The 51795-nt window shown below is 58.9% G+C and overlaps 4 protein-coding genes across 7 annotated transcripts; 1 reads left to right on the top strand and 3 right to left on the bottom strand.

Moving 5' to 3' along the window:
* Nucleotides 1-1543: 1543 nt before the first annotated feature.
* On the top strand, nucleotides 1544-6491 carry SLC35B2 (solute carrier family 35 member B2). The gene is made up of 4 exons (XM_029047180.1): nucleotides 1544-1735; nucleotides 3503-3693; nucleotides 3893-4044; nucleotides 5073-6491. The coding sequence occupies exons 1-4, from the start codon at nucleotides 1692-1694 to the stop codon at nucleotides 6072-6074; spliced, it is 1389 nt and encodes a 462-aa protein (XP_028903013.1). The 5' UTR covers nucleotides 1544-1691; the 3' UTR covers nucleotides 6075-6491.
* Nucleotides 6492-6592: 101 nt separating this feature from the next.
* Nucleotides 6593-12809, bottom strand: HSP90AB1 (heat shock protein 90 alpha family class B member 1). The gene is made up of 12 exons (XM_029047179.2): nucleotides 12710-12809; nucleotides 10911-11057; nucleotides 10255-10461; nucleotides 10000-10159; nucleotides 9659-9792; nucleotides 9051-9365; nucleotides 8575-8740; nucleotides 8245-8435; nucleotides 7975-8122; nucleotides 7590-7858; nucleotides 7088-7421; nucleotides 6593-6992 (listed from the first exon to the last, which is right to left on the bottom strand). The coding sequence occupies exons 1-12, from the start codon at nucleotides 12800-12802 to the stop codon at nucleotides 6883-6885; spliced, it is 2274 nt and encodes a 757-aa protein (XP_028903012.1). The 5' UTR covers nucleotides 12803-12809; the 3' UTR covers nucleotides 6593-6882.
* Nucleotides 12810-24326: 11517 nt separating this feature from the next.
* SLC29A1 (solute carrier family 29 member 1 (Augustine blood group)) lies at nucleotides 24327-42396 on the bottom strand. Of its 4 annotated transcripts, none has more exons than XM_029047710.2 (15): nucleotides 42334-42396; nucleotides 39338-39492; nucleotides 36258-36400; nucleotides 33880-33944; nucleotides 31634-31715; nucleotides 30628-30815; nucleotides 30272-30411; nucleotides 29162-29296; nucleotides 28906-29003; nucleotides 28712-28808; nucleotides 28291-28385; nucleotides 27800-27908; nucleotides 27466-27551; nucleotides 26589-26788; nucleotides 24327-25187 (listed from the first exon to the last, which is right to left on the bottom strand). In XM_029047710.2, the coding sequence occupies exons 4-15, from the start codon at nucleotides 33906-33908 to the stop codon at nucleotides 25076-25078; spliced, it is 1371 nt and encodes a 456-aa protein (XP_028903543.1). In that variant the 5' UTR covers nucleotides 33909-33944; nucleotides 36258-36400; nucleotides 39338-39492; nucleotides 42334-42396; the 3' UTR covers nucleotides 24327-25075. The 4 variants fall into 4 exon arrangements, with proteins under 4 accessions (XP_028903543.1, XP_028903545.1, XP_039770781.1 ...); XM_029047712.2 differs by having other exon boundaries at nucleotides 39350-39492; XM_039914847.1 differs by lacking the exons at nucleotides 36258-36400; nucleotides 39338-39492; nucleotides 42334-42396 and adding an exon at nucleotides 35597-35695.
* An 8375-nt stretch (nucleotides 42397-50771) lies between these two features.
* MYMX (myomixer, myoblast fusion factor) lies at nucleotides 50772-50969 on the bottom strand. The gene has a single exon (XM_029047058.1). The coding sequence runs from the start codon at nucleotides 50967-50969 to the stop codon at nucleotides 50772-50774; it is 198 nt and encodes a 65-aa protein (XP_028902891.1).
* Nucleotides 50970-51795: the final 826 nt, after the last annotated feature.

Genomic DNA, 51795 nt, shown 5'->3' with positions numbered 1-51795 from the left:
AGGGGATTGAGACCGGGAGCCCCACATTCATTCATTCATTCAATCGAATTTATGGAGCGCTTACTGTGTGCAGAGCACTGTACTAAGCGCTTGGGAAGTACAATTCGGCAACAGATGGAGACAATCCCTGCCCAACAGCGGACCCACACGGGCCAGGGACTGTGCCTGCCCCGATCTGCTTGTATCCATCCCAGCGCTTAGCATAGTGCCTGACGCACAGTTCAGCGCTTAGCACAGACCGTCATCATCATTAGTAGTAGTAGTAGTAGCGTGGTTCAGTCAGAGGTTTGGGAGTCAGAGGTCATGAGTTCGAATCCTGGCTCTGCCACTTGTCAGGTGTGTGACTGTGGGCAAGTCACTTAACTCCTCTGTGCCTCAGTTACCTCATCTGTAAAATGGGGATTAAAAAACCGCGAGCCCCACGTGGGACAACCTGATGACCCTGTATCTCCCCCAGCGCTTAGAACAGTGCTCTGCACATAGTAGGCGCTTAACAAATACCAACAGGATTATTAGTAGTATTAAGTCATTTCACTTCTCTGTGCCTCAGTTCCCTCATCTGTCAAATGGGGGTGAAGACTGTGAGCCTCACGTGGGACGACCTGATGACCCTGCATCTCCCCCAGCGCTTAGAACAGTGCTCTGCACCTAGTAAGCGCTGAACAAATACCAACATTATTATGATTCTCGGTGCCTCAGTTCCCTCATCTGTAAAATGGGGATTAAGACTGTGAGCCCCACGTGGGACAACCTGATTCCCCTGTGTCTACCCCAGCGCTTAGAACAGTGCTCGGCACATAGTAAGCGCTTAACAAATACCAACATTATTATTATTATTATGATTCTTAATACCAACATTATTATGATTCTTGGTGGGCCGCCAGGCCGGCTGGAGGCTGCAGTTCTCCCTCGGTTAGACTGTAAGCCCGTCAAAGGGCAGGAACTGTCTATCTGTTCCTGATTTGTCCATTCCAAGCGCTCAGTCCAGTGCTCTGCACATAGTAAGCGCTCAATAAATACTATTTATTGAATGAATGAATGAAAGTGCTCGGCTGGGCCGCGGGTGTCGCGGCGGCGTTGTGTGTGCGGGGCTGCAGTTCTCACTCCGGGTCAGGAGAGGGCGCTGTGGGCCCTCCGGAGGCTGCAATTCTCAGCTGGGCCGGGGGTGTCGCTGTGGCGGCGGTGTGGGGGGGGGGCTGCAGTTCGCACTCTGGACCGGGCGGGGGCGCTGTGGGCCCTCCGGAGGCTGCAGTTCTCGGCTGGGCCGGGGGTGTCGCTGTGGCGGCGGTGTGGGAGGGGCTGCAGTTCGCACTCCGGACCGGGCGGGGACGCTGTGGGCCCTCCGGAGGCTGCAGTTCTCGGCTGGGCCGGAAGTGTCGCTGTGGCGGAGGTGTGTGTGTGGGGGCGTGCAGTTCGGCCTCCGGGCCGGGCGGGGGCGCTGTGAGGCTGCAGTGCCCGGCTGGGCCGGGGGTGTCGCGGTGGCGCAGTTCGGCCTCCGGGCCGGGCGGGGGCGCTGTGGGGGCGGGGGGCGGGGGCTGCGGGGGCCGCCACTTCCTGCCGCAGCGGCCGCTCGGGGGGAGCTGGAGGGGCCGCCGGACGACAGACCCACGGGCGGACACGAGGGCCGACGGACAGAAGGACGGACGGACGGACGGACACAGGGGCTCGCGGAGCGCCGCGGGGCCGCGCGCATGCGCGCCTCCATCCCCCGGCCGGCCGGGATCATGGGGTCCAGGTGGGGAAGAGGCGCGAGCGCCACGTGACCGCCGACCCACGTGACCCCCCCACCCCGAGGGAGGGGAGGGGGGATGGTGCAGCGCCGAGCGCTTAGTACAGTGCCGTGAGCGCCCAGTCGGCGCGAGCGAATGGAAAGAGGAGAAGGGAGGAAGAGGAGTCAGTGCGGGGGAAGGGGGGGGGGGGAGGTGCCCAGCGCTTAGTGCACGGGAGGGGCTGAGAAAATACAGCTGAATTGAGTGAGAGAGAAGAGGGAGGGGGCATTCATTCAGTAGTATTTATTGAGCGCTTACTCTGTGCGGAGCACTGGACTAAGCGCGTGGATTGGGCAATACAGCAGGAAAGAGAGACAGTCCTTGCCCACAGTGGGCTCACAGTCAAGAGGGGGAGAAGAAGAAGAGTCAAGAGAGGGAAGGGAAGAAAAGAAAAAAGAAGAGGAAGGAGGGAAGGGGTGGGAGGAGGGGGAGGAGGAAACGGGGAAGAAGGAAAGAGGGAGAAGGGGAAGGAGGAAGCAGGGAAGAAGGAAAGAGGGGGGAGAGGAGGGAACGGGAAGGAAGAAGGAAAGTCAGGGGAGAATCATAATGTTGGTGTTCAACTGCTTCCTAGGTGCAGAGCACGGTTCTAAGCGCTGGGGTAGATACAGGGTCATCAGGTTGTCCCCCGTGAGGCTCACAGTCTTCATCCCCATTTTACAGAGGAGGGAACTGAGGCCCAGAGAAGTGACTTTGCCCACAGTCACACAGCTGCAGTGGCAGAGTGGGGATTCACACCCGTGACCTCTGACTCCCAAGCCCGGGCTCTTTCCACAGAGCCACGCCGCTGCTTGTAGAAGAGAAGAAGTGGGGAGAGGAGAAAATGGAGAAGGAAGGAAGGAAAGTTGGGGGAGGAGGACCAGGGGGAGGAGGAAACAGGGAAGAAAGAAGGAAAGTCGGGGGGGGGGAGGGGAGAGGAGGAGAAGGAAGAAGGAAAGTCAGAGGGGGAGAGGAGGCAGAGGAGAAGGAAAGTCAGAGGGGGAGAGGAAGAAGAGGAGAAGGAAGAAGGAAGGTCAGTGGGGGAGAGGAGGCAGAGGAGAAGGAAAGAGGGGGAGAGGAAGAAGAGGAGAAGGAAGAAGGAAGGTCCGAGAGGGGGAAGGAAGAAGGAAAGTCAGTGGGGGAGAGGAGGGAGGGGGAGAAGGAAACGAGGAGGAGGAAGAAGGAAGGAGGGGAAAAGGGTGGGACGGGGAGGAGGGGCTGCAGAGAGCAGCTGGGGAGCGGAGGCCCTAGGCCCTCGGCCCTCGGCCCTCTGTCCTCTGCCCTCTCCTTGCATGGCGCCTGGCAGCAGAGATGGGTCAGTTGGAGTGCCAAGGGAGGGGAGCCGGGGTGCAGCGGGGAGCGGGGTCCCACCCCCAGGCCGGGGCTGCGCGCCCGGCCCCCCTCGGCCCCCCTCGGCCCCCCTCGGCCCCCCTCGGTGTCTGCGGCGGCGCTGCGGGAACAGAAGCGGCCCTGTGCGGGCCGCCGGGCGGCCAGCGGGTCGGGCCTCCTCCGGCACAGAGCCGCTTTGTCCTGGCCGCCGCCGCCACGGGGCGGGGCAAGGCCGCCCCCCATCCCTCCCCCCATCCCGGGGGGACAGTGCATTTGGAGAATCCGGGGGGGCCCGGGCATCCGCCCCACACCCTTCCTCCCTTTCCCTGAGGTGCCCATCCCAGGGCCCCGGGCGGAAAAGGGAGGCGGTTTGGGGGTGGGCCAGGGCTCCTCTCCATCCTCCCCCCGCCCCCCACTGTCCCCGGCAGGTGGTGGGCCGCGCTGGTCCTGGCGGCCCCGGCCCTGGGAGGGGGTGCGGAGCCCCCCGCCGCCTCGCCGCCGTCCTGGGAGCAGCTGTGGTTCTTCCGCTTCCTGCTGAACGCCGCCGGCTATGCCAGCCTCATGGTGCCCGGCTATCTGCTCATCCACTATTTCAAGCGCAGGAACTACCTGGAGACTGGTGAGGGGGCGGCCCGGCGGGGAGGGGGCTTTGGAGGGGCCCGGGGAGAGGGCGGGGAGTCGGATCCGGGCGCCGGACCCCCGAGGGCACCCGGCGGCCCCGGCCCCTGAGGTAGGGGCGGGCGAGGGGCACGGGTGGGGGCCGGGGGGGTGGCGTGGACGGACGTTTGGGGCCTGACCGGTCCCCCCGGCCGGCGCAGGCCGGGGCCTCTGCTTCCCCTTGGTGCGGACCTGCGTGTTTGGCAACGAGCCCAAGGCCCCGGACGAAGCCCCCCCGCCGCCCCGCGTGGAGGCTGAGACCTCCTCTCTGCGCCAGGCCTTCAAGCTGATTTTCTGCGCCGTCGGGCTCCAGGTAGGAACGGGCAGCAGCGAGGGGCGGCCGGATCCCGGCCCCCGAGCCTCAGTTTCCTCACCGGTAAAATGGGGACTCGATCCCACTCCCTCCTCCTCAGGCCGTGAGCCCTCATTCGTTCATTCAGTAGTATTTATCGAGCGCTTACTATGTGCAGAGCACTGGACTAAGCGCTTGGAATGTACCGTTCGGCAACAGAGACGTGTCCGTCCGCACTGGGCGCGTAGGGAGAGCCTGTGGTGTACCGTAGTCATTATTAGCTGCCAAGACGAGCCTCCCCCGAAGCCACCAGCTCCCCGGGGGTGTACCCTGCCACCAACCTGGCCTGGCCACCCCCAAAGAATAATAATAATGGTATCTGTTGAGTGCCCGGCTCCATTCTAAGCGCTAGGGTAGATACAAGGTAATTGGGTTGGACCCAGTCCTTGTCCCATAAAGGGCTCACGGACTTTAATCCCCATTTTCCAGATGAGGGAATTGAGGCCCAGTGAAGTGACTAGCCCGAGGTCACATAGACAAGTGGCAGAGTGGGGATTAGAAGTGATTTGTCTCAGGTCACCCAGCGGACAAGTGGCAGAGCCAAGAATCCGTGCCCTTCTGCGTCCCAGGCCTCGGGCTCTAACCGTTAGCCCGACCGAGACTGTGAGCTCATTGCGGGCTTAGTCCAGTGCTCCGCACCAAGTAGTAGCAAGTAGCAAGTAGTAGTAGCGTAGCCGATAGAGCACGGGCCTGGGAGTCAGAAGGACCTGGGCTCTAACCCCAGCTCTGCCACGTCTGCTGCGTGACCTTGGGCAAATCGCTTCCCTTCTCTGGGCCTCAGTTTCCTCCTCGGTAAAAGCGCGAGCCCCACGAGGGACTGGGAGCGTGTCCAGCCTCATTGACCGGTATCCACCCGCAGCGCCTAGAACGGAGCCTGAGCGCCCGGCAAGCGGCAGAGGGGTGGTTCTTAGAGGGAGCGCTCAGTACATAGGAGCTGTCAGAGCTGGGACCCTTCGCCCTCCTCACTGTCTCGTTTCTGTCGGCCCCAGGTGTCGTACCTGACGTGGGGGGTCCTGCAGGAGCGGGTGATGACCCGCAGCTACGGGGCCACGGCCACGGCGGCCGGCGAGCGCTTCACCGACTCGCAGTTCCTGGTGTTCATGAACCGCATCCTGGCGCTGACGGTGGCGGGGCTGTGCTGCGGCCTGACCAAGCAGCCGCGCCACGGGGCGCCCATGTACCGCTACTCGCTGGCCAGCCTCTCCAACGTCCTCAGCTCCTGGTGCCAGTACGAGGCCCTCAAGTTCGTCAGCTTCCCCACCCAGGTGCTGGCCAAGGCCTCCAAGGTCATCCCCGTGATGCTCATGGGCAAGCTGGTGTCCCGGCGCAGCTACGAGCACTGGGAGTACCTCACCGCCCTGCTCATCTCCGCCGGGGTCAGCATGTTCCTGCTGTCCAGCGGGCCCGAGCCCCGCCGCTCGCCGGCCACCACGCTGGCCGGCCTGGTGCTCCTGGCGGGCTACGTGGCCTGCGACAGCTTCACGTCCAACTGGCAGGACGCCCTCTTCGCCTACAAGATGTCGGCGGTGCAGATGATGTTCGGCGTCAACCTCTTCTCCTGCCTGCTGACCGTGGGGTCCCTGGCGCAGCAGGGCGCCCTCCTGGAGGCGGCCCGCTTCATGGGGCGCCACGGGGACTTCGCCGCCCACGCCCTGCTGCTGTCCGCCTGCTCGGCCTGCGGCCAGCTCTTCATCTTCTACACCATCGCCCAGTTCGGGGCGGCCGTCTTCACCATCATCATGACGCTGCGCCAGGCCCTGGCCATCCTGCTGTCCTGCCTGCTGTACGGCCACGCCATCACCGTGCTGGGGGGCCTCGGGGTGGCCGTGGTCTTCGCCGCCCTGCTCCTCCGCATCTACGCCCGCCGCCGGCTCAAGCAGCGGACCAAGGCGGCGGTGTTGAGCGAGACCCCCGTGCAGAAGGTGAGGGGGGCAACGCGGTCTGCCGCCGCCGCCCCCCCCTTCTCGGCGGTGAGGGGGATGGACATCTGACTGTAGGTCAACGGCGTGGCCGGTGGGGGGTAAGAACCCCCATCCCAGATGGCCCCCCTCCCCACCTTGCCTTAATCGTTGGTCCTCCGTTTCAAGCGGGTGGTGGGCTCCCGGTCCAGTCCCATGTAGCCCGCTGGGAGGGGGGCAGCCGGCTGCCCGGGGGTCGGATCCATCTCCCCTCGGCCTCCTCCATCCACCCCCACACCCTCTGGCCAGTGAAGCGTAGCTATGCTGGGCAAGGCCAGAGCCGGACACACTCCGCCATCCGTCTCTGGCAGGAGATGGAAAACGGGGGGGGGGGGGGGGGGGGGCGAGACCCCACTCCTCACCCGCGCCAGCACCGGATTTTGGTACTTTTTGAAAGTGTAACTTTTTGCTCTAACTTTATTTTATTAAATTAAAAGATGCTTCCACAAGGCCCGGCTGGTCCAGCCCACCGTCCGGGAGGGGGGGGTCGTCACCTGAGCCTTCCCCGGGGCCCGCTGGGCAAAGCAGGGGGCAGGGACAGCACAGGGCTCTCTGTAAAAACCGCATTCTTTTTATTCTGCATACTTTTAATTTCAGAACAAAATAAACAAACAGCCCACAATACACAACATCCTACTACTCCCCTGGCAAGGGGGCGGCACTCCTCCCAGGCACCCGCGGGAGAAGAGGACAAAAGAAACCACTAGACGTCAGCAGATGGAGCCAGGCAGGGGGGCAGGGCCGCTACTGCTGCTTTGGGGAGGGACCCCCGGGAGGGGGGGGGGCACTATACAGGGGGGCAGGTCGAGGGGACTTTGGGGGTAGGGGTGGGGGGCACCCTTTAATCCACCTCCTCCATGCGGGAAGCGTCTTCGTCGCCTTCCAGCGGGGGGATTTCGTCAGGGACGGCAGCGCTGGGCTCCTCCGCCGTCACCTCGTCCTCGTCGATGCCTGCGGGGAAGCGGGATGAATGCCCACCCGGTCGGGGTCAGCCCACGCCGCCCAACCCCCCCCCCCCCCGCCCCGGGAGGAGAGCACCCCCTTACCCAAGCCCAACTTGATCATGCGGTAGATGCGGTTGGAGTGGGTCTGGGGGTCCTCGAGGGAAAAGCCGGAGGAGAGCAGGGCCGTCTCGAACAGCAGCACCACCAGGTCCTTGACGGCCTTGTCGTTCTTGTCCGCCTCCGCCTTCTGCCTCAGCGTCTCCACGATGGGGTGGTCGGGGTTGATTTCCAGGTGCTTCTTGGCCATCATGTAGCCCATGGTGGAGTTGTCCCTCAGGGCCTGGGCCTTCATGATCCGCTCCATGTTGGCCGTCCAGCCGTACGTGCTGGTCACGATGCAGCAGGGGGAGGAGACCAGGCGATTGGAGATGGTCACCTGGGGGGGACGAAGCAGGAGGGACAGAAAAGTCAGACACGCAGGAGCTGGTAAGAGTCCACCGGGGCTCAGGGCCGTCGGGTAGAGAAAGCAAAGTACACAGGAAGGGGGGGGGTCACACCTCACCTCTCCCCTCACCGGGTACCCGCCGCTCCCACCGTCACCCACCTTCTCCACTTTCTTGTCCAGGATCTCCTTCATGAGCTTGCACAGGTTCTCGAACTTAGCCTTGCTCTCTTCCATCTTCTTCTTCTCCTCCTCGTCCTCGGGCAGCTCCAGCCCCTCTTTGGTGACGGAGACGAGGGTCTTCCCGTCGAACTCCTTCAGCTGCTGCACGCAGTACTCGTCGATGGGCTCGGTCATGTACACCACCTCGAAGCCCCGTTTCCGCACCCGCTCCACGAAGGCCGAGTTGGCCACCTGTTCTTTGCTCTCTCCTGCGGCGGGGAAGAGGTTGGGGGGGGGGTCAGGGGCCGGACCCCGACCGTCCCCCTCCGCCTTCGGGGGAGGGGCGCGAGGCCCCCCCAGCCGCGGACCCTGCCCTCGCACTCACCGGTGATGTAGTAGATGCACTTCTGGGTCTCCTTCATGCGAGACACGTACTCGGAGAGGGAGGTCATCTCGTCCCCAGACTGAGAGGTGTGGTAACGCAGCAGCTCGGACAGGCGACGTCGGTTGGTCGAGTCCTCGTGGATTCCCAGCTTGGTGGTGCGTGAGAGGTGACGGTTAGTTAGTGCTCCCCGAGTGGGGTGCCGAGGGGAAGAGTCCCCACCCTCCGATCCCTTCCTCCTGGGACCCTTTCTGCCAATCCCCAGAGGCTCACCTTGAGGTTCTTGGAGAAAGCCTCGTAAAACTTCTTGTAGTTCTCCTTGTCCTCGGCCAGCTCTGAGAACAGCTCCAGGCATTTCTTGACGATGTTTTTGCGGATGACCTTCAGGATCTTGCTCTGCTGCAGCATCTCTCGGGAGATGTTGAGGGGCAGGTCCTCGGAATCCACCACGCCCCGGATGAAGTCTTCAAGGAGAGATGGCGGGGGGAGGGAGAAAGAAGAAGAACAAAGCGGGTCAGCCAAGTCCGGCAGCGGCCCCGGGAAAGGACGCGGAGACCTTCCTCAGGAAGCCTCCGGGGAAGGGACCACGGGGCAGCGACTCACTGAGATATTCCGGGATCAGCTCGTCACAGCTGTCCATGATGAAGACCCGCCGGACGTACAGCTTGATGTTGTTCTTCTTCTTCTTGTTCTCGAACAGGTCGAAGGGGGCCCGGCGGGGGATGAAGAGCAGGGCCCGGAACTCCAGCTGGCCCTCGACAGAGAAGTGCTGCCAAGGGGAAGCGGAGCCCAGATCAGCACCGGGCAACGCTCCGAGAGCCCGCTGGCTCTTTCTCCTCCCTAGCAGAGCGGCCGGTCTGCCTGGAAGCCGCAGAGCGCCCTGTTTGGGCTCCCCTTGAGACTGCAGGCTCACTGTCACCCAGCCCGTTAATCAAGCCCTTAGTACAGTGCTCTGCACACATTCGACGCTCACCCATGACGTGGAGGCCCAGGGGGCGGGACAGGCCTCTCTGGGCGGCAGCCAATTCCAACCGCAATGTCAGCAAGGCCATCCGGGGTTGTTCACCCCATCCCCTTACCTTGACTGCCAGGTGGTCTTCCCAGTCATTTGTGAGGCTCTTGTAGAATTCACCGTATTCCTCCTGGCTGATGTCATCGGGGTTGCGGGTCCAGATGGGCTTGGTTTTGTTCAGCTCTTCCTGGTCAATGTACTTCTCCTTGATCTTCTTGGTCTTCTTCTTCTTGTCCTTGCCGCCCTCGTCTTCCTCATCCGAGCCCACATCCTCGATCTTGGGCTTCTCCTCGTCCTTGGAGGCTGGCTCTTCTTCTTCCTTATCTCCCTTCTCTTCCTCTGCCTCGTCATCGCTGATCTCCTTCTCTCGCTCCTTCTCCAGCTGGTGAGGAAAGGAAACAACAATGAGAATCGTTGCAGGGAGGGAACTGAAAGATCCCACTTACCGCAACTCAAGGCACTGATTAGCTACTGAAGAGAACTAGCTCAATCCTGAAACAGGCTGAAGGGACCTCAGGGCAGCCCGGCTTCTAGACACCGCCGGTCTTTGCCCACTGAGGGACTGACCAAAAACGTGTACAGAGAATAGACAACTCCTCTGAAGGGAGTTTTCTGCAAGAACCTGGTTCCACCTCTGAAAGTCAATGGGGCCACCAGCGGGGTAGGGATACTCACATAGAGGGTGATGGGGTAGCCAATGAACTGCGAATGCTTCTTCACCACTTCCTTGACCCGCCTCTCCTCCAAATACTCAGTCTGGTCCTCCTTCAGGTGCAAGATGACCTTAGTGCCCCGGCCAATGGGTTCACCTGGAAGCCCAAGAGGAGCAGGTTTAACCCAGAGCCCGGGAGGGGGTGGCGCGGAGAGCCTTCCTTCATGCCCTCCAACGTACCCTAACCCTGATCACTCACCTGGGTCAAGGCTGCTTTCCCACAGAAGGCCTGGTCTCCCCCACCCCGGAGCCCAAGACCCAAACCGACCAACGAGGAAAGGGAGAGGTGGGGGGACGACCATACCGTGATCGGCCCGGACGGTGAAGGAGCCACCGGCAGACGACTCCCAGGCGTACTGCTCGTCATCGTTGTGCTTGGTGATCACGACCACTTTCTCGGCCACCAGGTAGGCAGAGTAGAAACCCACGCCGAACTGCCCGATCATGGAGATGTCCGCTCCAGCCTGGGGGGTGGAGGGGGAGAGTCAGGGGACGCCGCAGCCAGGGCGGAGGAGAGCGCGGATGCCGCCGGCGGAACCCAAGCGACGGGGCCGCTCACCTGCAGAGCCTCCATGAAAGCCTTGGTGCCGGACTTGGCGATGGTTCCCAGGTTGTTGATGAGGTCGGCTTTGGTCATGCCGATGCCAGTGTCCACCAGGGTCAGGGTGCGCTCCTGGGGGTTGGGGATGATGTCGATCTTCAGCTCCTTGCCGCTGTCGAGCTTGGACGGATCCGTCAGGCTCTCGTAGCGGATCTTGTCCAGGGCCTGGCCGAGGAGAAAGAAAAGCAGCATGGCTCAGTGGAAAGAGCATGAGCTCGGGAGTCAGAGGTCATGGGTTTGAATCCCGGCTCTGCCACTTGTCAGTTATGTGACTGCGGGCAAGTCACTTCTGTACCTCATCTATCGAATGGGGATTAGCTGTGACCCTCTCATGGGACAACCTGATTTCCTTGTATCTACCCCAGCGCTTAGAACAGTGCTCTGCACATAGTGAGCGCTCAAATACCAACATTAAGAGTCAACACGGTCCCAAAGGGCAGTGACCCGGGGCAGGGCGGCCCACCCCTTTTATGCAAGCCGCCCGGGGACTCCGGCCTACTGACCCGCCCTGCTTAGCCTGGGATCGATATCCTCGCTGTCCCCCACCCCCAGTGGCGCGGCAAAATGCCGCCAGGACCGCTATGGCCCGGGCGGTGGGTCGGACGGTCGCTCACATCGGAGGCGTTGGAGATGATCTCCCGGAGGAAGATCTCCTTGTTGGAATAGAAGGTGTTGATGATGAGCGACATGAGCTGGGCGATCTCCGCCTGGAAGGCAAAGGTCTCCACCTCCTCCTCCCCATGGTGCACTTCTTCCGGCATCTGTGGGGAGACAAAAGAGGGCGTTGGGTGGGCGGGCGAGGTGACATCCCACCTCGTGGGCAGAACGGCCTCCCTAGGGGGGGGTTATTGCTGGGCTCACCCAAAGACCCTCCCCTACGGACTTGGGAGGGTGGGCTTTAACCTTCAAGGTCAAGATTTACTGCCAAATGGGGGCCCAAAGGAGGACCATTCATTCATCCAATAGTGTTTATTGAGCACTTATTGGAGAGCCACTCATTCATCCACTCATTATTATTGACTGCTTACTAGAGGGCCGCTTGCTCATTCACTCAATACTGTGTGAGCGCTTACTAGATGGCCATTCATTCAATACTGCTTATTGACCACTTACTAGATGACCATTCACTCATTCATTCAATAGTTTATTGAGCACTTACTAGAGAACCCCTCATTCATCCAATAATGTTTATTGAGTGCTTACTAGAGAACCATTCACTCAGTAGTGTTTATTGAGCGCTTACCAGACGACCATTCAATCATTCACCTAATAGTGTTTATTAAGCGCTTACTAGACGACTATTGACTCACCCAATAGTGTTTATTGAGCGCTTATTAGACGACCACTCATTCATTCAATAGTGTTTACTGAGCGCTTACTAGAGGCCCATTCGTTCAATAATGTTTTTTGAGCGCTTACTAGACAACTTCTCATTCATCCAATAGTGCTTATTGAGCGCTTACTAGACCACCACTCATTCATTCAACAGTGCTTCCTGGGCGCTTACTAGAGAATCATTCATTCAATGGGGTTTATTGAGCGCTTACTAGACGACCACTCATTCGTTCATTCGTGTTTATTGGGCGCTTACTAGAGACCCATTCATTCACTCATATTTATTGCGCGCTTCTGGGCACCGCACTGTAGTAAGCGCTTGGAATGGACAACTCGGACCCGTCCCGACCGCGGGGCGGGGCCTGCAAGATGGCAGCAGCCCCCTGGTCTGAGGCGACGAGGGCCCTTCAGGAGACCCCGATGGGCAGGCGGGTCCTGAGGGGGGAGGACGACGGGGTGTGTGGGGGCATGAGGGGGGAGGAAGACGGGATGTGTGGGGAGGATGAGAGGGGAGGAAGACGGCGTGTGTGGGGAGGATGAAGGGGGATTCCCCCCCCGAGTTCGGGTCTCCCCTCAGGGCGCGCCATGGAGGCCGCACCATCCGGGTCCTCGGGGGAGGCGGGAGAAGCTTCGAGAAGCGCCCCGTCAGGCCCCCAACGCGCACGCGCAGAAGGGGGGGGGCGCGCGCGAGCGGCCCAACCGCCCGAACCTTCGAGAACAACCCGCCCCCTCCCAGAACCCTCTGGAAACCCGGGGGGGGGGGGAGGAGGGGGGGGAAGAGTTCGCCGGAACAGCGCCCACCCCCGCGTCGCCCGGGGCAACAGCGGCGCTCCCCCCAGGGTGCTGAGTCACCGCCGCGACCCCGCTCGGCCGCCGTAGCCCCTCGCGCCGCCACCGGAAGTGGGGGCGCGCGCGCAATATGGCAGCGCCCCCGGCGGCCACGTGCTAAAAGGAGACCGACCCCCCCCCCCCCCACCGGCCCGCGCGCGCGTGCACCCACCAACGCCCACGCATCTATATCCCCCGCAGGCACACGGAAGGGGGACCCCTCCCCCCGGTAAAGGTGCGGCGACCTTACCGTGGCGGTGGGCGACGGGTCGGCGGGTCCGTAAAGCGGCGCGAGCGCGGGGCTGACAGAAGAGGAGCAGGCGGCGCTGCCCCCGCGCCTCATATAGCGGCAGAGCCCCCGCCCGCCGCCCGGCCCCGCCCCCACACCGGGATCCCTCCGCCTTAAAGGGGCCGCGCCGCAGCCCCGGGCCCGCAGGGAGCGCCGGATCCGCACTCGTGACCCGCTGCTGAACGGGGAGGGGGGGGGATGGTGGAGGAGGGGGGAGGGGGGAGGGGGGAGGGGGGCTGCAGCTGCAGCTGGGGAGGGGGCTTCGGCAGAGGCGGCCGCTACAGCGCCGCCCCCCGGACAGGAGGAAGAACTGCACCCGCGTCCCGTAAATGCTCCATCATCCTCAAACCGCCCCACCCATCATCATCATCATCATTATTATTAATAATAATAATAATAATAATACATTACCAATCCCCGTTCTGATCGCCGGGGTCGACTCAAGCGGACCCAAGCCCCATCCCACCAAGGGGATCGCGGCCCTAATTCACATTTTATAAAGGAGGGAGTGGAGGCCCAGGGAACTGAAGTGACTTACTAAGAATAATAATAATAAATAATAATAATAATAATAAGGACGGTCTTTGTTAAGCACTTATTGTGCCAGGCACTGGTCTAAGCGCTGGGGGAGTTGCAAGGTCTGCAGGGGGGACCCAGGCCCCCCGTCCCACGTCGCAGACTTAATCCCCATTTGACAGAGGAGAGAGCTGAGGCCCAGAGAAGTGAATAATCATAATAACGTCGGTATTTGTTAAGCGCTTACTATGGGCACAGCACTGTTCTAAGCGCTGGGGGAGATACAGGCTCACAGTCTAATAATAACGGCATTTGTTAAGCACTTACCACGGGCCAAGCACTGTTCTAAGCGCTGGGGGAGATACAGGGTCACAGTCTAATAATAAAGGCATTTGTTAAGCATTTACCACGGGCCAAGCACTGTTCTAAGCGCTGGGGGAGATACAGGGTCACAGTTTAATAATAACAGCCTTTGTTAAGCACTTACCATGGGCCAAGCACTGTTCTAAGCGCTGGGGTAGATACAAGGTCATCAGGTCGTCCCACGTGGGGCTCCCAGTCTTCATCCCCATTTCCCAGAGGAGGGAACTGAGGCCCGGAGAAGTGACCACCTGCCCAAGGTCACACAGCAGAGAAGTAAGTGGTGGAGGCAGAAGAGAGGCAGCGTGGCTCAGTGGAAAGAGCCCGGGCTTTGGAGTCAGAGGTCACGGGTTCGAACCCCGGCCCTGCCGCTTGTCAGCTGTGTGACTGTGGGTAAGTCACTTCACTTCTCTGAGCCTCAGTTCCCTCATCTGTAAAATGGGGATTAAGACTGTGAGCCTCACGGGGGACAACCTGATTCCCCCGTGCCTCCCCCAGCGCTTAGAACAGTGCTCTGCACCTAGTAAGCGCTTAACAAATACCAACATTATTAATTAGAACCCACGACCTTCCGACTCGCAGGCCTGATTCGCCCTCACCCTGGGTCCTTGATCAGCAGCGCGGCTCAGGGGAAGGAGCCGGGGTTTGGGAGTCAGAGGTCGTGGGTTCTAATCCTGCTCCGCCACTTGTCAGCTGGGTGGCTTGACTTCTCTGGGCCTCAGTTTCCTCCTCTGTCAAATGGAGGACTGGTCCCGGGGGGGCCAACCTGATGACCTTGTAGCTTTCCCAGCGCTGAGAACAGGGCTGGGCACATAGTAAGCGCTTAACAAATGCAGGATTATTCGACTTTGAAGCTGTTGTGGGGCAGGGAGCGTCTCTGGTGTCGAAGTGTCCCCTCCTCAGCGCTTAGCCCAGTGCTCTGCGCTCAATAAATAGGACGGAATGAATGGTCCTTGTCCCTCCTGCTGCTGCTGCTTTATTTTTCAGGGCTATTTCATTGTTCCCGATGGCTCCGGGCCTCTCCCCCACCCCGCAGTCGGAGGTCGTGAGCCCCCGGGAGGTGGAGAAGCAGCGTGGCTCAGTGGAAAGAGCCCGGGCTTCGGAGGCAGAGGTCGTGAGTTCGAATCCCAGCTCTGCCACTTGTCAGCTGGGTGACCGTGGGTCACTTCGCTTCTCTGGGCCTCAGTTGTCTCATCTGGAAAATGGGGATGAAGACGGGGAGCCCCGGGGGGGGGGCCCACCTGATTCCCCTGGGTCTCCCCCAGCGCTTAGAACAGCGCTCTGCACGTAGTAAGCGCTCAACAAATACCAACATTATTATTATTAGGACGGGGGGGTGAGGGGGTGAATGAGTGAGTAGCGGGGGGGGGGGGGGGCCCCGGGACTCTTTTTCCGGGGGCGGCGGAAGGATGCGCGGCGCGAGCGGCGGTGAGGCGGCCGATCTTCCAGCAGTTTCGACGCCCGTCTGGGCCCCGCTCGGCCCCGCCCCGCCCCATGACGTCATGCCCCGCCCCCTCTCTGCCCCGGCCCCGCCCCCGCCCCATGACGTCATGCCCTCCCCTCCCCTCCCCTCCCCTCCCCTCCCCTCCCCGGCTTCATTCAGTGCCTTCATTCAGTGGTTTTTGTGGAGCGCGGAGCACTGGACTGAACGCTTGGAAAGGACAATCCGGCCACAGACAGAGACCATCCCTGCCCAATAACGGGCTCACCGTCTAGCCTCCCTCTCCCTCTTCCCTCCTCCTCCTTCTTTCACCTCCCTCCTTCTCTCCCTCCTCCTCCACCTGACCCTCTCTTCCTTCCCTCCTCCTCTCTCTTCCTCCTCCTCCACCTGTCCCTCTCTTCCTTCCCTCTCCCACTTCCCTCCTTCCTCCCTCCCCCTCTCCCCCTTCCCTCCTTTCACCTCCCTCCTTCCCTCCTCCTCCCTCTTCCTCCTCCTCCACCTGTCCCTCTCTTCCTTCCCTCTCCCACTTCCCTCCTTCCTCCCTCCCCCTCCACCTGTCCCTCTCCCCCTTCCCTCCTTTCACCTCCCTCCTTCTCTCCCTCCTCCTCCACCTGACCCTCTCTTCCTTCCCTCCTCCTCCCTCTTCCTCCTCCTCCACCTGTCCCTCTCTTCCTTCCCTCTCCCACTTCCCTCCTTCCTCCCTCCCCCTCTCCCCCTTCCCTCCTTCCACCTCCCTCCTTCTCTCCCTCCTCCTCCACCTGTCCCTCTCTTCCTTCCCTCCTCCTTCCTCTTCCCTCCTCCTCCACCTGTCCCTCTCTCCCTTCCCTCTCCCACTTCCCTCCTTCCTCTCCTTCCTCCCTCCTCCTCTACCTGTCCCTCTCCCCTTTCCCTCCTTTCACCTCCCTCCTTCTGTCCCTCCGCCTCCTTCTTCTTTCACCTCCCTCCTTCCCTCCCTCCTCTTCTGTCCCTCTATTCGTTCCCCATCCCACTTCCCCCCTTTCCTTCCCACCTCCCTTTTCCAGCCTCCCTCCTCCTCCTCTCTCCTCTCTTCCTTCCTCATCCCACTTCCCTTCTCCTTCCCCTCTGCCTCTTCCCACCTCCCTTTTCCAGCCTCCCTTCTTCCCTTCCTCCTCCTCTCTCCCTCTCTTCGTTCCCCATCCCACTTGCCTCCTTCCCTTCCCACCCCCCTTTTCCATCCTCCCTCCCTCTTTTCCTTCCCCATCCCACTTCCCTCCTCCTTCCCTTCTTCCCTCTTCTCACCTCCCTTTTCCAGTCTTCCTCCTTCCCCCCTTCCTCCTCCTCTGTCCCTCCATTTGTTCTCCATCCCACTTCCCCCTTCCTTTTCCACTCCACTTCCCTTTTCCAGTCTCCCTCCCTCCCTCTTCCTTCCTTCTGCTGCTCCTCCCTCCTCCAGCCTCCTCACCTTCCTCCTCCCACCTCCCTCTTCACTCGAACAATCGATCGTATTTATTGAGCGTTTACTGTGTGCAGAGCACCATACTAAAGCGCTTGGGAGAGCACAGTATAATAATAAACAGGCACATTTCCTGGCCACAACGAGCATAAGAGAAGCAGCGTGGTTTAGCGGCAAGAGCCCGGGCTTGGGAGTCAGAGGTCGTGGGTTCTAATCCTGGCTCCGCTGCTTATCAGCTGGGTGACTTGGGGCAAGCCACTCAACTTCTCTTGTGCCTCAGCGACCTCATCTGCAAAATGGGGATTAAGCCTGTGAGCCTCATGTGGGACAACCTGATTACCCAGCATCTACCGCAGCGCTGAGAACAGTGCTCGGCACATAGGAAGCGCTTAACAAATGCCAACGTTATTATTATTATTCTCTGGGCCTCAGTGACCTCATCTGTAAAATGAGGATGAAGACTGTGAGCCCCACGTGGGACAACCTGATTACCTTGTATCTACCCCGTGCTTGGCACATAATAAGCACTTGAGAAATAGCATAATTATTATTATACAGTCTAGAGGGGGGAGACAGAGATTAATAGAAATAAATAAATGACAGATTTGGATGTAAGTGCCGGGGGGCTGGGAGGGGGGGAGCGAGTCAGGAGACACAGAAGGACGTGGGAGAAGAGGAAAAGAGGACTTAGTCACGGAAGGCCTCTTGGAGGAGGCGTGTCTTCCAAAAGGCTTTGAAGTGGGCGAGGATAGTTGTCAGTTGTGAAGAGGGAGGGTGTTCTAGGCCAGAGGCAGGGCGTGGGCAAGAGGTCGAGGCAAGATAGACGAGACGGACGAGATAGATGGTGAATAGGTTGGCATTAGAGGAGCAAAGTGTGCCGGCTGGGGGTGGTAGGAGAGAGCAGCGAGGTGAGGTAGGAGGAGGCAAGGAGAAACACGGTGAGGAGTTTCTCTGATGAGGAGGTGGACGGGCAGCCACTGGAGCTTCTTGAGGAGTGGGGACACGTGGCCTGAACGTTTTTGTAGAAAAATGACCCGGGCAGCAGAGTGAAGGAGGGAACGGAGGGGGAGAGAGACAGGAGGCAGGGAGGTCGGCGAGGGGGCTGATCCAAGGCGGGAGAGGAGAAGGGCTTGGATTCATTCATTCAATGGTATTTAGTGAGCGCTTAGTATGTGCAGAGCACTGTACTAAGCACTTGGAATGGACAGTTGGGCAACAGATTAATGTGGGAGTAGTTTGGATGGAGAGAAAAGGGCGGCTTTTAGTGGTCCTGTGAAAGTTCAACCGGCAGGATTTAATGTAGATTGAATGCTAGTCTGCTGCGGGGTCTTTGGCAAGTCACTTCTCTTCTCTGGGCCTCAGTTACCTCAGCGATAAAATGGGGATGAAGACTGTGAGCCCCACGTGGGACAGGGACTGTGTCCAACCTGATTAGCTTGTATCTACCCCAGTGGTTAGCACAGTGCCTTGGACATGGGAAGCACTTAACCAGTACCATTTAAACAAAGTCTCTCCCCCTCTAGACATTATCTTCTAAGGCACTTCTCCCTTAGCAAGTACCTAGTAATAATAATAATAATAATGTTGGTATTTGTTAAGTGCTACTAGGTGCCAAGCACTGTTCTAAGCGCTGGAGTAGATACAGGGTGACCAGGTTGTCCCACATGGGGCTCACAGTTTTAATCCCCATTTTACAGATGAGGGAACTGAGGCACAGAGAAGTGAAGTGACCTGTCCACAGTCACACAGCTGGCAAGTGGCAGAGCGGGGACCGTGCTTGGTACACAGTAAGCACTCAAAAAACATCCAATTAATTATTACATCTTGGTGATGAGAAGCCGCGTGGCCTAGTGGATAGAGCACGGGCCCGGGAGTCAGAAGGACCTGGGTTCTAATGCCTACTCTGGCCCTCGTCTGCTGAGTGGCCTTGGGTAAGTCACTTAACATCTCTGTGCCTCAGTTCCCCCCGTCTGTAAAATGGGGATTCAGACTGTGAGCCCCACGTGGGACAGGGATTGGGTCCAACCTGATCAGCTTGTATCCGCCCCAGCGCTTAGAACAGGGCCTGGCACATAGAAAGTGCCAACGGATACCGCGGAATAGATGGGGGTGCAGTGTAAGCCCATTATGGGCCGAAAACATGCCCGCTTGTGTGGCATCAGACTGTGAGCCCGTCATTGGGCAGGGACTGTCTCTATCTGTTGCCGAATTGTACATGCCAAGCGTTTAGTACAGTGCTCTGCACATAGTAAGCGCTCAATAAATACTATTGAATGAATTTTCCCAAATTCTTAGAACAACATGCTGCACGTAATAAGTGCTCAATCCATGCCATTGATTGATGGAGCAGAGTGGCCTGGTGGAGAGAGCACGGTTCCAGAAGTCAGAGGACGTGGGTTCTACTCCTGGCTCCGCCGCATGTCTGCTGTGTGACCTTGGGCAGGTCACTTCACTTCTCTGGGCCACAGTGACCTTATCTGTAAAAATGGGGATTAAGACTGTGAGCCCCTTGTATCTGACCTGACTACTTTGTATCTGCCCCAGGGTTTAGAACACAACTTGGCACATAGTAAGAGCATAACAAATACCACAATTTATGATTATCATTACTGTTATTACTATTGATCGATTGGGGCGGCACGGAGGAAGTGTGAGGTGGGAAACCCGCCCCCCCCACCCCCATCCCCGCTGCCCAGGTTGCAGCATGCAATTTGCTGCTCTGCAGATATTGCATGCGTCCAACCGGATTTGCTTGTATTCCCTTCCTCCACAGCGATTAGTACAGGGCCTGGCACATAATAAGCGCTGAACAAATACCACAATTATTATTATTATTCATCCCCCTCTCCCAGCCCCACAGCACTCATGTTCATATCTGTGATTTATTTGTTTATATTAATGTCTGTCTCCCCTTCTAGACTGTAAGCTCATTGTGGGCAGAGGAAGTGTCGGTTTAGTGTTATATTGTCCTTTCCCAAGCGCTTAGTACAGTGTTCTACACATAGTAAGCACGCAAATCCAAACTCTGAGGGGAGGTCCTTTCTGCGATTGCTTCCTCCAAGAGGCAGGAGGGGATTGGAGGGGGGGTGTGATGAGCAGACACGTGTCTGCTCCGTGACCACGGGCAGGTCACTTAACTTCTCTGTGCCTCGGAGAGGCACAAATGGGGATTAAGACTGAGCTCTATGAGAGATGTGATAATGATGATGGTATTTGTTAAGCGCTTACTCTGTGCCAAGCACTGTTCTAAGCACTGGGGTAGATAGAAGGTCATCCGGACGTCCCACGTGGGGCTCACAGTCTTCACCCCCATTTTCCAGATGAGGTCAATGAGGCCCAGAGAAGTGAAGTGCCTGGCCCAAGGTCACCCAGCAGGCAAGTGGCGGGGCCGGTATTAGAACCCACGACCTCTGACCCCCACCAGCCCTGCGCTCTCGCCACTAAGACCGGACCGTGTCCGCCCTGATGAGCTTACATCTACCTCGGGGCTTAATACAGTGCCTAGCACATAGTAATAATGTTGGTATTTGTTAAGCGCTTACTATGTGCAGAGCACTGTTCTAAGCGCTGGGGTAGGTACAGGGTAATTAGGTTGCCCCCCGTGAGGCTCACAGTTAATCCCCATTTTACAGATGAGGTCACTGAGCCCCAGAGAATAATAATAATGTTGGTATTTGTTAAGTGCTTACTATGTGCAGAGCACTGTTCTAAGCGCTGGGGTAGACAGAAGGGACAGAAGGTTGTCCCAAGTGGGGGTCACAGTCTTAATCCCCATTTTACAGATGAGGGAACTGAGGCACAGAGCAGTGAAGTGACTTGCCCACAGTCACACAGCTGACAAGTGGCCGAGCCGGGATTCGAACCCATGACCTCCGACTCCCAAGCCCGGGCTCTTTCCACTGAGCCACGCTGCTAAGCACTGCACAAATGCTGTTTTCTTTTAAAAAACGAAGAATGGGACTTTTTGTTTTAATAGTATTTGTTAAAGTTCCTTAGTCCCCTCCTAGGAGGGGGCTCCGGTCCTGACAGGAAATTCCCACCAGGGGGCGACACTGTCCATAGAGGGGCTCTCAGCCTGAGGTCTGGTGCAGGACGCCTGGGTTCTACCCCCTTTCTCTTTCCCTGCCCCCTCTTTAGTTTCTCCTCCTGCCCCCGCCCTGTCAGGAGGTCAGACTGAGCCAAATCAGACTGCTTGAATTCCTCCCCAATTTGCCCTCATCAATCCATTGATGCTATTTATCAAAGAGGGCTAAGTTCATCACTTGCAGGGCGGCCTAATGGCTAGAGCAGGGGCCTGGGAGACAGAAGGACCTGGGTTCTAATCCCGACTCCGCCGCTTGTCCGCTGCACGACCTTGGGCAAGTCACTTAGCTTCTCTGGGCTTCAGTTACCTCATCTGTAAAATGGGGTTTAAGACCGTGAGCCCCATGTGGGACAGGGATTGCAGCCGTCCTGATTATCAATTAGACTGTAAGCCCGTCATTGGGCAGGGATTGTCTCTATCCGTTGCCGAATTGTCCATTCCAAGCGCTTAGTACAGTGCTCTGCACATAGTAAGCACTCAATAAATACTACTGAATGAATCTCTTATAAATTGGTTATGGTAATGTCAGCCTCCCCGCCTAGACTGTCAGCTCACTGTGGGCTGGAAATGTGTCTACCAAGTCTGTTGTATTGAACTCTCCCGAGAGCTTAGTACAGTGGTCTGCACCCAGAGTAAGCGCTCAAATTAGTGAGATTGATTGACTTGTATTTACCCCAGCGCTTAGTACAGCACCTAGTAAGCACTTTGCCATTAAAAAAGGGGTCTGTCTGTCCATTTGTGTGTGTGTGTGTCCAGTCCATTAATCTGCCCTCTCCTCTCCGGCCAAACAGCGACCACATTAATACAATCCCTTCTCCTCTCCCGCCCCATTTACTGCACCAGCCTCCTCTCTGACCTCCTGGCCTCCTGTCTCTCCCCACTCCAGTCCATACTTCACTCTGCTGCCCGCGTCATTTTTCTACAAAAAACGTTCTGGCCAAGCTTGGAACGGTGTCGGGCACATAGTGCCCAACAACTCCCGCAGCTGTTATTATTATTGATCCGTCGGGGATTCTGAGCTATGCGGGTGGGTCATCCTGGACCCACTCGCTCAGGATCTGAAAGAGATCAGGCTCAGGGTAAGTCACACCATCTAACTGTGACAAAACTGAAAGCTGCTTTGAGGATATATCGAGCACAGCGTTTTTGGAGCACGTGTTGTGGGAGGAGAGGCGCTTGGGCAGGGAGTGGGGAGGGGGCAAGGTGAGATCTGTCCGGCACCCGATGACCATGGCTGATATTCCGCCTCCACCACCCGCTGTGTTCTCTGGAAATGGATGATCCACATCCAACTTTAAGGTGGCCTGAAAAATCTCTAAGACCAGAGCCGCTTCCGGGATGCTTTCCGATAGGAAAAGGAATCTAAAACAGTCGGAGGGGGACGGCAATTAGCCGGTGACATCGGTGGAACTCAACTGATGCCGATTGACAATTGGGCTGAGCGGCTCAAGGTAGGTAAATAATAACATTCATTCATTCATCCAATAGTATTTATTGAGTGCTTACTATGTGCAGAGCACTGTACTAAGCGCTTAGAATGGACAATTCGGCAACAGAGACAATCCCTGCCCGATGACGGGCTAACATCTACTCCAGCACTTAGTACAGTGCCTGGCACATAGTAAACGCTTAACAAATATTCAAATTCTACTACTAATTGTATTTGTTAAGCACTTACTATATGCCAAGCGCTGGGGTAGATATAAAATACAAGATAATCAGGTCCCACGTGGAGCTCACAATCTAAGTAGGAGGGAGACAAGATACTGAATCCCCACTTTGCAGAAGAGGGAAGTGAGAACCAGAAAAGTTTAGGCCCCAGGTCACTCAGCAGACAGATGCAGAGCCATCAGGATTGGAACCCAGGTCCTTTGACTCCCAGGCCCATGCTCTTTCCACTGGATCGTGCTGCTTTTCACATTGTGAAGGGCTTCTCATATTGGGGTTGGGGGCTATGGCGGGGAGATGGAAGTGGAGGGGAGAACCGCCAAGGACTTTTGGCCTTGGGAGAAAAGAGAGAAGCTGTGTAGCCAGGGCTGAGGCTCAAGTCCAGATAAACTAAGACAAGAAAAGTAGTGTGGCCTTGTGGAGCTTAATACAGTGCTCTGCACATAGTAAGTGCTCAAGAAATAAAATTGATTGGCTGAAAGAGCAAGGACCTGGGAGGTAGAGGACCTGGCTGCTAATCCTCTAGACTGTAAACTCGTTGTGGGCAGGGAATCTATCTATTGTTGTATTGTACTCTTCCAAGCGCTTAGAACAGCCCATGGCACTCAGTAAGTGCTCGATAAATACAATTGAATGAATGAATAATCCCGACTCTGCCCCTCACCTGCTCTGTGATATTGGGCAAGACACTTTACTTCCCTGGGCCTCAGTTTTCTCTCCTGTAAAATGGGGATTCGATCCCTTTTGGTACTTCCCCTTGGACTGTGAGTCCCTTGTGGCTTGGTTACCACGTATCTAACCCGGCGAGTGGCCCATAATAGGTTCTTAATTAATACTAGGGTTAGACAGGTGTCGTTCTCTTTTTAGAAAAATGATGGGGGCACCTCAGAGTCCAGCGTTTTCCCTCCCCGCCAATCAATCAATCTAGGAGATCTGCCCTGGGTCTAACCCAACCCCCTCTTGCTCCAAACGAGGCTCCCTCAGAGCCCAGGTGAGCAGACCTGGTCTCTGTGGGCAGGGGGCCGGGGCCCGGGATGGCCGGAGTGGAGTGGGGGGAGTCTCGCCTCCCTCCCCCACCGTGCTGAGGCCTGTGGGACTGGGACATTCCCAGCAACCCCCGGGATGACAAGTTGGCCGTTCTCCTCACTCCTCAGAAACACACACAGGGTCCCTTGTTCTCCGGGATGCCCGGTGGGGCGAGAGGCCTCCACGCCAGGGCTGTGGGCCAGGCAGGGGAGTGCCCGCAGCCCGTGCCACCCCGTCCCCCCCGGGCCTCTCCCTGTCCCACCCCCAAAACCAGGGCACCCCGCCAAACCACGTGCTCAGGGAGTCCAGCATGGAGAAGACTACCAAGGGGCCTAATGGGAGAAGTATCCCAGCAGGCCACGAGAAGCGGCAGGGGGCAGGAACGGGAAATGAGTTTGGGCCACGGGGGTGGGAGGACCGGCGAGTGACCCGGGCCGTCCCCAGTGCCCGCTGTGACCTCTCCTCTTCCCCCCTTTCTGCCTTCAAAATCCGACCAGAACCCCACTTCTTCCGGGAAGACGCTCCCGATTAACGCCCGCCCCTGCCCCTACCATCCCCCAAGTGCCAGATCCCTCCACTCCGTACCAAGGCCCTGTACCTCTGAGATCGTGCGGTGAGCTTCTGTGGCCACGTACCTGTTTCCTCCTTTGGCGGGCTTGTCGATCTGGCTCCGCTCTGCCCTCGGCCTCACAGTTTGAGGACTGCTGATGGGGGTGGGCGCGGGGGCGGGGGTAACTCTTGGGGGCAAAACGGACCTCTCGGCAGGGAAGCCGGGGGAAGGAAGCCTGAATGGAGGAGGCCAACTGACCCCCTTCCCATTTTGGCAGTGCAGACCCCACTGGGTGGGGGTGGCTTCATCCGGTACCACCACCAAGGGGGCAATAAGGCCAATAGTGGACCCAGAGACAACTAGTCGGGAGAGACCTCACCCCAAATCCATTCTGGGGCACCGCTCCCAGGCCCCCCCACCCCCGGACCCCCTCCTCAACCCCTTCTGCCCATCACCCAGCCACCGCCTGTGCCGGCTACACAGACCAGTCTGGAAAGGAGGAAAATACCAAGCACTGGGTAGATATAATTTTTTTTTTAATCCCAGAGATGCAAGCAGCAGGGCCCCGGGTGGGAGGCCCCCCTCTGAACTGTATAAAAAGGCAATAAAATGGCAACGGGGTACACATCTGCATTTACCCACGAGGGCACGTGGGGGGGGGGGAGGGCTGGGATTCGGGGAGAGAACTCGGGCTGGATGTCAGGAGGTGCTGGAAGGCCAACAAGGTCCAGGAAGAGGAATATGGCAAAAGAATCTGGACTCCCACAAGCCTCCTGCCCAACCCCATGTGCAAACACACACACATACACACACAAACTCAGACATGGACCCATTCAAACACACAAACACCCCCTCCCCCCCGACACACATTCACTGACTGAACAAACACTGTCTTTCCCAGAGGTTAATCTGGTGTCCATTTTAGCTTTGCAGATCACTGCAGCCTTAAGCCCAGGCTCCGGCCTTCCCCATCCCCTCCCCGACCTCCCGGATTCTCGGTTGGCCCCACCTCTGGAAGGAAGCTGGGGCTCCTGCCCCCTCCCCGGTGGGAGGGCTCCTCCAGGCCCAGGCAGCCCCTCACAGAGTTCTTGGGCCCAAAGTGGGGGTCAGGGAAAGCATCATCCCTTCTCCACTGGCTTGGAAAGCGGCAGTGACAGAGCAGAGTTCCGCTCGGGGGGCAAGCCTCGGCCAGAGGGAGAAGAACGCCGGCCGGCCGGTCCCCCTGACTCCTGACCGGGCCGGGGAGCGGGGGGCGGAGCGGGGCCGGGTCACACGATGGTCCGGAACAGGAAGGAGAAGATGGCCCCCAGCGCCAGGCCCAGTGACAAGAAGAAGGCCATGACTGCACCAGCCGTCTCTGCTTCCATCGCATTTACCTTCCTGCGAGGCGGAGAGAAGGGGTTGGTCGTCACTCGGCTTCAACCCCCAGGCCCTGGGAATCCATTGGGTCGGAGTTCCAGCCCCCAGGTCCCTAACCCCATCTGGGTTAGGTCTCCAGGCCATCCTCGGGCCCTGATTCCAAACCCGCCAGCTTCGCTAAGCTCTTCGTCAATCGTCTCTCCCTCGACCTCTCCCCGCATCCTGCCTCTGGCCTGCAATGCCCTCCCTCCTCATATCCGACAATGACTCTCCCCATTAAAGACACGTCTCCTCCAAGAGGCCTTCCCTGACGACGCCCTCTTTTCCTTTCCTTCAACGCCCTTCTGTGCCGCCTTGACTTGCCCCCTTCATTCATCTCCCGATCCAGCCCCACGGCACTTATGTCCATATCTCTCATTTATTTATTTATATTAAAGTCTCCCCCGCGGACTGTAAACTCACTCTGAGCAGGGAATGTATCTGTTTATTGTTATATTATACTCTCCCGAGAGCTTAGTACAGTGCTCTGCAGACAGTAAGCACTCAATAAATACGATTTTCTGACTGACTTCAGCTTCCTAACCCTGCCAGTGCCCTTAAACTTCTCATCAGGCGCCCCTTCCCCCGAAACTCCAGATCGCTCACCCCCAGATCCCGAGGCCCCTCGGCATCCCTCGGACGCCTCCCCCACCCTTCCGGGTCAGCCCCGCTGACTTTCACTACAATTTCCCAAGCACGCAAAGTACTTCGGGAGGAGGGGGGGACGGATGGACATCCCTGAGCATCTCCACCCCCGGGGTCAAGAGGCGAGGGCGAGACGGAGCCTGGGGGCTCCTGGAAGATGCAGCTGTAAACTTCCCGTCAGAAGTGGATGATGAGTGGAGGATGAACCCTTGGCTGCTGGCACGAAGCCCCAAGACCATTAGGAAGAAAAGGCCGGGGGCGGGGGGTTGGTGGAGGAGAAGGGCGAGGGCGGGACTTGGCTCAGTCTTCCTCTCCGGTCCTTTCAGGGCCTTCTTCCCACCCTCCTGGGGTCCCCCGGGGTCGGCCACCAAGGCGGTGCAATCAAGTCTATCGTCATGGCTGCCAAGTAAGTCTCGGGGGGCAACCCGGTTCTCCTTGTCGATGCAACACGGGGTGGAGAGCCAGAGGGACTTCCTATTCCTCTCACCCATCTCCTCGCTATCTTGCTCTCCCTCCTCCCCCGCGCCCTCGGAGCGCCAGCCAGGCTCCAGCAACTCTCAGCTGGAAAACCCTGGCTCCAAAACCCCCTGCCTCCTGGACTTCCAGAAGCCGGACCGGACCCCGGGCCCCCCACTCCCACGCCACGACCTCCAGGGGGTCGCGGGGTTTTGTCAGCGGAGAATGACACCACCCTCCACCGCCCCCGGCCCGCCCCCCGCCAAGCTTTGCCCCGCTCACTTGGGTCCGAAGCACATGCAGAGGCTGGCGAGGTAGCCGTTGGAGAAGGCGAAGAGGGCGTTGATGAGGAGGAACCAGGCGTCGTGGGCAAAGAGCACGGGCAGGTTTTGGCGCGGCTGCACGTTGCAGAGCATGACGGCGGGCACGAAGATCAGACGCGCCAGCACCAGGGCCGGGAGCCAGCGGCTGTCCTTCCCGGGCTGCGGGCACAGGGGCGTGGGGGCGCCAGTCACGGGGGTACGGGAGCACCAGTCCCAGGAAAACGGGGGCACGGGGGCGCTAGTTACAGCGTCATGTGGGTCCAGGGGCACTAGTCGCAGGGACACGGGTCACGTGGACATGGGGCACAGGGACATGAGTCACTGGGACCCGGGGGCCCAGGGCACGGGGGCACTAGTCACAGGGACATGAGGCCCAGGGAGACATGTCACAGGGCCATGGCTGCCCGGCTCAGTGCCTCCCGCTCGGCTGCTTCGTCGCCAACCACGCCGCCTCGCCCTCGTGAGAAAGCCCAGACGCCTGCCCCGATCCAGCCGGCCAGGAATTTGCCACCCCCACTGCCAGCCCCTGGAAAGTCTGGGCTGAAGGCAGGAGGGAACGCCCTCTACACAGTGAGCTCACTGCGAGCGGGGAATGTGCCTGTTATATTGTTTTATTGTACCTTCCCAAACACTCAGTTCAGTGCTCTGCACACAGTAAGCACTCAAAAGATACGTTTGACTACTTTCCCAGAGGCCACAAATTGATTATTCCCCTTCCCCCTCTTCCACCGCAGGTTCTTCTGCATCCCGGCCCCCAGTGCCCAAGGCACTCTGCTGCCCGAGGAGAGCCCGGACCACCGCCCGCGCCCACCTCCGCCCACCCCCGCTCCACTCACCCACATGCAGATGGCCGTGAGGCTGCGGCCTGCCCAGTCAAAGATGTTGAAAGTGAGGAAGCAGGAGACCGGAATGAAGTACTTCCCTGGGAGGAGGGAGCAGGGAAGTCTACTGTACTCTCCGGACGCTCAGTCCACTGCTCCGCACCCAGGAATCGCTGGTTCGCCCTACCGACGGCCCAACGGGGGCTGGACCGAGCGAGCCGGTCTCCCCGGCTCCGGCCGCCCCAACGCCTCGGCCCTCCGGGACGTGGCCTCCCGCCTACCCACCCCAGGGCTTGGTACAGAGCCTGGCACAGCGTAAGCGCTTAACAAAGAATTATTATCTCCTCACCCCAGGTGCTGCTCCCTGCGATGGAGGACTTCACGTCGGCGGCCACGGCAGGGAAGATGCCAATGGTGACCGTGAAGACAAAGCAGGCGGAGAGGGCCAGGTCCCAGATCTGGGTGGGGAGAGGGGGTAATTCCACACGGGTGTCAATAAGGGGTTGGGGACAGGGGTCGGGGGGGGGAGGGGGACGGACCCCATCCCCAGGTGTCCAGAGTCCCAGCCCAAGGGTAGGAAGTAGACGAGGGCAAGGGGAAGGAAGGCTGTCGGAGGTGTGTACTTTGCCATGGTACTCTCCCAAGCGCTTAGCACGGTGCTCTGCCCACGATAAGCCCTCAATAAATACCACTGATGATGATCAAAGAGGAGATGTAGGCCGGAAGATGCAGACTGGGGGATGAACTGGAGGAGAGGGAAGAGACCCCCACCTCACCCATCCCACCCCATTCCCATCCTATCATTCCCGCCTTAGCCATTCGCCCAACTGCCCCACCTACACTCTTAAAGATGGAGATCACGGAGCCGCTCTTTAAGGGGGTCTGGGTGCTCGAGACGACAGTTTCCTTCTCGTCCCCGTGGCCAGATTCTTCTCCTGAGGGAAGATGAGATGGGCCCAAGTCAGGAGGGGAAGCTCTCCGGCCTCATCTTGTCGTGCCCGCTTCCCCCTCGATCTCCACCTCACTGAGCCCACTCCCCCTCGTTCTGTCTCACGCCACAAACTCCCCCCTCACTGTCTCATCCCACTCTCACCCCTCTCGTTTTACCTCACCACACCTGCTCTCCGTCTCACCGTGCCCTCTGCCCTCTCGCTCTCCAGCTCACGTGCCCACTCCCCACTCGCGCTTTCGCTCCTCGCTGTCTCACTCCTGCCCGCTCTCACCTCGTGCTCACCCCGGCGCACTCCCCACTCGGACCTACTTTTCTGGATCAGATCCATCTTGGTCTCCTGCTCCGTGGGACCCTCACCCACCCGATACTCATTCTTGTCCTGGACCTGGTAGTAGCGGAAGAATTCCTGGGAGGGCAGGGAAGGGGAGGATGTTGGCGGCTGAGGGCTGGTCCCCCCCGACATCCGACATCTCCGACTCTCCCGGCCAGCCCCCAATTCTCACCAGCTTAGGCAGGACCACGTAGCACAACACGGCCAGCACGATGACCACGCAGGCCGTGACGAAGTAGCCGAAGGCGCTCTCCGACAGCTCTGAGCCGCCTGCGACGGGAGTGAGGGGTGGGTGGGCACGGTCCCGCAACCCGCTCAGAAACTCCCAAGCACCGGGCCCACCCGATCCCGCCCTGGACCCCAGCCGCCACACCAAGGGAGCCCCCAGGACCCCCTGCCCCGGGAAGAGGAGGGCAGCCCCCACTCACTGGCGATGGCGCAGATCATGGCGAGGGCGGCGAAGGTGCCAGCCAAGCCTTGGCCGCTCATGATCGGTGCAGTGTAGCTGATGGGCAGGAGGCCGGCCAGGCCGAACAGGCTGCCCTGCAGGATGGCCCCAAAAGCTAGTAGACACGGAGAGAAGGGTCAGTGGGCGGGGGCAGGGAGGAACGGGCAGGATGGCGGGGGGCGGGAGGTCGGGAAGACAGGCAGGGCAGGGATGGAGGAACAGAGGACAGCAGGACTAAGCCTTCCTTTCCTCTTCTCCCGCTTCTTTCTGTGTCCCCTGACTTGCTCCCTTTATTCATCCCCGCTCCCAGCCCCATGGCACTTATGTCCATAGCTGTAATTTTATTTATACTGACGTCTGTCTCCCCTTCTAGACTGTAAGCTCGTTGTGGGCAGGGAATGCATCTGTTTATTCTTATAGTGTACTCTCCCCAAGTGTTGAGTACAGTGCTGTGCACGTGGTAAGCGCTCGATAAATACAATCGACTGAGGGAGGGGTCAGGGAGAACAAGGCAGGCAAGGGAGGTGGGGGCTGAGAGGAGAATGGACAGACAGGGAGAGAGGAGGGGGAGCAGAGCAGAGAGGAGGGAGCGAGGAGAAGCGTCAAGCGTGGTGAAGGCGCACGGTCTTAATTCCCATTTTACCGAAGAGGTAATTGAGGCCCAGAGAAGTGAAGTGACTTGCCCAAGGTCACCCAGCAGACCAGAGGTGGACCTGGGATTAGAACCCAGATCCTCTGACTCCCAGGCTCATGGTCTTTCTACTAGGCCGCGCTTCTTCTTTGGGTCCGACCCGTGTCTGATTGGGTCTGATTTCCTGGTCACCATCCCAGCGCTTAGAACAGTGCTCGGCACATAGTAGGCGCTCAACAAAGAGCAAGAGTATAATAATTATTATTATTGAACAGCAGGGTGGCGGGGACGGGGGAAAAGGTGGTCCCGGTAGTGGGGAGAGGCAGGCGGATTTGCTGGAGAAAGGAGAAACAAGTCGGAGATGGTGGGGAGAAGACGAGACAGAGGAGTCAAGGTGACCATTCTTCCCCCGTCCCCCTCAGTTCCCCAGTCCCCTCCAGCCCCCGCCCCCCGGCTCACAATTGATGAGGACGATCTTGACCATGGTGAGAACAAAGAACGGAAGCGGCTGGAGCGGGACCCGGACCAGGGCAGCGGTGATCATGAAGAGCAGCAGGATGGCCAGGAGGCTCCCCAGGATTCGCACCCGCTGAGGGATCCTGACGGCAGAGGATGGGGAGAGGGGGCTCAGCTCTCCAGGGAGGGGGAGGGACGGGGCAGGGCCGCCGGGGAGGCAGGTTCGGAGGCAGGGAGCTGGGCTGGGCCGGGATGGAGCTCCCGGGGGAAGACCGGGGTCGGGGGAGAGCCGCTGGCGGGAGCCGGGGCGGAGGGGAGAGGCGCGGCGGGGGGCGGGAGGGCCGTCGGGACCCCCTCACCTCTGGTGGACCAGGGAGTTGAGGCAGGTGAAGAGCAGCAAGGGCAGCATGGCGCAGAGCGTCATGAAGTTGTTGAAGGCGCCGGCCAGGGCCGAAGGGGACGACACCCTGGGAGGCTCCTGGGTGGAGGCGCCGCTTCGCTCCAGCGCCGACCCATTCTCAGCGGACTGCAGGCGGCTGGTGAAGTACTGGGGGAGCAGGGGGCGGTGAGGGCCCATGCATCTCCCCAGCCCCCCCTCAACAAACACTCCCGGACTCACAGAACCCAGACCCCCGAAACTCGCACATAAGATTAATCATTGTGGCATCTAGGAGCAGCAGCGGGGCTCAGGGGAAAGAGCCCAGGCTTGGGAGTCAGAGGTCGTGGGTTCTAATCCAGGCTCCGCCGCTTGCCGGCTGTGTGACCTTGGGCAAGTCACTTCACTGGGCCTCAGTTACCTCAAATGGGAATGAAGATCGTGAGCCCCATGCGGGATAACCTGATTACCTTGTATCTACCTCAGGGTTTAGAACAGTGCTTGGCACATGGTAAGCGCTAATAAATACCAACATTATTATTATTATCAAGCCCTTACTATGTGCCTGGCACTGTTCTAAGCGTTGGGGTAGACATCAAGTAATCGGGTTGGACACGGTCCCTGTCTCACGGGGGCTCCCAGCCCTAAACCCCGTTTTACAGATGAGGGAACTGAGGCACTGAGAAGTGAAGTGACTTGCCGGAGACAAGGGGCAGAGGCGGGATTGGAGCCCAGGTCCTTCTGACTCCCAGGCCCGTGCTCTATCCGCTCTGGACCGCAGTCGGATACTGACTGTGGTCTCTGTTCAACGCTACGTGCCCGGCACTGTGCTAAGCGCTGGGGTAGAGATGAGATAAGCAGAGACACAATCATCTGCATTCTCAGGCTGGGCTCCTCGTTCCCCCAACATCTTGTCCCGGAAGGTCCCACCCTATGATGCTCAGCCCTCTTCCCTCCGACCTTCCGCCCCTCCGTGGCCGCCCGCTCACTTGAGTGGCTGTCATGAAGAAGTTCCATGGCAACAGGGTGCCCAGCCCCAGCACAAAGAAGATGAGCCACACCGCCTTGAACCTGAACAGGATAGAGGCCCGTCAGCGTGAGGCAGGAGAGGCCGGGCAGGAGGCCGGAGAATTGGGCCACCCTGGCCCTGGGAACCCCCGCCCATCCCTCCCCGGACAGGATGGGAAACTAGAGGCCATCCCAGATGCCACAGAGTTTGACGGGCGGAAACTGAGGGGACCCACGACCTCTGGCTCCCCTCCCCTCCCTCGGGCCCAGGAGCTGGCGGGGGTGGGGGCGTGGGGACGGGCTGAGGGGAAGCCTGGAAGGGAAGGAATGGGAGAACACCAGGGGTTGCAAGGAAGGGGTGTGGGCTCAGGCTAGTAAACAAGGCTAAATCCTGGTGCGGTTGGTGGGGGCGGGTGGATGGATGGATGAATGGAAGGACGGGCCGTGGAAAACAGGCTGGGGGAGGTGGAGGCCGGTCATCTCCAAAAAGGACAGAATGAGGGACATAAGACCGGCTGCCCTTTGGTTCCCAGTGGGACCCCCGCCCCCCGTCCCCACCCAGAGAAGATGGGGGGGTCGGGGAGAGGAGAGACAGGGCCCTGGGGAGGGGTCTGAGGGCTGGAGCCCTCCTCCACTGCCCTTCCCCGCTCCACTGCCTCCGCCCACCCCCCACAGAGGGGCGCCTGGAAGTGATTATGTCTGGGTTGGCGGGGGGAGGGGATGGAGGGGGAGGGGGCCCGCCTTTCCCAAACAGAACCGGTTTGGTTGGTCCAGGGCAGAGGGTGGGGGACTGTGTGCGTCAGGCGACAAGAGGCCGGGCAGGCGGGGGGCTGCCCTGGGCTGGAGGGAAGGAGCGCCGGTCTTGAGGCCATCTATCATGCTCCAACTCCGGTGCTCCTCCTCTCTTCACCGGGCAGACGGTTCACACCTGCTCCACGGGCCGGGGAGGTGGCGGCGGGAGGGGAAAGTGGCCAGTTCCCTGACTGTTCTGCTCTCCCCACAATGTGGGGACTTTGTGCCGTGGATGGGGACCCCCAGGGTGGGCAGAACTTTCTCCCCAGGGCAAGATATGTTTGGGGGGGGTGAGATGAGGCAGGAGGGGGGTGAAGAGGGCAGGCTGGCCGGCCAGGGGGCAGGCCAGTGGGTGAGGGGGAAGACTGAGGGGCGAGGGGCAGGCCAGGGAGGGTGTGAGGGGGTAGGACGAGGAGCTAAGGGGGCAGACTTGGGGGGTGAGGAGGTAGGCCTGCAGGTGAGGGGGCAGATGAGGGGGAGAGGGGGCAGACTGGGGGGTGAAGGGGCAGACTAGGGGGTGAAGGGGCAGACTAGGGGGTGAGGGGGCAGACTAGGAGGGTGTGAGCCCATTGTTGGATAGGGGTTGTCTCTATCTGTTGCCAAATCATAGTCTCCGAGAGCTTAGTACGGTGCTCTGCACACAGTAAGCGCTCAATAAATATGATCGAATGAATGAATGGAAGTGAGGGGGCAGGACTGGGCAGGTGAGGGAACAGACCAAGGGGTGAGGGGACAGGCTGGAGGGTAAGGGGGTAGGCAGGGGAGCCAAGAGGCAGGCTGGAAGGATGAGGGGGTAGGCTGGGGGGGTGAGAGGGCAGGCTGGGGGAGCAGGGGAGTGAGTAGGCTGGGTTTGAGGAGTTTGGGTCTTGGCACCGGGCTGGGGTAGTGGCAGCGGGAATGGGCCCCGGGGTAGTGGGAAGCCAAGTTTGGCCGGTTTGTCTCCGAAGGAAGAACATCTCCTTGCCCTCCCGGCCTTCCTGGGTCCCGATTCCCGGCAACGGACAGGCGGGGGAGGGAGGGGTTGAAAACACTGACTGGGTGGAGGGGCACAGATCCACTTGGCCCCAGATCCCATCAAAGATCTGCCGGGGCCACCGGGGCCCTCTGCTTCTCCCTTCCACCCCAGGGCCGAATCAATCATCAGTATTTATTGAGCGCTTCCTGCGTGCAGAGCAGTGTACTAAGCGCTAGGGAGAAGACGAAACAACAGAGTTGGGAGGTAGGACCCCTGCCCACGACGGGCTTACAGTCTAGACCGGACAGGCCCCAACAGTTTCTGGGGGGCACGGAGATTGGCCATCCTGCTGCTCCCTGCCCCCCGCCGCGGGGACCCCAAGGCAAGGGCTGGTCACAGGCAGGGGCAGCCTTCTCTCCCCCGATCCCACACCCTACCCCCACCCGTCCCCACCCCTCCCCACCCTCCCAAGTCTGATACCTGTCCTGAGGCTGGTTGTTGGTCGACATGATGCTGGTGGCCCTGGTCAGCTCAGGGCCCAGCTCCTGAGGGCAGTGAAGAAGTCAGCCCCAGGCCCAGAGCGGACCCTGGAACGCCCGGGTTCCCCTCCCGACCCCGGAGGAGGCAGACGAGGGAAACCCGGCATTCCCTGCCCCGCTCACCCTATCTCCGCCCTGACTGCCGGTCCCCGACCGGCAGAGAGCCTGAGAGAGTCTGAGAGCCAAGACTCAAAGACTCCGCTTCCCGCTCTCGCTCCCGCTCCGGCTCCGGCTCTACCTGGCTCTCCGCCGGCACCACCGCTATTTTTATCTGTCAGTGGCGGACGACCCACCAAAACCTCTAGTTTGCAGCCGGAAAACGGAGGAGGGAAGCCAGGAGGGGGAGGGGAAAGGGAGGAAGAAGGAGGAGAGGGAGGGAGGGAGAGAACAGACAGGGGGACCGGAGAGAGGGGGGAGGGAGTGAGAAGGAAGGAGGGAGGGAAGGAGAGGCAGTGGGGAAGAGCGGAAAAAGGAGAATGAGACTGGGGGGGGGGGGGAGAAAAGGAGAGGGGGGCTGGGGAGGGAAGCAGGAGGGAAGGGTGAGGAGAAGGAGGGGGGGGTCTGGGGTCTGAAAGAAGAACAGGGGGAAAAGCAGAAGAGGGGCCTGGAGCAGGGGGAAAGGGAGACAATGAGGAGGAGAGGGGCCTGGAGCAGGGGGAAAGGGAGAGGAGGAGAAGGAGGAGGAAGAGGAGGAGGAGGAAGGGGGCCTGGAGCAGGGGAGTGGAGCAGGGTGAAGGAAGAAAAGGAGGAGAAGGGGCCTGGAGCAGGGGGAAAGGGAGAGGAGCAGGAGAGGGGGGCCTGAGGTCAGGAAGAGAAGAAGTGGGAAAAAGGAGAAGAGGAGGAGAGGGGGCCGGGAGCAGGGGAGAGGAGGTCTGGGTCCGGGAGAGGAGCAGGACGAAAGGGAGAGGAGGAAGAGGTTTGAAGCAGGGGGAAAGGGAGAGGAGGAAAGGGGGGCCTGAGGATGGGAAGGGGAGCAGTGGGGAAAGGGAGAAGAGGAGGAAGGGGGCCTAGAGTAGGGGAGAGGAGCAGTGGGAAGGGAGAAGAGGAAAGGGGAGCCTGAGGCCTGGGATAGGAGCTAGAGGGAAGGGAGAGGAGGAGGAGGAGGAGGAGGAGGAGAAGGAGAAGGGGGCCTGGAGCAGGGGAGAGGAGCGGTGGTGGAGAGGGGAGAGGAGGGGGAGAGGGGGCCTGGGCCCGGGAGAGGAGCGGGGCGAAAGGGAGAAGAGGAGGAAGGGATCTGGAGCAGGGGGAAAGGGAGAGGAAGAGGAAAGGGGGGCCTGAGTCTGGGAAGGGGGGCAGTGGGGAAAGGGAGAAGAGGAATGGGGAGCCTGAAGCCCGGGAGAGGAGCAGGAGGGAAGGGAGAGGAGGAGGAGGAGGAGGAGGAGGAGGAGGAGGAGAAGGATGGGGGGGGGCTGAGGCCTGGGAGGGGAGCAGGCGGGAAGGAGAGAGACAGGGAGAGGGAGAGGAGGAGAAGGAGGACGGGGGCCAGAGGGAGAAGAAGGGGTTCGGGACAGGGGCTTGGTGGTGGGGGGCGGTGTTGGGAGCAGTTGTGGGAACACCCTTCAGTTCTCTGCAGGTAGGACGACCCTAAGGTGGACAGGCCTCATGCCCAGGGGATCCCCCGCCCCTTCCCCTCCTTCCCCGGAGCCACCGTCGCTCACCTCTTATTGGGACTCCCTGCTCCCCACAACCGGCAGCCCTTTCCACCCCAAGCCTCGGACCCTCTGGGACTCTCTCCCAGTTCCGGCTCATTTTCTGAGAAACACTCTGTAAGTGCCTGGAAGGACAGTAGGGAAGTGGGTCTTTCCTGGTTTTCCCGTCCCAGTCCACCCCCTCCTGCCCCCTCCCCCTCTTTGCAGCACTGGGGGCCCCGCAATTACCTTGCCCCCACCCCCGGGAGCAATCTCGAGGACTGGCCCGCTCCCCTAAAATCTCAGGCACCCCCAGACTTCCCTACCCAGCTCTCAGTTTCTCCCTGACTCAGCCAGTCTGTCTGTCTGTCTGTCTCTCTCCTTCCGCTTTCTCCCACAGGAAGCGGCCTCCGAGACCCTTGAGTTCCTGATGGCACCCAGGCCCCCTGACCCCTGACCCGGAGAGAGGGGCCCCACCGGCCTCTCCCTGGCCGGACAGAGGGTCTGGCTGGCTGGGGGAGGGCTCCGGGGAGGATTAGGCAGCTGTAAGACAAGATGGCACATGGGGTAGGGCACGTTTGGGATGGTGTGTCATCTCTGCAGGCATGTACCCGACATCATGCCAGGTCACGCCCAGCTCCCGATGAGGAGCCCCCACAGCCCACCGCCACACACCACCCCACGTGCTCACCGGAGATCCTGGGGCCACGGGTCAGGCCGACTGGACGTCTCCTGAGGAGGCGGCGACCAGTCCGGTGAGAGGGACCCGGGAGTTCTGGCTCCTCACGCCGCCTTTAACTGGCTCTCTGGGGCAGGAGGGGGAAGACCCAGGTGCTGGAGGAGGAGAAAGGCAAATATCAAAGGAGGCTCCCTAACTCGGAGAAGAGGCCCAGGCCGCGGGGGATCGGGGTGGGAGCTGAGGGGAGGGGGTGGGGGGCGCTTTCTTGGAAGAACAGGTGCTCCCCTCAGATAACCGTGGTCGTTGGAGGGGGAGATAAGGGAGCGGAGTCAGGCCTCAGGCCTGGGGGGGCGGGGAGGTGAGACGGAGAGATACAGAAGCTGCAGGCGGCCGAAGGGGAGGGAGAGAAAAAGAGGGAGAGGAGAAGCTGCGGGAGAGATACAGAAGCTGCAGGCGGCCGAAGGGGAGGGAGAGAAAAAGAGGGAGAGGAGAAGCTGCGTGGTCTAGTGGATAGAGCCCGGGCCTGGGAATCAAAAGGACCTGGATTCTAATCCCGGCTCCCTCTCTCATCCGCCACATGACCTTAGGCGAGTCACTTGACTTCCCTGGGTCTCCTCGGTTCCCTCATCTGGAAAATGGGGATTAAGATTGTGAGCCCCACGTGGGACCTGGACTCTGTCCAACCTGATTAGGTTGTATCTACGCCGGCGCTTTTGTTTTTGTTTTTGTTTTTTTTTTACGGTATCTGTTCTAAGCGCCGGGGTAGATACGGGATGCGTGTGGAGTACGGTGCCCGGCACAAAGTAAGCGCTTAAGGAATAGCACCAAGAAACAGGAAAGAGGAGACGGGCCGGGTTCGGGCGTGGAGGGAGAGCCAGGGGAGAGGAGAAGGGAGAGCAAAATGGGCGTGAAGGACAGGGACAGCTGCCTGTCACCGGAAGTGGGGATGGGTGACTAGGGTATCGAGGGGAGTGGAGAAAGACAGGACCGGCTGGGCCGGCCCGGCCAATGTCAGTTGAGTCCCCGGGCACCAGACACCGCGTTGCCGCCCCCTCCGCAGACCACGGAAGGGGCCGGGGAGAGGAAAGCTGGGCGGGAGGCCGTTCTATAGCAGGGATGGCTTTCTCCCCCTCCTTGACTCCTCCCTTCAAAAGGAAGGAGCTCGGGGGGGCCGGGGAGGAGGGGGCCGGGGGCACAGGAGGGCACGTGCCCAGGAGGGAGACCTCTCCCTCCCCCCAGCCAGTCCTCACGCGCCCCCCGCCCCGCCTCTGTGGGGCGAGGTGTTTGTGTCAGCCCCGGCAGGAGCCCGCTTAGGGGCATCTGGGATCTTTCAAGTGTGGTTCAGGGAGGGGGAGGTGACGGGACCCAGAGAGCCGCCATGACCCACCTCCACCCCCATCCCCTTCCACTCCTCCCCCTCTCAGCCACCCACAGGGCCCTCAGCCCACCCCGAACTCTTAGGCCCAGGGACCGGCCCAGGCCGCTGCGGCCTGGGCTCCCACCTCGAACCCAAGGGAAAGAGGGGGTGGGGGCTGAGGGAACCCCAAACAGCCCATCGCTGCAGTGTTAGCGCTCCCCACCTCCCGCTCCCGGTCCGCCCGGAAACTCCCTCCGGCCAGCCCCTCCTGCCCTCGGATCCCTCCTCACATAATAATAATGATGATGGTATTTGTTAAGCGCTTACTATGTGCCAAGCACTTGTTCTAAGCGCTGGGGTAGATACAAGGTCATCAGGTGGTCCCACGTGGGGCTCCGGGTCTCAATCCCTATTTTACAGACGAGGTCCAGAGAAGTGAAGCGACTTGCCCAAGTTGCAGCAGACACGAGGCAGAGCCGGGATCAGAACCCATGACCTCGGACTCCCAAGCCTGTGTTCTTTCCGCTAGACCCTGTTGTTGAGGGCTCCATTCCTGGAACCCCCCCTCCCGTCCCACAACCCCTTCATCACACGTTGGGCCCTCGAGGCGCCTGGAAAACCCCCCTCCCGCCCCATGCGGACCTCCACGTTGGGCCTTCACAGTCAGGGCAAAGTGAGAAACCGAGGCTGCGACCCGAAGCCATCTCGGTCTTCCCGGGTGTGATGCGGTGGGGGGCTGGGGGTGGAGGCGGGAGGGCGGGTCTGTACGGCTCGTGACTTTCACCCCCTTGGGAGCAAGAAGGCGGGAGGTAAGGCCGGGACCCGAGGCTGGGCGGCGGAGGGTCGGGGGGAGAGTGGTTGGACTGGGGACAGCGGGGTGGGGAAGATGAGGGCTGGGGACGGCAGGAGGAAGGATTGACCAGTGAGGGGAGATGAAGAATTAAAGAGGCCGTGGACAATGGGAGCAGCGGGTAATCGAGGAAGGGAAACAGGAAACTGGGAGTGGGGAGAAGATAGGACCGGTGAAGCGAAGGACATGGGAACTGGAAGGGGGTGGAGGAAGACGAGGAGGGTGTGTTAGGAGAGACAGGAATCGGCCACCACTTCTCAGAATCATCTTTGCCCCTCTGCCCACTCCCCACCGTCCCCTCTTCCCCCCTCGGCAGACGGCACGGCCCCGCTCCCCGTCCCAGAATCCCACGACCCCGGGGTCTCCCTCGAGGCCTCGCTCAAGTCCTGCTCTGGGTTCGGATCTCCAGCCAGACCTCGCCGGTTCTTCCCGCTCAACGTCTCCCAGACCCGCCTCTGCCTCTCGGGGTAAAATGCCACCTCCCGGAGACGAGTCCAGCTCTTGCCACACCTACGCTACCGCGTTAACCCCTCTAGACTGTTAGCTCGTCATGGGCAGGGAACACGTCTGCTAATTCTGTTGTACTGGACTCTCCCGAGAGCTTAGGACAGTGCCCTGCAGCCAGTAAGCGCTCGATAAATACGATCGAGTGAATAGATAACCCCCGATTGACCGATTAACCTCCTGGCTGGTTTCCCAGCCAACAGCCTCTCAGTCGACCGATCGGTGCTATTCACTGGCACTCACTGTGTGCAGAGCACTGGACTCGACTCCCCACCCGATCTCCACCTCACGGCACGGACGACTTCCCCGAAAGATTGCTCGGCCAATCGATCGTGGCATTTATTGAGCGCCCAGTGCTAAACAACACCCGGTCTACACTACCTGCCGCCGCACCGATCGATTTCCCGAAGCGTCGCTCCGTCAACCCATCGTCCAAGCGCAGGCCCGGGGCTCTGGAGGACCTGGGTTCCAATCCCGGCTTCCGCCACCCGTCCGTGTGACCTCGGGGAAGTCGCTTCGCCTCTCGGGGGCCTCATCTGCAAAATGGGGGATAAATACCGTGAGCGCCACGTGGGATGCGGAACAGCGTCCAAGCCCCCTTAGCTTGTATCTACGCCGGGCAAGTAGCGAAAAATCAAAATGGAAATCGGAGAGCGCTTTAACTCCTGAACTCTCCTCCCCTTAAAAGCTTCCGCCGGCTTCTGGGGTGTCTCCGCATCCAACAGAGTGTCCCAGCTTCTTCATCAGCCCCGTCTTTCCCCTTCCGCTCTCTCCACGAGGTTTCCCGGGGCGTCTCGGCTGCTCCCAAACCCACCTTGCAGCCCAAGGTCGTCCCACCTCCCCAGCAAGGCCCTCCTCCCCTCCCTACGTTCAAATCCCTCCTAAAAAAACCCGGGCCCTCCTCCTCCTCCTAATAATAATAACGGTGGTATTTGTTAAGCGCTTACTCTGTGCCAAGCACCGTTCTAAGCGCTGGAGGGGGAGGAATATAAGGTCATCAAGGGCTCACGGTAGAAGCAGCGTGGCTCAGTGGAAAGAGCCCGGGCTTGGGAGTCAGCGGTCACGGGTTCGAACCCCGGCTCGGCCACTTGTCAGCTGTGTGACTGTGGGCAAGTCACTTCACTTCTCCGTGCCTCAGTTCCCTCATCTGTCAAATGGGGATGAAGACTGTGAGCCTCACGAGGGACAATCTGATGACCCTGTATCAATCCCAGCGCTTAGAACAGTGCTCTGCACAGAGTAAGCGCTTAACAAATACCAACATTATTACAGACTCGCTGTGGGCAGGGAACGTGTCTATCGACTCCGTTGCGTGGCTCAGTGGAAAGAGCCCGGGCTTGGGAGTCAGAGGTCATGGGTTCAAATCCCAGCTCTGCCCCTTGTCAGCAGCTGTGTGACTGTGGGCAAGTCACTTCACTCCTCCGTGCCTCAGTTCCCTCATCTGTCAAATGGGGATGAAGACCGTGAGCCTCACGAGGGACAGTCTGATGACCCTGTATCTACCCCAGCGCTTAGAACAGTGCTCTGCACATAGTAAGTGCTTAATAAATACCAACATTATTATTATTATCTCTAGAATGCCTCCTTTCTGCTCCATCCCCAAACTGCTACAGGGGCTACTGCTGGTCCAAGTGCTCCTGCAAAGACACACACACACAGACACACACGTACACACAGAAGCAGCGTGGCGCAGTGGAAAGAGCACGGGCTTTGGAGTGAGGGCTCATGAGTTCGAATCCCAGCTCGGCCACTTGTCAGCTGTGTGACTGTGGGCAAGTCACTTCACTTCTCTGTGCCTCAGTTCCCTCATCTGTCAAATGGGGATTAAGACTGTGAGCCCCACGTGGGACAACCTGATTCCCCTGTGTTTACCCCAGCGCTTAGAACAGTGCTCTGCCCGTAGTAAGCGCTTAACGAATACCAACATTATTATTAACAGACACAAACTCACACACATTTCTCTCCCCTCCACCTCCCCCCTCGCCCACAGACACACACACACACACAAGCACACACACTCCTGAACAGACACAAACTCCCACAACCGCCCCCCCCCATACACAAACACACTCCTGAACAGGCACAACTCACACTCCCACAACCTCCCCCCCCCAAACACACTCCTGAACAGACACAAACTCACACTCCCACAACCTCCCCCCCCCCAAACACACTCCTGAACAGACACAAACTCACACTCCCACAACCGCCCCCCCCACATACACACTCCTGAACAGACACAAACTCCCACAACCGCCCCCCCCCATACACAAACACACTCCTGAACAGACACAAACTCACACTCACACAACCGTCCCCCCCAAACACACTCCTGAACAGACACAAACTCACACTCACACAACCGCCCCCCCCACATACACACTCCTGAACAGACACAAACTCACACAACCTCCCCCCCCATACACAAACACACTCCTGAACAGACACAAACTCACACTCCCACAACCGCCCCCCCATACACAAACACACTCCTGAACAGACACAAACTCACACTCACACAACCTCCCCCCCCAAACACACTCCTGAACAGACACAAACTCACACTCAGCCCCCCGCCCCCCACCAGACACACACAAACCCCCCTGCCCCCCCACTCGTGAACAGATACAAACTCACCCACACACTCCCCCTCTCCCAGAGACACAACACACACCTGAACAAACACACTCAGTCAACCCCCCCCCCCCCCCACTCCTGAACCGACACAAACGCACTCAGGCCCCCCCCCCCCGCCCAGAGACCCACAAACCCACCCACACACACTCCTGAACAGACACAAACACACTCACACAACCCCACCGCCTACAGACACACACAAACACCCCCCCCCCCCCCGGACAGACACAAACTCACACTCACACAACCCCCCCCCCCGAACAGACACACACAAAAACACCCCCCTGAACAGACACAAACTTACACTCATTCAACTCCCCCCTTCTCTCTCACACACACACACACACACACAAACACCCTCCCCGAACAGACACAAACACACACACAGAGACGCCCCCGCAGAGGCCGCAGCCCGCGAGGCCCCTGACGTCACGCCCCGGCCCCGCCCCCTGTCCTGACGTCACGCCCTCCTCCCCGCCCCTGACGTCACGCCGCCGCCGCCCGGTCCCCTCCCCCGCGTGCTGACGTCACGCCCCCCCGCCCCCCTCCGAGGTCGCGCCCCCGCCCTGACGTCACCCTCCCGGGCCCGCGCTTCTCCCTGCCCCCTTCCCGCCCCTCCCCCCTCCTCCCCCTCCCCCCCTCCCCCCCTCCCCCCAACCGACCCGGTCCCTGGGAGGGGGGAGGGTCGGGTCCCAGGGGAGCCCCCCGCCCCGCAGATCCCCCCCACCCCCTCCCCTTACCGGGGTCCGCCACGCTCCATCCGCATCGCACCGCACAGCACCGCACCGCACGGCCCCGCCCCCCGCCCCGCCCCCGAGCCGGGGCCGCCGCCCCCGCTCCCTCCCTCCCCTCCCCCACCCCGTTAAGCTCCCGTTAGACCTCATTCATTCATTCATCCCTCCATTCATTCGTGCCATCCTATTTACTGAGCGCCCACTCTGTGCACAACACCCTCCTGGCCGCTTGGACTATACGATTCGGCACCAGAGACAGAGACAGTCCTTGCCCCAAAACAGACTCACCCTCTAAAAGGGGGAGACTATACTACTACTGATGTTGATATGGGTTAAGCGCTTACTAGGTGCCAAGCACTGTTCTAAGCGCCGGGGCGGATACAAGGTCATCAGGTGGTCCCCCGTGGGGCTCACGGTCTTCATCCCCATTTGACAGATGAGGTCACTGAGGCCCAGAGAATAATAATAATGATGGCGTGTGTTGAGCCCTTACTAGGTGCCAAGCACTGTTCTAAGCGCTGGAGGGGGATGCAAGGTCATCAGGTGGCCCCCCGTGGGGCTCACGGTCTTCATCCCCATTTGACAGATGAGGTCACTGAGGCCCAGAGAAGTGAAGTGACTGGCCCAAAGTCACCCAGCTGACAAGCGGCGGAGCCGGGATTTGAACTCACGACCTCCGACTCCCAAGCCCGGGCTCTTTCCACTGAGCCACGCTACTTCCCTAATATTGCTAGATTGTACTCTCCCAAGCGCTTACTACAGTGCTCTACACACAGTAACCACTCAAAAACTCAGCGATAAACAGACGCATTCAACGAGAATTGGTAGACACAAAAAGTTCACAATCTAGGGGAACATGAATTCCAAGTCGGAGTCAGTTCAGTTGTATTTATTAAGCGCCTACTGTGTGCAGAGCACTGTACTAAGCACTTGGGAGAGGACAGTCTAGTAATATGGAAGCTATAGAGTCATCGTATCGTTCCTTGTGGATAGAGAATATATTATTTACTGGGTTGGAATTTCCCAGAGGCCGGAGACACTGCCTTACACCCTGTCAGGGGTCGAAGACGTTAAGCCCGAATCTCCCCCAGTGCATGGTACAGTGCTTTGCACACAGTGAGTGCTTAAGAAACACCCCTAGCATTAGCGTGGCTCAGTGGAAAGAGCATGGGCTTTGGAGTCAGTGGTCATGGGTTCGAATCCCAGCTCGGCCACTTGTCAGCTGTGTGACTTTGGGCAAGTCACTTAACTTCTCGGTGCCTCAGTTACCTCATCTGTAAAATGGGGATTAAGACTGTGAGCCCCACGTGGGACAATCTGATTCCCGTGTCTACCCCGGTGCTTAGAACAGTGCTCGGCACATAGTAAGCGCTTAACAAATACCAACATTATTATTATTATTATACCCAACAATGCACGTTCAATAAATACTCTCGTTACTACTATTTCTCATCTCAAATAAGCACCCCGAACCTTCTGAGTAATGAGAAATCCCCTCATCACAACCCCAGCACCCTTTTACTTTCACCCTCTTTTTTTTTAATGTTTTTTTTTAAGCGATCACTATGTGCCAGACACTGTGCTAAGTGCCGGGGTAGATGCAAGCTAGTTCCACTGACAGTCTTCATCTCAGCTTTATAGTCAAGGTGACTGAGGCACGTTGCCCAGAGGTCACACGGCAGACAACCTGATCATCTCGTAATCTACCCCGGGAGCTTAGAACAGTGCCTGGCACCTAGTAAGTGCCTAAGAAATACCATTAAAAAAGGCCAAAAAAAGTGGCAGGATCAGAATTAGAACCCAGGTCCTACTGACGCTGGGAGTCTAGGCCACTCTGCTTCTCAACCCTTCCCAGCCCCTCACCCTCTACCTGCAATCAGTCGTATTTATTGAGCGCTTACTGTGTGCAGTGGACTGTACTAAGCACTCGGGAAAGTAGGAGGAACATTCCCTGCCTGCAACGAGCTCACGGTCTAGAGGGATCCTGGATTCCTTCATTCTGTCGTATTTATTGAGGGCTTATTATGTGCAGAGCACTGTACTAAGCGCTTGGAACGCCCAGCTCGGCCTCCAATTCAGTTTGGCGCCCCAGGGCCCTTCTTTCCCCCAGCACCCCTCTTTCCACAGTCACCCCCTCTCCCAGGAGGTGGCTGGACTCGACATTCAATCAATCGCATTTATTGATCATTTACAGCGTACAGAGCACTATAATAAGAAGGATGATGGTATTTGTTAAGCGCTTACTACGTGCCAAGCACTGTTCTAAGCGCTGGAGTAGATCCGAGGTCAGCAGGTTGTTCCGCAGGGGGCAGTCTTAATTGTCATTTTACAGATGAGGTAAGTGAGGCACAGAGAAGTGAAACGACTTGTCCAAGGTCACACAGCTGATAAGCGGCGGAGCCGGAATTAGAACCCACGTCCTCTGACTCCAAAGCCCGGGCTCTTGCCATTGAGTGGCGCTGCACCGTACTAAGCGCTTGGGAGAATTCAATAGAACAGGGTTGGTAGACACACGTTCCAAGGCTGGCTGGATCTGGGGGTGTCTGTCAGCAGAGGCTCTTCCCGGCCCCGCCCCACCTCCCGCCAGCTCGCTGTCCGAGTGGGGAAACTGAGGCAGGGCACTTAATACCCATCATCCCTCCCTGGGTCTGACCCGTCTAATTTCTACCTACCCCAGCTCTTAGAACGGTGTCTGATGGATAATAAGTGCCTGGCAAATGCTATAATTAAAATAAGCACTTCACAAATACCACAATTAATTATTATAATTGTAGCATTGGTTAAGTGCTTACTATGAGGAGCCCCTGGAAGTGGCATCCTGGACCAATCAATGAACGTTTAGCAGCATGGCCTAGTGGCTAGAGCACGGGCCTTGGAGTCCGAAAGACCTGGGTTCTAATCCTGTCTCCGCCCCAGTCTGCTGTGTGACTTTGGGCAAGTCACTTCACTTCTCTGGGCCTCAGTTACCTCATCTGTCAAATGGGGATTAAGACTGCGAGCCCCAGGTGGGACAGAGACTGCGTCCAACCTGATCATCTCATGTAATAATAATAATAATGTTGGTATTTGCTAAGCGCTTACTATGTGCAGAGCACTGTTCTAAGCGCTGGGGTAGATACAGGGTGATCAGACTGTCCCACGTGGGGCTCACAGTTTTAATCCCCATTTTACAGATGAGGGAACTGAGGCTCAGAGAAGTGACGTGACTTGCCCACAGTCACACAGCTGACAAGTGGCGGAGCCGGGATTCGAACCCCTGACCTCTGACTTCCAAGCCGGGGCTCTTTCCACTGAGCCACGCTGATGTAGCTATGCCGGCGCTTGGAATAGTGCTTGACACATAGTAAGCGCACAACACATATCATCATCTTCATCATGCGCAGAGCGCTGTACTAAGCGCTTGGGAGAGCATACTACAACAGAATTGGCCGCTCGGGGAAGGGGAAAGACAGAGACCAGGCGGTCCACCCCGACCCCACAGAGAGTGAGGCAGGAAAAGGATCCTGGGCGTTGGGCATACGGACCATCCCCCACCCCCTCCGGGTGCCTTGTAATAATAATAATCCTCTAATGAATAATTAGTGATAATTAACAAGCAGAGACACACCTCGCCTGGCCTGGGGTGTTTCCGGGAAGGGGAAAAGTGAGGCTGGAGCTCCTTGGGTGGTGTTTGGGACACTCATTAAGTATTTACTATGTGCCGGGCACTGTCCTAAGGGTTGGGGTAGGTGGAACGTAATCAGGTTGGACACCATCCCTGTCCCGCGTGGGGCTCCACGGATTTAATCCCCATTTTCCAGATGAGGTAACTGAGGCCCAGAGAAGCGATTTGCCCAAGGCCTCACAGTAGACAGGTGGCGGAACCGGGATTAGAACCCGGAGCCTCTAGGCCGCAGGGATTCCCAAGCCTGGCCTCCGGGCCCCAGCCTCTGCCCGCTCACGGACACAAAGACGAATAAGACTCTGGACGTTAAAGCTCACCAGGAGGGGCCCGATCCCAAACACAGGATGTGCACTCACACCCGTAGACAGACACACAAACACAGAAATGTCCCCGGAGAATACCACGTCCACGCCTACGTTTGACTCGAAGTTTCACGGGGGGCAGGAGGGGAGGGAGTGAGTCACCCCATGGGGTGGCTGCGTGGACAGGGAATTTGGGGGGTCAGGGCAGGCTGGGGTGGGGAGCACCCCCGTTTTTCCAGCACTTCGCCCATCCAGTCGGCCCCCGGGAGAAAGGGGGAGTCTCGTTTATTCGAGGATTTTACTATCCCACAGTGGGACGGGGCGGGTCCTGGGTCCCTCGGCACAGAGCAGTGTTCTAGGCAGGAATTTACAGCCCCAAAAGGATTTATTTATCCCAAGCCTCCCCTCTCCTCCCCAACGTCCTCTCTCTCTCCTGTTCTTTTTATGGAATTTGTCCAGCACTATGTGCCAGGCACTACACTAGATACAGGCTAATCAGGTTGGACACAGACCTTGTCCCACAGGGGGCTCACAGTCTTAATCCCCATTTTACAGATGAGGGAACTGAGGCACAGAGAAGTTAAGCCGCTTGCCCAAAGCCGCAGACGAGTGGCGGGGCCGGGTTTAGAACCCGCGACCTCTGACTGCCAAGCCCGTGCTCTTTCCTCTAAGCCAAGCTGCTTTTCAGCTTCCTCTGGCCTCTGGCTTTGTGTCCTTCCCTCTCCGGTCCAGTCTGGGGTGAGGGGGGAACAGGAATGGTGGCCGGAAGGTGAGGCCGGATCTGTGGGCAGGGATTCCCGACCATCTCCGGAGTCTCCGGTTTACTACACGGAGGGAAGTGGACTCCTGAGTCAGCAGCGGGGAGTGGCTCTTCCCCCCACAATTTTTTTTTTTAATGGCATTTTGTTAAGCGCTTACTAGGATCCAGGCACTGTACAAAACGCTAGGGGTAGATACAAGTTAATCAGGTTGGATACAGTCCACGTCCCACCTGGGGCTCCCAGTTTTCATCCCGCTTGTCCAGATGAGGTAACGGAGGCCCGGAGGAGTGATTTGTCCAAAGTCACGCAGCAGACAAGTGGCAGCGCCGGAATTAGAACCCAGGTCCTCCTTCTCCCTGGCCCGCGCTCTTTCCGTCCTCTTCCCTCTCTCCCCCAGGTCCTTTCCTCCCTCCTTCTCTCCTTCCTCTTTTCCCTTCTCTCCCTCTCTAAACAGCAAGGCCTAGTGGAGGCAGAAGGTCGTGGGTTCTAATCCCAGCTCTGCCGGCCCGGGGTGAGCCACCTCACTTCTCTGGGCCTCAGTTACCTCATCTGTAAAATGGGGAATCAAGACGGTGAGCCCCGTGAGGGACAGGGACCGAGTCCAACCTGATGATCTTCCATCTACCCCAGTGTTTAGGACAGTGCCTGGCACATAGTAAGCGTTTGACAAATACCGTAATTATTATTATTATTCTCCCCTCTCTCCCTTCATCTCCTTCTCCTCCCCTCTTCTCCCTCCCTCCCCTTTCTCCCCTCCCCAAAGTGTTGCCCCACTGGTGGACCCATGGAGGCTTCTCCGGCCAGGCCTGGGGCAGAGAAGGGCGGACCCACGGATGGACGGATGGACAGCCGCGGGGAGCGGTGCCTGCCCGTCTCTGCTGTCCCTCGGTGGGTGCCTGGGGGGAAGGAAAAAGGAAAGGAAAGGATAGGAAGGGGAAGGAGGAGAGTGGAGGGAATGGAAGGGAAGAGAAAGGAAGGGGAGGGCAAGAAGAAGAGGGGAAGAGAAGGGTGAGGAAGGGAAGGGAAAAGGAAAGGGAGGGAAAAGGAAAGGGATAGGGTGTGGAGGGGGACTGGAGTCAGGATCCAAAGAAGGAACTGAAAAAACTCATTTAGGGAAATCACTTACCTCCAACTCCTTGGTTCTCTCGCTCTCTCAACACAGCCGTCCCCTTTCCCCATTCCCCCACCCTGTGCCCAGCAGCGCTGCGCACCGGACCCCGGATTTCTTGAGCCCCCGAAACCGGTTCCCCAGCCAGCCCACCCTGGCCCCAGACTGACCCCCGGCCTGCCGTCTCCCTCGAGGGCCGAGTGGTGGGCAGGGACAGGGAGTCTGTCCAGGCCCAGACCAGGGGCAGAATTCATTCACGGGACTAGGGGCCAGGGGCCGGGGATGGGGCCGGCCGGGATCACCCCTTAAGGTGCCCGCGGGCCAGAAGACCCCGGGGGCTGGCAGCCCAGTGAGAGGGGCTGCCCGGGCTGGCGGGTTTCTCTGCTGGACCCTCCTCCGGGACAGGACAGGAGCCGGGGACCCGGGGGGAGCTGGGGGCCAGGGTGAGGAGAAGGAAGGGACTCTGCTTTTTGATGTGAAGAAATATTAAGAAGCATCGCAGAAAAACGACATTCAATTCAGCCACCAGCCGTGGTGACCGAGTTCCTTCTGCCCTCTGGGGGCCAGTGGGAGCCCGGGAGGAGAGCAGGCTTCCTGCTTCCCGCAAGATGCCTGACTACTCCCTTTCCCCTCATACCCCCACCCTCGACTATTTCCTAGTCCCTGCTGCTGGCCAGGAGACTGGGGTCCGCTCCTCCCCCATTTAGACACCCCTCTGTACTTGGCACATAGTAAGTGCTTAACAAATACCATCATCATCATTATTATTATTATTCCCCCATATAGACATCCCCTGACTCCCCTCCCCCCTTCTTCCATAGACCCCCCTGAGTCCCCTCTCCCTGTCCCCCAAGTAAACACCCCCCTGACTCCCCTCTTTTATGGTATTAAACACTAATAATAATAATAATTGTAGTATTTGTTAAGCACTTACTACATTCCAGGCATTGGGTGGCTACAAGCAAATCAGGTTGGACACAATCCCTATCCCACATGGGCCTCGCAGTCTTAATCCCCATTTTGCGGATAAGGGAATTGAGGCACAGAGAAGTGAAATGACTTAATAATAATAATGATAGTTTGTTAAATGCTTCCTATGTGTCAACCCCTGTTCTAAGCACTGCGGTAGACACAAGGTCATCAGGTTTCCCACGTGGGGCTCACAGTCTTAAACCCCATTTTACAGATGAGGTAAGTGAGGCCCAGAGAAATGAAGTGACACAGCTGATAAGTGGCAGACCCGGGAGTAGAACCCAGGTCCCAAGTCCATGCTCTATCCACTTGGCCATATTGCTTCTCCGATCCTTTGGCTGCCATTTTACTGGCTCAAAGAGACCCCAGTGAGATCTCTAGTGAATCTGGAGCTAGAGAGCCCACCGCAGGATCGCAGTCAGAGGAAATGAGCTGAAGCAGGAGGGACTAAAGTTAGACACGAGGCATAATTTCCCAACAGTGAAGGGGGGGAGGGCCTATTTTCTCTATCTACATTTAAAACCCAGGCCTGATTTTAACGCTCCATGACGGTCTTTCTTGGGGGAGGGTCCATGTGGAGAGACTGAGGCACCACCCCCTTCTAAGGGAACTGAATTAATAGTAGTAGTAATTTATCAATCAATCAATCAATCATTTATTGAGTGCTTACTGTGTGCAGAGCACTGTACTAAACTCTTGGGAGAGTACAATATGACAGAGATGGAAGACATGTTCCCTGCCCACAAGGAGCTTACAGTCTAGAATAGTAGTAGTATTTATTGGACACCCACTTGATGTGGTGTCCTGTACTAGGCGCTTGAGAAATTCAGAATCACAAAGGGACACGATTCCAGCCCCCAAGGAGCTTCCACGCCTTAGTCTGCTAGTCGGGGCCTGGGCTGGGAGAAGGGACCTTTGGGCTTTAATCCTGGCTCCGATACCCCGGGGGACATTGGGCCAATCCCCGGTTATCCCAGCTGGCACCATGGCAAGACCAAACCGAGCCTTGTCCGGCAATGCTTGGGAGAAGGGGCCAGGAGGGGCCGGAGGGGGAAATGCAGGTGGGAGAAGAGGGAGAGAGGACTCGGGATTTCCCAGGAGACTGGGGGCCCTTGGACAGAGAGAAGGAGGCTCAGACCCGACTTCTCTCCTTCCTCTGGGCGTCAGGAACGGTCACCAAGGTGCAGGATCTCCCTCCTCCAGGTCCCACTCTCCCGAGCCTCGCCCACACCCATGCTCCCAGGGAGGTCGCGGTCTAAGCGCAGAGACCAGTTTAGGTCGAGCTCAAAGGTCAGGAGGTTGTGGAGTCCAGGGGAGCTCCCTTCAGCTCCCTCAACTCCATAAGGGACCCATCACTTGCCCCGCTGAGGGCTCACTTGTGAGTTTGATGACTGGAAAAGAGGCCTCCGGTGCCTGGTCTTGGCCCATCCTCTGTGTCCCTTCTTTCTGGCCTCTGGGTCCCTCCTCCCCAGACAGCGTCCCTTCCCTCCACCTTCTGGCCTCCGTGTCCCTTCTCTCCAACCTCCGTGCCCCTTCCCTCCGGCCTCCGTGTCCCTCCTCCCCCGCCCCCGTGTCCTCTTCCCCAGGCCTGGGCCCGCGGCGGCAGTGTCTCTGCCCGACCGGCCCCCTGGACCCCCCTAAGCGTCTGGGGGGCGGCGCAGGTTGAGGGCGAAGAGCAGGCAGCTCAGCAGCGCCCGGCGGGTGTCCTCGGACCTCAGGCGGCGGGCGAGGCGGTGGACCAGGGGCAGGAGGTGCTGGCGGGCGAGGCGGGCGGCGGGCAGCAGAAGGCGGGACAACAGGGTGCGCAGCAGCAGCGGGAGCAGTGGGGCTGGCATGGCGACCGCAGGGTGGGCTAGGACTGGGGGCCGCCACCTGGGGGAGATCCCTTATTAGTCTCTTCTCCCCTGTGGCCCGTCCCCCACCCCCAACCCTCAATCCATCGATCAGTTGACCCTACTGAGCGCTTACTGGGTGCAGAGCACCGTAACGATAAGAATTAGGGTGCTTCTTAAGCGCTTACTATGTGCCAGCACTGCTCTAAGCACTGAGGAGGTAAGTGACTGGACCAAGGTCACCCAGCAGACATGTGGTGGGGCCGGAATTAGAACCCAGGTCCTTCTGACTCCTGTGCTTTATCCACTAAGTCACGCTACTTCTCCACTGTACTAACCCCCACTTGTCAGGGGCCAGTAGGTGCCAGGAAGAGGGTGAGGGGGCCCAGGAGGTAGAGGAGAAGGAGTTAGGAGGCTCCTTGCAGCATCCCCTCAGTTGCATCTCTTACCTGTGATTTATTTTAGTGTCTCCCCCACTGGACTGGAAACTCCTCAGGGGCAGGGATCTCGACTGTGATCTCCCAAGCAGGTAGTACAATGCCCTGTACATATTAAGCGCTCTATAGACCCCATTGATTTATTGCTGCTCAGCTTGCCTTTCCCCCCAGCTCCCAACCCCGAGTTCAGAGCAGCAGCATGGCCTAGTGACTACAGCACCAGGAGTAAGAAGGGCCTGGGTTCTTATCCTGGCTTTGCCACTTGTCTGCTGTGTGGACTTGGGTAAGTCCCTTAATAGCTCTGTGCCTCAGTCACCTCATCTGTAAAATGGGGATGAAGACTGTGATCCCTATGTGGGTCAGACCGTGTCCAACCCGATTTGCTTGTATCC

This window comes from Ornithorhynchus anatinus, chromosome 19 (assembly GCF_004115215.2).
Source record: "Ornithorhynchus anatinus isolate Pmale09 chromosome 19, mOrnAna1.pri.v4, whole genome shotgun sequence".
Lineage (NCBI taxonomy): Eukaryota > Metazoa > Chordata > Mammalia > Monotremata > Ornithorhynchidae > Ornithorhynchus > Ornithorhynchus anatinus.
The sequence above is the reverse complement of the archived record's forward strand: the minus strand, read 5'-3'. Positions and strand labels throughout refer to the sequence as shown.

What these genes read in the sequence shown, in the direction of transcription:
- SLC35B2 (XM_029047180.1), top strand. Translation starts at nt 1,692, where the DNA reads ATGCGCGCCTCCATCCCCCGGCCGGCCGGGATCATGGGGTCCAG. An exon ending in GCCGGGATCATGGGGTCCAG is followed by an intron (nt 1,736 to 3,502) that starts GTGGGGAAGAGG and finishes TGTCCCCGGCAG; the next exon opens with GTGGTGGGCCGCGCTGGTCC. An exon ending in TCTGCGCCGTCGGGCTCCAG is followed by an intron (nt 4,045 to 5,072) that starts GTAGGAACGGGC and finishes TGTCGGCCCCAG; the next exon opens with GTGTCGTACCTGACGTGGGG.
- SLC29A1 (XM_029047710.2), bottom strand. Translation starts at nt 33,908, where the DNA reads ATGTCGACCAACAACCAGCCTCAGGACAG. An exon ending in AACTCCCTGGTCCACCAGAG is followed by an intron (nt 30,412 to 30,627) that starts GTGAGGGGGTCC and finishes CTCTGCCGTCAG; the next exon opens with GATCCCTCAGCGGGTGCGAA. An exon ending in CATGATCTGCGCCATCGCCA is followed by an intron (nt 29,004 to 29,161) that starts GTGAGTGGGGGC and finishes CTCCCGTCGCAG; the next exon opens with GCGGCTCAGAGCTGTCGGAG.
- HSP90AB1 (XM_029047179.2), bottom strand. Translation starts at nt 12,802, where the DNA reads ATGAGGCGCGGGGGCAGCGCCGCCTGCTCCTCTTCTGTCAGCCCCGCG. An exon ending in TCATCTCCAACGCCTCCGAT is followed by an intron (nt 10,462 to 10,910) that starts GTGAGCGACCGT and finishes CTCCTCGGCCAG; the next exon opens with GCCCTGGACAAGATCCGCTA. An exon ending in CACCGTCCGGGCCGATCACG is followed by an intron (nt 9,793 to 9,999) that starts GTATGGTCGTCC and finishes TTGGGCTTCCAG; the next exon opens with GTGAACCCATTGGCCGGGGC.
- MYMX (XM_029047058.1), bottom strand. Translation starts at nt 50,969, where the DNA reads ATGCCAGCCCCACTGCTCCCGCTGCTGCTGCGCACCCTGTTGTCCCGC.